At 37.6% G+C, this 72,089-nt stretch overlaps 2 protein-coding genes across 2 annotated transcripts; one reads left to right on the top strand and one right to left on the bottom strand.

Moving 5' to 3' along the window:
• Positions 1 to 37,808: 37,808 nt before the first annotated feature.
• LOC111917920 (UPF0481 protein At3g47200) lies at positions 37,809 to 39,863 on the bottom strand. The gene is made up of 2 exons (XM_023913561.3): positions 39,086 to 39,863; positions 37,809 to 38,660 (listed from the first exon to the last, which is right to left on the bottom strand). Exons 1-2 carry the CDS (start codon positions 39,686 to 39,688, stop codon positions 37,929 to 37,931), a joined length of 1,335 nt encoding a protein of 444 aa, XP_023769329.1. The 5' UTR covers positions 39,689 to 39,863; the 3' UTR covers positions 37,809 to 37,928.
• An 8,848-nt stretch (positions 39,864 to 48,711) lies between these two features.
• Positions 48,712 to 51,541, top strand: LOC111917911 (wall-associated receptor kinase 2). Its single transcript, XM_023913552.3, has 3 exons — positions 48,712 to 49,693; positions 49,807 to 49,968; positions 50,101 to 51,541. Exons 1-3 carry the CDS (start codon positions 48,835 to 48,837, stop codon positions 51,315 to 51,317), a joined length of 2,238 nt encoding a protein of 745 aa, XP_023769320.1. The 5' UTR covers positions 48,712 to 48,834; the 3' UTR covers positions 51,318 to 51,541.
• The last annotated feature ends 20,548 nt before the right edge of the window (positions 51,542 to 72,089 follow it).

Raw genomic sequence — 72,089 nt, 5'->3', positions numbered from 1 at the left:
TAAAGGTGGTATACAGTTGAGATCAAAGAGGTTTAAGATGTGTGCTTCCTCCCTACTCCCTGATCCTCGTTGGGTTGTGGGTCTGGGGTGGAGTCGCACAACTGAACATCCTGCTGACCTCAATTATATACGGCTTGCATACACCAAGTATTGGTGGTTAAGCCGAGTATGAGCTCTACCATGAACCTCATAGTAAAGCCCTTCATCCTATTCCATAAAATAGGAGCTGGAGTCAAAAGAACCACTGCGGGTTGAGCTACTATAATGACCACAAATCCGAAATTTGTTGTCATACTGGTTAAGCTCACATGATAACTAACACCCTCAGTTAGTAAAGAGATTAAAGTTCCGAGTGATGGGAACCTATACTCACTAGAGTTGACTTAGACCGGGAAATACTCAGAAACTTCGGAAGAGTAGTTGCAGTAGATGTTCGCACTACTCAGACACTTCGTCCACCCTGTTACAGATGAGTAGTGCCTATGATCCTCCGCCCCCTCGCATGGAGGAGGTCATCATTGCCTTGTAGACGATAGACTACATTCTCCGAAGTGAACACTAGAATACCGAGAACCACAGGATAACCTTCGCAGCCAAGAATACCCGATCAAAGTGCGAAAGTAGTTGCGTTAAGCCTCATGACCCAGATCCCGAAGAGATTATAGACTTGACACCAGCCTTGGTGTTAGTCGAGGGGTTATGAAGGAGCATGCGCTTTCCACACTAGAATAAACCAAAGTCTTGGAGATTCATTGGACTATTAGGTGTTCCACGAATACTATCTCACGCAGAAATAGTAGAACCACCTCCCGAGATAGTCCAACACTCGTCTGGTGAAACCCTATCTCCCCGACCCCGAGGGTTTCCGTATCTCAAGAATCGTTAGTGCAGGTTCATTTTGCACGAGCTTGAGATAGACACTCTACAACAAACAGATAACCGTAGACACGTAACCCATTCGATGATCTAGAAAGCCTCTAAAAGCCAATTGACAGGAAAACGCGAAACCAAGGACAACTTGAGCTTCCTAAGAACCAACCAAAGGACTACACTACCAGTATGGGAGAGAACGTTAGGAACTTCGGAATGACGATCACGCCAGTGGTGATCTTGCCATAGAAGTACACTATGTTCTAAGTACTGAAAAGCTCTACCCTCCCGAGAGCTTAGGACCATCTGAGAATCCTCATGGAGATTTGGTCCAACCATCGTCAGACCACTACTACTTTCGGATATTCCACAAGCCTCATCTTGGATCGATCCACTCCTTAGACTTGATCAGTGTTGCCCGACCTCACTCTTCGTATCCCACACATCTTGATAGAAAACATTGAGAACCCTAACCTCGTAGATACACTAGTCGGAAACTACTAACTACACGAGACAAAATCCGCATCCCGTAGGTGAAGGTTTGTTGGAATGACAAACACAGACCATAATGCACTTGGGTATGCGAGGAAAAATGAAATAGGAAGTACCCTCCTGCCCCTACTCGATCATTCATACCTACTACCTTGCCTAGACCTGAATTTCGGGACGAAATTCCCTCTAACGGGGGGATGACGTGACAACCCAAAGTTTATTCCGTTACATTACCCCGTTACTGTTAACGGAATATTCCATTTTATAAAAGTTCCGTTAATTAGAGGTTTCCAAATAAATAAATGTTTTATTTATTTATATTTTTATGTCGTTATAGTCGTAATAAAGTAAATAAAAACACTTAAGTTGCATTTCCGTTTAATTGGAAAAAAGTTAGTTTTTGTTATTACGACCACTAAATCGGGTGCGACCAAAAGCCCCGTATAACGGCAGTATCGGGTAGATTCCCACTGAGCTCCAACTCCAACCCATATATAAGGGGGAATGGACTTCATTCCACCCCTTTTCACTCTCTCTCTATACTCTCTCTCATACAAGACCGATTTCGCCTCAAATCCGCAACCAAACGCTTCCAAATCGTAAGTCCCCTTACCCTAGCTTGTTCTAAACATCTTGCCTTGTGATTATACCCCAAAAATCGACCATTTAAGCTGTTGAAAGGAGTTTATGGCCTAAGAGCCTCCTTAGGCCGTAAACCCCTAATAATAGGCCAAAATGACCCAAATTTGTCCCTAAAAGCTTGGAAACTAATTGGGGATTTAGCCTAGGAGTGTTTGCACCTTAAAACAATCAATTTTGGGGCATAAAAGAGGGTTTATGGCCCAATCACATGATTAGGCCGTAAACACCCTTTAAACTTGTAAAATCAAGTTCCAAACACTCCTAAACCACCCTTAGGCTTAAGACATAAAATAGGGACTTAATATTTCGGGTTTGGAGCAATTAAACACTAATAAATGAGGGGTAAAAAGGAGTTTACGGCCCAAGCACATGCCTAGGCCGTAAACACCCCCAAACCTCACCAAATGAGAGTTTAAACCCCCTAATTGGCCTTATACCTTCACTAGAAAATGCTAGGATTAATCAAGGGCTTAAACTTCAAGTAAAACAAAGGGTATAGGAGTTCACGGCCGTAAACTCCCATAGGGGTGTACATGGGCCGTAAACTCCCATATAGTCCCTTTAAAAGCCCTAAACCCACTCATACAATTTAGATTTGGACCTAGCAAAATTCCACGATCGATATTAAGCCTTTAAACATCCTAGAACACTCTCACCATGAGTTTACGGCCGTAAACTCATGGGGAGTTGTCCCAGGGCCATAAACACCATATGGAGAGTTTACTCTTGGAGAGTAAACTCGATTCCTAAGCCATCCAAGCCCTTAGATGTTACCCGGGACACCCCAAGCACTTAACCAAAGTGTTTTCCGCTCTTTAGGGTGCGTATACTTGTTTGATTAGTATTAAATGTACTAATTGTATGTGAACATATGTTATCATATGTTAAATAGGTCACTAAGTGTGTCCAAGTCCTTACTTGACACCGAGCACCCAACCGACACCTTCGTCAGATCCACTTACGCCAGGTGAGTTCATACCCCTGAATGAACCTTTTAAATGTTTTTACATGTTTTATAGGGGGGGAGGGGAATACAAGATAAACAAGCCAGTTATCATATCAATCACATGTGATTGATAACCCGCATGCACAAGGATTTACCATATGTAAACTGTTTTACCGAGTAGGATACTATAAATGGTTTTCTAAAATGTTTTCACTTGTTCAAAACTATTACTTATGCTGTTTTACCGAGTCGGCCTGGTCCACTCTCCGAGTCTTCAGTATGACTGGTCCGCCCGCACTGGGCCTTCAGTCGGCCTGGTCCACTCTCCGAGCCTCGGCACGTCTGGTCCACCCTCTTGGGGCCTACAGCCTATCCCGACCGCTCGCTGGGCCTTCGGGATAACCGGTCCGCCCTGGGTATGTTGGCCTACACCACAAAGCAAGACCCGCCTCAACCCAACCCCAGTCCAACAACCATGTGCACATAAATATACAATCATATAACAATTCACAGTCAACAAGCCGATCTAGCAGATCACATAACATATCATCATCCCAACCAGGATACCGACCTAACCAGGTCTCTAACATAGCATCATCCTAAATACCAAGATACCGACCTTAACCAGGTCTCTAGCATATACCATCCTAGCTACCAGGATGCAAACATATCAAAGTAATAACATAACAAAAAATACTCGGATCTCGATCCAATAAAGGGCCGAACTTGGTGCCTTAGACCCTGTTGATATAGTGAGGATAACTCACCTCGCAACTGCCGACTGAAAGATAAGACTAAGATGCTCTGACCACTGATACGATCTCCACCACTAGCCAACACCAACACTGAACTCAAACAAAAGCCAACAATTACCAAAATGTCCCTGGAAGTCAAATGGTCAACCCTTGGTCAAAGTCAAAGTCAACCTCCTAACTAACTCTACTCGCCGAGTCAACCCGATGACTCGCCGAGTCCTCATGCTCATAACTTCCCCAATCCACGACTCGACTCACTGAGTCCCATGACTCTGAGTCCCCTCGCACTCAACTCACCGAGTCCTCCTTTGACTCACTGATTCATGGCTCAACCATAAGAAGTTTGGACCTCACGACCAGACTCGCCGAGTCCAAGAGCAGACTCGCCGAGTCCAAGGCTATCTTCAACCTACTCGCCGAGTTGTTCTTCCAACTCGCCGAGTTCCAGTCCATCTTCAAGCAACTCGCTGAGTACACCTTTGTGACTCGCCGAGTGCCTCTAGATCTTAACCCATACAGAAGCCTTCCAGGCCATGCAGTTGATCCAAAACGTAGATTTACCCTTCTACAACCCATCCATCACGTAAAGTGGCAAACTTTATGTGAATCCAAAGATATCTAGACATTTTACACTCTAGGGCTAGGGTTTAGGACAAGATGGCACAACCAAACACTCAAGAACAGGGACTTTAATGCACTCTAGATCATCTCCATTCCAGATCTGAGGTAGCAACCTTAGATCTAACCTTCAAACTCGAAATACCACAAGCCAAACTTTCCACACACTCCAAAATGATGATTCTAGATGAATAACAGCCCAAGAAACGAAGTAATACCTCAAAAGGAAGCCCCAACAGAAGAGAAATCCGAATCTTAGCAAAGCCCCTTGCTCCAAGCCTCCTAACTCTCCAAGGTCTCCTCCAAAATCCCTTCTCCAAGGTTCAAATGCACTCAAATCCCTCACAATCGCATCTTAGGGTTTTCTGGACTTCAATAGAGGGTAAAGAGGCTGGGGAGAGGGTATAATGTCCTTTATATAGGGCTCATCCTCCGAAATTAGGGTTTTCTCCACTCAGTGCCTACTCGCCGAGTCCATCCTGCGACTTTCCGAGTTGGCCACTTAACACGCGGCCAGAGTCGCGACCCTACTCGCCGAGTCTACCCATGCACTCGCCGAGTTGCCCTTTCACATTTACACTTTGAACCCTGAACTTACACATCTGAACTCAGGATGTTACAATTCTCCCCCACTTAAATTAGGCTTCGTCCTCGAAGCCTGCGATAACTCAACTCCAGAACTACTCCCACAATGCACCACCTGGCATTAACCAGACCAGGTTCCTCAACGCACAACCACTGAAACCCAAAACCCAGTTTTCTTCCCGCGGTGTTCTGACCACCGCGTTCACTTCCGTGAACTTACACTCCCTCTCGGAGCTACATTCTTTTCCCTTTCCTTACCAAGGAAAACCACTTGGTTGCCTTGACACTACCACAAGTGCCACGGTGCTCACCCAATACTACACCATTTCCTTATAGCTTAACCGCTATCCCATGCACCACACATAATCTGAATCCGCTCGTAGGGACTCTCGAGTCCATGCACTACCTCCACTACTTATGATAAATATTCGGGGCCAGACCTTCTGATGCTATCACATCGCGACATACTCATTCCATATCCTCAAACAGATCTATCAACACATGTAGAGTCCTCAACATGACTGGACCGCCTTACCAGGCCTTCAGCCAATCTGGACCACTCTCAGAACCTTCAGCAGATCTGGACCTCCCTCCTGGGCCTTCAGTCTGGCTGGACCGTTCTCCGAGCCTTCGGCCTGACTGGTACGCCTACCGGCCTTCAGTCTATCCAGTCCGCTCAACTAGCATTCATCATTCCGAGTCATCCCTCCGGGAAACTCTCCCATGCATACTGTTCTAGCCCTCTAGGGGTTCTGAACTCTATCTCCATCCTACATACTCAAACCCGGCCTGATCCCAGGCCCTCTACAATCAAATACCCTTGGTCTGTATCTCGCCCCGCATTCCTGCCACTTACTCATACCAGCCTACGCTCTTGGCTGACAGAGACACTGTTGAATCCCAAGCAGCTAAACAACCTCTCATGCTCATCGATCTTCCGGAGAATTTTCCAATTCTCCCCCACTTAAAGCACTGACTATAAACCACTGGTCGCCATCACCGACCTCCCTTATCAACCCTACACAACACAATCCCTTGCACGCGAACTGGTTCCAACTAGGAGGAGCAAGCTTCACTAAATCACATATCAGAACAGATCATCTCAGCCTGAAAGAAACCCGACCTACAGCTAACCATTCCTTAGACTACAGATGCTATCCGACATTCAGACCAAACACCAGATTTCCACTAATAACCCTCATGAAAGATAACCAACGAAACTCCCAACACTAAACCCATAACCATACCCCAACCCTCAAGGAACAACGAATACAATACCGAAAACCACACAACGAGACTAGCAGATAAACAGTACTCCACAAAATCACAAAATAACAAGACATAAAGAAAGAAACATATCCGCTGCTGCATCCGGCACTGCCATGACCTCCTCCGCTGTAAGCTGAAAAGCACGAGCCTGAGCCCTTGGGGGCTCCGCTCCACCCTGACCTCCACCCGTGATCCTCAATGTGGTCGGTGCTAGAGCCTGCACCGGTGCTGCAGCAAGCTGTGGACAGTTGACCTTCAAGTGCCCAACCTGATGACAATGATAACAAATCCTCAAATCCCGACCCGGGGCTGCCTGCCGACAATCCTTAGCATAGTGCCCCTCCTTTCCGCACTTGCGGCATGCACCACCGGACCTACAACTCTGGTGTGACCCTTCCCACACTTCCCACAAGTGTGGCTGCTCTGATCTCCTAATCTAGAATCAACGGTCTTGGACCGTTTCGGTGCCGGTTGCGACTACACCGGAGCCTGCCTCTGCTCTCGCAACTGCAACTCAATCTCCAACTCACGCCGACTAGCGGCCTCTTGCAACTCTAACAAGGTCTCGCACCTCTGCGTAGACACAAACTGCCTGATATCCCTCTTGATCATACTCAGATAACGGGACATCTGAGCCTGCTCCGAAGCAAACTCGGGGCAAAACATCGCCCTCTCAGTGAACATCCTGGTGATCTCCGTCACCGACTCCAAATCCTGCTTCAGCTCAAGGAACTCTTGAGCCAATCTCTCCCTCTCAACCTGCAGAACATAACGAGTGCTGAACATCTCTCGGAACTGATCCCATGAAACCGCATCCCTCTACGCATCTGAATATGACCTCGTGGTCAATTTCCACCAATCCTTCGCCCCGAGCCTCAACAGGTTCTGAGCACACCTCACCCTCTGATCAGCAGGGCACGAACACGTGAAGAAACACCCCTCCACGTCCGACAACCATCTCATAGCAACAATCGGGTCCTGAACTCCATCAAAGGTAGGAGGCTTCATATTATCGAAGCCCCGATACTGAAAACCTCGACCGGTTCCTCCCCCTGGCGCCGCTATAGCCGCCGTAGCCGCCACGGCAGCCGTATCTGTGAGAGCTGCATAGCGCTCATCAAAATACTCAATCATAGTGGTCTTGATCTACCCGAACAGTTCCGACAACTCGGCCTGGAACAACTGTAACAACCCGAAATTTCGTTTCATTGCTTGTACCCCTTTTCGCGACTCGTTTCGATCATCCAATCGCCGCTTCCGATTTTGTTTCCGATATCCGTCAATTAATTAAGTCATTAATGTGGATTTTATTTTATGACTTAATGAGTGTCCTAATACCCTTAGAACTCATTCTAGCACCTCGTATTAGTGATCGGAACATTTCTAGAATCAACCATATTGGGTAACGACAACTTAATCGGGTGCGACCAAAAGCCCCGTTTAACGTCGGTATCGGGTAGAATTCCTCCGTCTCCCGAACTTAGGACCTATTTAAACATATTCAAGCTATCATTTGAAGCTTTTTCTTTCTCTCACTACTCTCTCTCTAACCTCTCTCCTAAATCCAAGTTTAAAGGTCCAAATCTAGAGTTTAAGGTCTTAAATCTTCAAGGTACCTTCCTATACTCATTTTGTATCATATTGGACCTTCAAATTCGAGATTTATTACTGATTTAGGGACTTATATATGAGTTTACGGCCCAGAATAGTGCTTAGGCCGTAAACCCATATTTAAGGGGGTTTTAAGCCCTTAAACCCTTCCATGACTCAATCAAGACTTAGACATGACATTTAGAATATTGGAAATGGACCTAGAACACCTTAGACATGAATTTTGAGGGGTTTGTGTGAGTTTACGGCCAAGGCATGTGCTTGGGCTGTAAACTCCTTAAAAATGGGTGTAAACTCAATTTCAAGGTGTTAGAAAGCCATCCAACACCACCAAAAGCCTTGGAATAAATCATAGAACCAACCAAAAATAGTTTAAGGACCTTAAACACATGAAAACCCCAAATTTGAGAGTTTACGGCCATAGAACATGCCCCATGGCCGTAAACTCCTATAAGTGTGTCAAATGGTGCCCAAAATTCATTTCTAGGCTTGTGGGAATTTTTAGAATCACATGTGATTAATTTTAAGACCTTAAAAACACTTATTCAAGAGGATATGAGAGTTTACGGCCATAGACCCCATTCTTAGGCCGTAAACTCCCTTAAGTGTTGTATTTGGTGATTTTAATTCAATCCAAGCCTTAGGTAAAATTATTCCAAGCATTTCCAAGTGTTAATAGCCATTTGTGACCCATTAAACACCATAAACCACCCCACCATGAGTTTACGGCCATAAACTCATGGGGAATGGGTGTTTAGGCCGTAAACATCATTAGGGAGTTTGCTCTTGGGGAGTAAACTCAAATCCCAAGTCCCTCGCTTCAATTCCCGTCCGTAGATGTCACCCGGGTCACTCCAATCACCCGTTTTGAGGTGTTTTCGTTCGTTGGAGTGTGACTTCATGTCTAATTAAAGTTTATGAATTTAATTAGATATATTTGTATATCATTGCGTATTACATAGGAACCTCGCGTGTTATCAAGCCTTAAATCGACACTTAGCATCCGGAACGTAGCGTTTCTCAACCGGTGAGTTCATACCCCTGCCCTTTTTCAACTGTTTTCACTGTTTTCATGGGGGGAATACAAGCAATAGTACAAGGAAATCTTGTACTCCAATTTATCATTTTCTATTCAATTGATTTCATTCTGTATGTTCTAATATCAATAACTGTGTTATCAATTAGTTCGAATTACGAAGTTAGCTTTCAAATTAATCATAGAATCTTGATAAAATGTTGCAATCTAAATTATGTTTCATAATCTACAAATAATTCATACTAATCATCAAACAGAACGAATACGAAACTATAATTAGGAACAGAACGAATAACGAAACTACAACTAGAAACAGAATGAATAACGAATCTATAACTAGGAACAGAGCGGATAACGAAACTATAACTAGGAACAGAACGAATAACGAAACTATAACTAGGAACAGAATAAATACGAATACGACTACGAATACGAATACGAATATGACTGCAAATACGAATACAAATACGAATAGTAATAGGATTAGGATTAGGGAAACGAATACGGCTACGAATACGAATGCGAACACGAATAAGTATAAGAATACGTTAAGAATAAGAACACGAATACGAAGATATGTATCTAAGTATACTTCAAGATAACACCATCAGGATATTAGAATACCTAGTTAATACAATAAGTACGAATGGAAGTCAATCAGTATATTGAAATTCAATAACTAAAATTACTTTTAGGAAAGTATGGGACTTTCCAGGGGAAACGTTACATAACTCGAAAGGAGTAATAAACTAGATAACCATATATCTTTCACAATTAGTAATATACAATCAGGAAAGTATGGGACTTTCCTGGGATCATAGTTAAACATAACCAGAACCGTGTAACCTAACAATCAACCAACCTTCTCTTTTAAGAAAATATGGGATTTTCTTGGATAACAACTTTTCGGTAAACCAAAGGAAACTCGTACATTTTCACAAAACAAACATCTTATGAACTCACCAGCTTTATGCTGATTTTCAAACTGCTTGTATTCTCAGGTCAACTTTAGACAGGTACCTAGCGATCCTTTTGGAGAAGACGGAGCGTACAGAAGACTCGTCTCTATTTTGTTCATATATACTATGTATTACGAATGTACAACTTTACTTTTGAACAAATGTAAACTTTGATATGTAATGTAATGGTTGTTCACTTTACTTACTATGTGCATTGGATTTGATACTCAACTTGGAGTCAACCCCGGAAACGTTTCCGCCTTTGGTTTTCGGGGTGTGACTACAACGCAGCAACCTCATCATGTAGGATCTCACGAATCCTAGCGTCCAACTGTCCTGTGCTCATCTGACCAATAACCTCGGGCGATACTGACCCACCCTGACCGCCCTCTCCGACTCCCAATCCTGTCCTGGATCCGCTCCCAGCATGCCTCGTGACCACCATACTGAAAAACACCACAAGATCTCAGATACTTCCCACTATCCCGGGAACCAACTCCCAACCCAACCCTAGAGGTCATGGTCTCCCTGATACGCGTATGGGTCCTGTGCTTTCAGTAGTAGGGGCCCATACTACCTTCCACACCTACCCATATTTGTATTAAGTACTACCACAACACCCTAGTGAAAAACATACAAAACAAGCGCTCAACCCTCACTCCTAGAGGAACATAGAAAATCTCCCACAGAGGTACCCTAGGCTAGCAGGCATCATAAATCAGGCAACATTATCATGAAATCCTGAAGATCTCTAGCCTAATACTAGCATGCTGTTCTATCAAAGCTCAAAAACAAATATCATGTATGGTATTTTGGGGTTACTTACTGGCTCCGGCTGATCGTACCTCCACGTCCCCCCCTTAATCATTTTGAAAACCATTTTAAATTCTCTTTTAAAAACTCTCCCTGATTTGAGACTGGATTCACATGAATGTTCCTCCAATTCACTCAAACCAAGGCTCTGATACCAACTTGTAACGACCATAAAATTTCAACCAATTTTAACTTTTCAAAAACAACTCATTTTCATAATGTCATTACAAAAAGGTTTTCAATACAATTATTAACAGAGTCTTCCCATAACCACATCATAAAACATAATCATGAGGAGCGGTACGATCACGCCTTTGCCTTGCCACGGTGTCCTGAAGAACCTGAAAAACATTAAACCACAACTGTAAGCCCAAAAGCTTAGTGAGATACCCCCAAAATACCAACCACATATACCATACACACATAACATGCCAAATCATATCAGAACACAGAACATCCATGCACTTTGGGTCTACTGTGTGACTGGTTCGCCGCACCGGCCAACAGTCCACCTGGTCCACCCTCCGAGTCTAGCCATATACATCGAGTCTACAGTGTGATTGGTCCGCCCGTACTGGGCCTTCAATCCACCTGGTCCACTCTCTGAGTCTACAGTATGACTGGTCCCCCCACACTGGGCCTTCAGTCGGCCTGGTCCACTCTCCGAGTCTACAGTATGACTGGTTCGCCCGTACTGGGCCTTCAGTCGGCCTGGTCCACTCTCCGAGCCTCGGCACGTCAGGTCCACCCTCTTGGGGCCTACAGCCTATCCGGACCGCTCGCTGGGCCTTCGGGATAATCGGTCCGCCCTGGGTATGTTGGCCTATAGCACAAAGCAGGACCCGCCTCAACCTAACCCCAGTCCAACAACCATGTGCACATAAACATACAATCATATAACAATTCACAGTCAACAAGCCGATCTAGCAGATCACATAACATATCATCATCCCAACCAGGATACCGACCTAACCAGGTCACTAACATAGCATCATCCTAAATACCAGGATACCGACCTTAACCAGGTCTCTAACATATACCATCCTAGCTACCAGGATGCAAACATATCAAAGTAATAACATAACAACAAATACCTGGATCTCGATCCGATAAAGAGCCGAACTTGGTGCCTTAGACCCTGTTGATATAGTGAGGATATCTCACCTCACAACTGCCGACTGAAAGATAAGACCAAGATGCTCCGACCACTGATACGATCTCCACCACTAGCCAACACCAACACTGAACTCAAACAAAAGCCAACAATTACCAAAATGTTCCTGGAAGTCAACTGGTCAACCCTTGGTCAAAGTCAAAGTCAATCTCCTGACTAACTCTACTCACCGAGTCAACCCGATGACTCGCCGAGTCCTCATGCTCAGAACTTCCCCAATCCACGACTCGACTCGCCGAGTCACCCCGAGACTCGCCGAGTCCCATGACTCTGGGTCCCCTCGCACTCAACTCACCAAGTCCGCCCTTGACTCACTGATTCATGGCTCAACCATAAGAAGTTTGGACCTCTCGACCAGACTCGCCGAGTCCAAGAACAGACTCGCCGAGTCCAAGGCTATCTTCAACCTACTCGCCGAGTTGTTCTTCCAACTCGCCGAGTTCCAATCCATCTTCAAGCAACTCGTCGATTACACCTTTGTGACTCGCCGAGTGCCTCTAGATCTTAACCCATACAGAAGCCTTCCAGGCCATTTAGTTGATCCAAAACGTAGATATACCCTTCTACAACCCATCCATCCCGTAAAGTGGCAAACTTTACGTGAATCCAAAGAGATCTAGGCATTTTACACTCTAGGGCTAGGGTTTGGGACAAAATGGCTTCACCAAACACTCAAGAACAGGGACTTTAATGCACTCTAGATCTTCTCCATTCCAGATCTGAGGTAGCAACCTCAGATCTAACCGTCAAACTCGAAATACCACAAGCCAAACTTTCCACACACTCCAAAATGATGATTCTAGATGAATAACAGCCTAAGAAACGAAGTAATACCTCAAAAGGAAGCCCCAACAGAAGAGAAATCCGAATCTTAGCAAAGCCCCTTACTCCAAGCCTCCTAACTCTCCAAGAACTCCTAACTCTCCAAGAACTCCTCCAAAATCCCTTCTCCAAGGTACAAATGCACTCAAATCCCTCACAATCGCGTCTTAGGGTTTTCTGGACTTCAATAGAGGGTAAAGAGGCTAGGGAGAGGGTATAATGTCCTTTATATAGGGCTCATCCTCCGAAATTAGGGTTTTCTCCACTCAGTGCCTACTCGCCGAGTCCATCCTGCGACTCGCCGAGTTGGCCACTTAACACACGACCAAAGTCGGGACCCTACTCGCCGAGTCCACCCATGCACTCGCCGAGTTGCCCTTTCACATTTACACTTTGAACCCTGAACTTACACTTCTGAACTCGGGATGTTACACATGTTCCTGCATACTACATGTAACTTTTGTTTTACATACCTATAAAATAGTTTATATTATATCTATTTGTGTGTCTTTTTATGATATACTTCTAATTTGTTCACTTGGATTTTCCTTTTTACATCTTTATATAATCGGGTAATAATAATGAAATATTACATCTTTTTTGTGTAGCTCTTGACATACAAAACAATGATGATTGCGTAAAACCTTGGCTGGCGATTGTATGATCACTTAGATGTATGGATGATGCACAAAGGGTAGCTGTTGTTAGCGTTGTACAATGGAAATGATGCACATAACAATTATAAGAACAATGTATGTTGTTAGTTTTTAAATTGGAAACTGGTGGGAAATAACATCTTACTTTACATTGCAATTACGGATTAGTAAATGAAACTTATTAGATGTAAGGAAATGTAACTACATTGCTACTATAGGTAAAGAATTGTAACTACATTACTATTGTAGGATGGTATCAAAAGCAAGTGTATGTTGTAATGCCCGCAACTTCGGGCTAGAAATTGATAATATAATATATGGTTTTTATTATAATTTGAACCCTCGAATGGGGAAGTCGCTAGTCTTGCGCATTACAGACTACATATTATAAGTCTGTTAGGAATTTTATGAATGAGCTATAAAATAATGTTTTCGATAGAAGTTACTGATTTCCAAAGTTTAGCGTTCAACCCAAAATGATAAAATATGTCATAAAATTTGAATTGGAGATAGGTTGCTTATTAGCCCAAATGATCTAAATGATATTTATAGTAGTGGTAAAAGCAAAAATGTGCATAGGTAGAATATCTAAATCTGACTTCATATGAGGAATTTATGATTTTTCAAAGTTTCGGTGCGACACTGAAATTGAATTTAAGATCGGTTGATTGTTAGCCTAAATAATGTAAACGAATGCATGAACAAGAGAGAAGAACCAAGTTTGATGTAACATCTGACTTAAGTCAGAAGATTGAAGTTAAAGATAACCAAAGCGATCAATAGAAGTATCGCGATCGCCATTAAAGTAAGAAGCTTGTTGCTAGAAGGCTACATGATAGAATGTGATTATATCACATTAGAACATGAAGGAAGGCATATTCCATTTTGGAATTTTACTTTAAAAGAACTGGGCCTAAGCATTGCATCATCCGATGAGAGGTCATTGGAACATGACCCATTGATCTGTTACGGTAATCCAAGTAAAGACCTTATCTTAAGTCAAGTTTGTTTACGAAGCAGCAAGAGTCTCCAATAAGGATCGAGTTCGTAACTCGAAGGTTATAATTAAAAGTCCAACATAGTACGAAGAGCAGGTGCAAGATGAGCACCGCCAACAGTCAAGGAGTCCAAGAGTTAGATACTCATTTGAAAGGACATAAGAATTACAGTTATTACCTAGGATGAAAAGATAACGCATGGAGTCATTATACAAGCCTTGTTTCGTTGATGATTCCGGGACGTAATCATCCTAAGGGGGGGATAATTGTAACACCCACAGATTCGGGCTAGTCAATTTAGAGATAATAAATGTTAAAATGACTTTTTGATAGAAGATTATTTAGCATAAATAGTCTTAACCAAAGTTATAGTATATGTCACAAGGATTCCGTACATATAAGGAACGCTAAAATCCGACTTATAACGAAGAAGTTATGACCCGTCGAAGTTTTGCAACTAGAATGGAACGACATCGCGTATCGTAAAAACTAAATTTTTGACAAAATACTTTTTAGGCTTAGAGATCTAAACGAAAGTTTTATATCTTTTCAATACCTATGCGTGGATATGAAGAACGTAAAAAAAGGAGCTCGTATGCGAAAGTTATGAACTTTTTAAGAATGGCTATTTTACTTGCGTCCTGCGCCACGTGTCAAAACCAGGCGAAGCCTTGGTGCCTACGCAAGTTCACAACATGAAGGTAAATTTCATGACGCGAAGCACCCTTGGACAACCTATAAATAGAAGGCACAGTTGACTCAATTCCTCACACATCTAACCCATTGCCTCTCAAACACCCCCAAAGCCTTTATTCTTTTCACTAGTACCTCCTAGGTGTTAGAAGGGAATCCCAAAGTGCCAGAAGGCCCCACTAAGAAGAGCTTTTGGCTCAGACGTTCTTCCCGCGCATATCCCGGTTCCTCGCTATACCCCATTGTAAGTGAGTTATGCTTACCATACTTTAAGTATAACTTATGTTCAAATTCATTATCGTTATTATGAACCTATAAACAAGATTTATCAGTGATTCCAAGTTGTTATACTGATTGATCTACTTACGGGGATGATGTATATGTTGTGATTTAGTGAGGTATTCAAAATGGGATTTCTAAACAGTATACTTCGTATACCAAACATACCCTACCTCTGATATGATCCTACCTGGTTGTTCGTTACTTGATAGATATCGAAGTAGACTTTGAATTAATGATGAATCTATACTAATAATTAGTCGCAATAAATAATAGATTAAGACTTAGGGATAATAATACTATGTTTCATCAAAGGAAAAGACAATTGTTAGAAGCGAAGCGTTGCCCAAATTTCGAGTCGTCACATTAACAAGTGAGTGGATAGTCCTTTTCATGAACATGATTTTAATATAAATATTAACTAAAGTATTAAATATATGATTATGTGTGAAATATTTGATATTGCCTGAAGTACGTGTTAAGAGCATATCTAATAATGTATGATGATTTTGGATACAAAATAAACCTAAATTAATTATGATGAATATCGGGTAGTATATTCTTATGAGTACGGGTGAGATATACACGGAGGGTAGAACTTTAAAATTTGTCATTGATCCGAGGACATGGATTAAACATAGTCATTTGTCCCTAGTTCGAGAGTACGGAGTGAGCAAAGTCATTTGTCCTTGATACGAGAGCATGGATTAGACATATCTGATCCGGGAGTATGGATTAGGTAAGCCGTTCATTTTAGATCCGAGAGTATGGATCGTGTCGTTTTGAGGATCGACGGGGTAAGGTAAAATTTCTTATATGAGGTGAAATTGTATATTATGAGTTCTAATATATATATATATATATATATATATATATATATATATATATATATGATATAACATTGTGGGATTGAAATCCCTACGTACTCACCAAGTTTCCCAACTTCACCCACTCAGTTTATTGTATCACAGGTGGCTATATGAAAGATACATTGTGCTGAGAGATTCAAGGAGTATTAGGCCACTAGTTTAATTACTGTAAGGCTTGTAATATTTCGTTAAGCTTATGTTTCTGTTTTGACGATGACATCTCAATGTTTTAATATAAATAAGAATACAATTCTTCAGAAATGCTTTGATAATATTATTATCATGTTTTTATGGGAACAAATTACTCAATACTATTTTTCAAAAAGGAAACTATGCTTTTTAAATAAGCATAAACAAATCGGTCTTTTTTGGCTGTGAAAATAGGGATGTCACACTTCCCGATCCTAGTGAAATCATGAGACATAAACGTGTACTTGTGCAATTTGAGGGATTTAATATGTTTCGGATTATACATATATATATATATATATATATATATATATATATATATATATATATATATAGTTAGGTTCAAATGTTTATAACAACTATTGTGTGCTTGCAAAAACCAATGAGAATTGAGGAAATAATTAAATTATAATTTAACGACCCAAAAATCACGACTAAAAATTTCTTTTTAAAACATTACTAAACCATATTTATAAAAACGTATCATAAGTCATAACATAATTTTCGAGTATTAAATTCAAAACATAATCTCATTATCAGAGTAAAACATTCCCCATGCTAACTGACTATGGTGTGTGCACTGCAATCTCTCCGAGCTCCTCTTTTGAAAACTTAGTACCTGAAACAAAAACTGAAAACCATAAGCACGAAGCTTAGTGAGCTCCCCAAACTACCACATACCATACAATAACATATAAAACACATACTGGGCCTTGCCCACTGCATTGGACCGAGGTCCGGACTAACTGGGGCCTTGCCCCCTGCATCGGACTAAAGTCCGGAAACTGACTGGGACCTTGTCCCCTGCATCGGACCGAAGTCCGGACTAACTGGGGCCTTGCCCCCTGCATCGGACCGAGGTGCGGAAACCGACTGGGACCTTGTCCCCTGCATCGGACCGAAGTCCGTACTAACTGCATCGGACTGAAGTCCGGAACTAACTGAACAAAGCATAACATAAACATATCAACTAGCATGAACACACATATACTGCATATTGCATCGGGCCGTGGCCCGGAACACATAACACATAAATCCTGTCCGAGCCACGAAGGCTTCAAACATACTAACTACTGCATCAGACCGAAGTCCGGAAACTACTGCTAGCTAAACGGGCCGGCATTGTGGCCTTAGACCCGTTCCTACTGGAAGGAAACTGACCTCGAAATGCTGACTATTGAAAAATTGAGTGAAAGATCCCCGACTGCTGTCCCGGCTGCTCTTCGGCTATCATGACAAGTCAAACACTAAATCAAAAGGGGAATCCTTTGATGGGTAAAATGACCATTTTACCCCTGCTATGGCATGGGTCACAACATAGCCCAAACCCTCAATTCCTTCCAAGTCCATCCATGGCCCCACTAATGGCCTAGTTTGCTACATTGGGCCCAACCCCATTATTGGGCCTTACCTTAAGCCCAAAACATATACTTGGCCCATAAACACTGACTCCTGATGGCCCACTAATGCCCAAAGACCTATAGTCCAAAACATAGCCCACACCGAGGCCCAATAGCTCAAGGCCCAAATCTGGCAACGTACGTGGGGCGTACTCCTAGGTACGCTGAGCGTACTGGCTGATGGCTTGTACGCCGTACGTACCTCCTTGTACGCCCAGGGTAAAACCTCATTAAGTCAACTTTCTAATAAGTTCTTAATACCCCGATTCAGAAGCTACAAACTCAAATCCAAGCCTTATTCCGTGCATTAAGCCATAAAGTCACTGACTTGGTGACTTTATATGGCCTAAACCAACCCAAACTCTCAAAACACTCTTCTACTTCCATAAAAGGGACTAGATCTCATGCATGGACTTAATAGGACCACAAGGTTGAAACTTCACTGCTTTTAGGACTCATATGACTCTAAGGGAGGCAACCCTGATCTTAGAAACGAGCTTAAGTCATAAAGTCCCAATCTTGGGACCAAAAGGTCCATAAACTTGTACTAAGGAGATTTAAGAGGTTAATCATCAAGCTCAAGACTTTTACCTTGCAGAGGTCCGAAATGAAGCACTTATCCCAGATCTACAAGCTCTAGCTTCAAAGGTTCCTCCTTGCCAACCTTCTTCTCTTTGCTTCCAAGCTTTAATCCACCAAAATGGGTTCTCCAAGGTCAAGATCTCATAAAATGAAGGTAGGGATGTTCTAGGGTTTCTTCTGAGGTTGGGGAGGCTCATATGGGGGCTAGGGTTGGAACCATAATGTCCTTTATATAGTGCTCAATCCGAAATAAGGGTTTCATAACTTCTAGCGTACGCTGGGCGTACGCCTTGGACATCCGCGACCAAGCTGCCTCATTACGTTGGGCGTAACCCAGCTTACGCTGGGCGTACCCACGCGTGTTCCAAACATGCATGAATGGTCTTTTATGCAAACTTTTCTCTTTAAGGGCCATTCTTGCCAAATCTTCAAAGTGTCATAACTCCTTCATGCTAGATCCGATTCCGATGAACTTTATATCCACGGAAAGGTGACGAGAAACCCTACGTTTCTAACAACACAACCCGATCCGAAAACTTCTCAAACAATAACCCCAAATTAATAAAGGACTAAAACGCCCCTGGCCTTGGCCTTTGAAATTCCATAAACGAATATTTTAGAACAGGGTGTTACAACTCTCCCCCACTTAAACTAGACTTCATCCTCGAAGTCCGTTATGTTCAACTGACCTGCAATCCGTCTCCCACACCCTGCCTGGTGACTCTAACCCTTTTGTCCATCACTCCAGCCACTCTCAGTGCTGGTTACTACTGCTGGTACATACTAAATGCTTCTTATTTCCATAACTTAGTGCTGAGCACCCGTCCCAACGAATGGATCAGACAATCCTTCGAGTGAAAGATTCATCCCTGTAACGGTTAAGACTCATACGAGAGCTACGCAACAAGGTCAAACCCTCACCTCTGAGATTATCCAACCCTGCTGCGAGAGGCGTAGCACCCTCTGTCAACTTGCTGCCTCTGACTGAATATTCTGTTGCCCCTCATCCACCTACCGGATGCACTGAGACTACCCTGGTCCAACTAATCTGCCGATATCTGGGTTACCAGACTCCCACCGATCACTACACCCCATCGTAACCTCCTAGTCGCTTCCAGCGACTTCTGAAGATACTCCGACTATCTATAACTGTTCTATCCACTCTGCCATTCATACTGAATCGATGCTGCTGGAACCAGCCTGCTTATCTCTCATCTGACTACTCAACTTCCAATAACTCGAGCCTTCCATCCTGAAAGAAAGGCTACCTGCCTAATTATCCTTGCAGATCACTTATACTTGGCAGATGATTCAACTGATCCTGCTGTGAGAGGCTTTCCATTTCCGAATCAACCAACTATACTGTCAGCACTTGCATTCCAACACGAATACTAATACTGTCCATAACACTGAAACTATCCGAAACACTGATCTGCCTGAAGCACTGATCTGCCTGAAACATTGAACTGTCTGAAACACTGATCTGCCTTATGGCCGCTTCCTAAAATATCCCGAAACCTTCCTGGTCTCCAATCATTGATCGGTTATCTGCAACACCGAGTTCCAACTCAACTGTAGAGTCCAAAGACTCCTCACTTAGTCGCTCCCACGACTTCTGAACGAATCTTTCTCTGGAACTAGTTTCCACTAGTTATCCTATCACTGTGGCTCTATCAACCTCCCGGTCCAACCGACCGGGTCCACATCGAAACCTGACATCATCAAATCCAAGACTACAAATGATGGCTCCCAGACTAATGGTAGCTCTTAACATACACGAACCCAAACGGTCCACTGCTACCCTGATCTCATAACTGTGGTGACGATCCAACTGACGAATCGCCGGCTTAACCTTAACTGAACCATTTGGGAAATCCGAAATCTAACCCGTGGATTCCCATATCCTCGCTGCTGCACCCGAACTGGTGGGTACCACTGCTTTCCTCGCGTCCAAACAACACGCTCATGCTATCTACTAACGTGACAAATGCTATGGCTACATTCGCAGACTTACAACTCCCAAATATTATCTGGCTGCTAGTGAATGCTACGGCTACCCCCGCAGACTTACAACACTCTACTACTATCTGACTGCTAGTGAATGCTACGGCTACCCCCGCAGACTTACAACACTCTACTACTATCTGACTACTAGTGAATGCTACGGCTACCCCCGCAGACTTACAACACTCTACTACTACCCCGAGTATCCCTTGTCCTGCTAGTAATTCCTCATCCTGATTTCTCAAAACCAGCCCTCAATTATCGAATACTGCATCAACCACAACATCTTATATCCTTGATATACTTAGCGTTTTGTCGAGGAATTCTTCGGCTTGGTTCCTAAACTAACCGTCTACTAATCCAGATACATGAACTATTGTTGGGAAGTTTCCAAACTCCCAACTCCTGAATCTACACAACCCTGCATGCTGTCTCTGCCATTGGCTACTAACACTGAAGCATCTCTTGCTAAACCTTCTCAAGATCCTCATTCCGACTCACTAGAGTCCTACAGGCGTTCCTTCAATCCTGGATTCCCAAACCAGCTACTAACCATCTCGATTTCATGAACTAACTGTTGGGAAGTTCCTCAACTCCCAATCCTGAACTCCTCAATACATCCATCATTGTGCTACTATCTTTTCTTCTCAGAGGTCGCGTACTCATTCTGGGTCTACGTGCTCTTATCCTTGTATACTCGGAGGGTTCTCCCCCACTTGGATCTGGGTAACTCCTTACTTCTCACTGGTCGAAGGGATTCCCCAACCTTCTTCCATTAAAAGGGCGATTGACAACCCTCCAACATTAACCTCTGTCGGCGCTCCAACTAACTTTTACCAGATCCGAACCATTCTTGCTATCTGACTGAGCGCCCTTAAATCCTTAACTGAATTTACTTTAGTGACCACAACCTGAGAACCTGCATTTAGGATGCACATCCCCAACCCACTTCCCTACTGACCGCTAGCTACTCCACTAGAAGCTCTGGATTGTCACTACTGAGAGTATAACTGATCATTACCCGACTAACACCTTCCGCAAGTAGTGAGGCACTACAGAGTCTTACACATACATGCTACAGTTACTGTATCCGAAGTAACCTGCCCTAGAGGGGACGACCTCCAATTCACCATTCTAATCCCAAGGTATGCAAATGGCATATAAATTAACCATAGGCAGGTAATATAATATCCCAACACATATTCTTATTGATATCAATGAAGCAACATAACAACAGTATCATGAATAATAATTGACAGGAAGGTAAAAGATACGTACCCCCACCATTTAGTGCTGCTCGAATCCTTGTTGAAATCAACCGGAATACTCGGCTCCGAGCCGTAGGCGCCCTTGACCGACCTTCATGTCCGCTGGTGGCTCTCGAAGTCCTAGGGGGGGGGGGGAGCTGTCACCTGCCCTGCTGAATACAAACTCGGATAATGGGCCTTCTTGTGGCCCCTATGACTGCAATGGAAACATATCAGATCAAGTCCCTGGGAGATGGTAACAGTACAATCTCTGCTAAAATGGCCGATCTGGCCGCACTTGAAACATCCAGCATCGCCACCACTTCTACGCCTGCACGCACCCATGTGCGTCCTACCACACTTCCCGCATTGACTGCGGCTCTGATAGTCCCTCATCCTCAAATCCAACCCCTTGGGCCTCTTGCCCGAACATGTGGCTACCTGAGTCTCATCCGTTTTCCTCTTCCTTTCCGACTCCCTGCCCGTCTCTCGCTCCTGTGCTACCTTGTCGTCCCCATCTGTCGTCTGAACAACCGCTGCCTGATTCTGGAGCCTTGCGGTTAACCTATCAGTGACCCTCACGACAATGTCGGGCAGCTCCTCGCGAATGGCTCGCGAAACCTCCCTGACTATCCACTCATGTAAAGGTCTCTCCTGGAGACAGGGTGCCCCACTCACTCTTGTCCCCTGATGATAAGAGCTAAAAATGGTAACTCCCTCCCTGATGGTGTTGGATATAGTGTCTAAGTCCATAACTTTATTTGGTATGTACTTGATCCGACCCGACATGGTCCATTTGGGTTGCATGGCATTGCAATACTTGGATAGACTAAATGAGAGAATATGGCACTTATGATTATTAATATATTATAAGTTCTAATATATTAATAATAGTATTATTTAATTAGTATTTGATCAAGTATTAATCTAGTATTAATTTGGTGATCAAAGTGAGACTAATTAAATATATAAGGGTTGATTATGACAATCATCAATTCTTTTATGGTGGATTAATGATCCATGGTTTATGGGTTATGGATGTAACCATTTGGAGCTCCATGGATAGTCCATGGGAGTTACAAACCCATGGGTCATGAGAAATGAAGAGTCATGACAATTATGGGTCTTCTGAATGAAACCCTAATTGTGACACCACTATAAAAGGAACCCTTTGGCTAGTAAAATCAGAGCTAGGTGTGTTACTAGAGAGGGCATAACCGATTTTGAGTGCTAGAAGTATTCTCTCAAGCTATTCCAAGTTTTGTGGTGTTGTGTGAAGCATTTGAGGCACAACATTTGGGGTGCTAGGCTCACAAAGTCTCAAAGGAATCCAAGCAACAACAAGGTATGTATGTCTACTAGTTTTTATGTTTCTTATATTCCCCATGCCATGCTAGTTAGGAAATAACCTTGAAAAAGACATTTGCATGTATATAGAGAAAACATAGATTCAAGGTTATTAGGGTTGCATGTACACTTAGGAAGTGTTAGAATGCTCAAAACCCATCAGTGGTATCAGAGCCTAGGATTGTTTTCTATATACTTGATGCAAAACTGCTTGAAAATCGAAAATTCTGCATTTTGATGAATGTACTCGCCAAGTCCATGGGGAGGACTCGCCGAGTCCATGAACAAATTCATCCTACTCACTGAGTAGGATAATGCACTCGGCGAGTAGGATCGAGCTGGGCAGATTTTTTGAGTTTTTGTTGCTGGAAATGGATTAGAATCATTATCCCAATCTGTTTTGGACTTGTAAAATCTGTTTTTCAAAATGATAATGATTATGTTAATCCATTTTACATGACTTTTAACAATTTCAAAGTATTATATATGTTTATATGATTTCTTGAAATTGCTTGACATGAATTTGTGTTCTTATGAGTTTTTAGAAGATCATAGGAAATATGTGTAACAACCATGTGTGTTTAATTCTTGATCTTAATTGTATTGATGGTGTCCATAACTTGTCCTCAAGTTATGGATAACCAAAGGTCACTTCTTTCATTTGTGTTTAAAGAACTAAAGAGGTTTCATAAAATGAAGAGTCTTCATTTTTATGAACCATTAAAACTCATAAGTTACAAAATTGAAGAGACTTGGAATAGTTTCAATTCTTGCCCTTAAGTTTTGGAATTTGAAAAGTCTTACACTCTAATACTTTAATTCCAAATTAAACCTTAGATTTTCAAAAAGTTTAAAAATCAACCCTTATACTATTATTATAATTTTATTATATGGATATGTATAAGAATATGTCGTTCTTACCGTTAGTAGGCCTCATTCATGAAGCGGTCTAAAAGGGGGGTATAAGGTTGTTGCCTATAAAATGGTGACTTAATGGGTGTCCACTCTCACCCACCGCTTCCTTGATCGGTGGAGGGTCGTTAGCTGAACGGGTAGGATACGACTTTAAATTCTCATTAAAAGTATAATGAATTATAAAGTAACTATACATTATAAATTCCCAATCTTAGTTACTTTAGGAAAATGTGAAATTGGTGCTAGCCCATAAAATTACACTTTGTACCTTACCAAGTCGTTAGTGGAGCATGTGTGGTTAACCGGCACACTAACATGGACTAGTAAGAGTGGCAAAGGGTAACTTAACTTTATTATAGATCAGTGGAGCGTGTGTGGTTAACCGGCACATCGATTAGGTAATATTGTTAAGGGTACCAAGTCAATTTGTATGGTTATTCACACCTTTTTTGTGATCCTCGGCATCCCAGTCACAAACTTGAGAGGGCACATTCGAGATTCAAACATGCCATTGAAAAGTTCAATGTATCTCAAAAGATCTAAGAGTTTCAAAACCAATAAAACCTAATAATAAAATATTTCGTTATTATGGTGGAAATTGGTAAATCGTCATTTACCTACCTTCAAATATTTATAGTGTGGATTACAGCATCCCTCTTCCACCTATAAATAGTTTGTTGGATCCTAGCCTTAATATTTCATTTGGGTGACTTATTAAGGACTCTTAATCTAATGAAACTTATCTTCCTTCTATTCCAGATATCTTCCAATAACGCTGCTGGCTCAAACCCTACAGGCTCCTTTTCCCTAATGAACTTGTGTGGTAAGGTCATCTTTGATGGATCCAACTTCAATGAGTGGATCAGAAACATCAGGATGATTACGTGCTATGAGGACAAAGAATATGTCCTTGACAGGGAGCTTAAGGTTGTTAATGAAGCCACTGCTACTCTAGAAGAGCTTGCAGAGTTCATTTCACATGAGAAGGATGCCATCAAGGTGTCCTGCATCATGATGGCCACAATGACTCCGGAACTCCAAAAATCTTATGAAGATTTCTACCCCTATGAGATGCACCTAGATCTGATGGAAAGGTACCATCAGAGCATGCATCAAGAGAGGTATGAAATCATTTCCTCCATGATAACCGCAAGGATGAAGGATGGTGAAACCATAACCGATCACTTGCAGAAAATGCAGAGGTTCGTTGACCGGTTGCTAAAGCTCAATGTTGACTTCCCTGAGGAATTGGCGATTGACATCATTCTCCATTCCTTACCTTCAAGTTATGATCAGTTTCGTATGACTTATCATATGAATAAGGAGGAAGTAACACTTAGCAAACTTCAAGGACTCTTAAGGACAGCTGAAAATGGCCTTAAGGGTAAAGCAGTTGCTACTTCTACTCCTTTAACAGCCCCTGTTCTTGCAATTGGGCAAGGGAAGGGTAAGAAGAGGAAAAGCCCTTCAAAGGGTACCAAGAGTAATACTCTTGATGGTTCCTCTTCAAGTGGGACAAAGAAAGGTCCCATTACTCCTTCTTCGAACCCAAAGGAAGCATAGTGCTTCTATTGCCAAGATAAGGGACACTTCAAGCGAAGCTGCGCCAAATATCTGCAAGATGTAAAGGATGGGAAGGTTAAACCCACCCATGCAGGTATTTACACAATATTGTCTAACAACTCATCTAATGCTAATTCTTGGGTGCTTGATACAGGGTGTGGTATTCACATTTGTACTGATTTGTAGGCACTAAGAAGAAGTGAGCAAGTAGAGCACGGGAAGATAAACTTAGTCATGGGCAACAGGAAAGCATCACCTGTTACCAAGATATGAGTTTATTCTTTATTGCTTAATAATGGGTTAATGTTAGATTTGAATAAGTGTTGTTACTCGCCCGAAATGGCGAGAAATATTATTTCTTTTCATGGCTTGTACAAACAAGGTTTTACATTTTCATTTGATAATAAAAATGGTGCTATTAATGTTTATTACAATGATGTATTTTACTTTAAAGCAATACCTTGTGATGGTGTATATGAAGCCGTGAATGTTGTAGACAATCTAGGAAATAATGTGTTGTATATTGATTCTTCTTATAGCTTGGATAAAGCATCCTTGTGGCATTGTCATCTTGGACATGTTAGCAAGAAGTGCATAGGCCAACTCCAAAAGGCTGGAGTCTTGGAATCATTTGACCTCAAGTCAGATGATAGTTGCGAGTCTTGTTTACTTGGAAAAATGACAAAGTCACCCTTCACAGGTACTTGTGATAGGGGTGAAGGTTTGTTGGACCTTGTACACACGGATGTGTGTGGGCCCTTCAGAGTTGCTACAAGAGATGCTAATCGTTATTATGTGACTTTTACTGATGATTACAGTAGATATGGATATATTTACTTATTCAAGCATAAGTCAGAAACCTTTGAAAAGTTCAAAGAGTTTAAGCAGGAAGTTGAGAGTCAATTGGGCAGGAACATGAAGATGCTCCGATCCGATCGGGGAGGAGAGTATCTTAGCATTCATTTCCTTGACTATCTTAAGGAATGTGGGATTGTCTCACAATTGACACCTCCCAGGACACCACAGTTGAATGGTGTGGCTGAGAGGCGCAATCGAACCCTGTTGGATATGGTTCGTTCCATGATGAATCGAGCTTCATTACCAATCTCTTTCTGGGGGTATGCCTTAGAGACTGCCGCCCATATCCTTAATCTAGTCCTTACTAAAAAGGTTGCCAAAACACCTCACGAGATGTGGACTAGGAAAGTGCCCAATTTGGACCACATCAAAATTTGGGGTTGTGAAGCTTTTGTGAGGCTTGAGACTCATGACAAGCTTGAGCCCCGAAGCGAGAGGTGTATTTTCATCGGCTACCCACAGAGATCCTTTGGTTACCTCTTCTACAGACCCAGTGATAATGTGGTATTTGTAGCAAGAAGAGGAGTCTTTCGTGAGAGAGAATTCATAAGCCAAGGGGACAGTGGGAGGCAAATTGACCTTAAAGAACTTCAAGAGTCAAGTGGTGAAGGAACCTCAAATACTGTCAACCAACCTGAGGAGGAAACTCTTGTTGAGCCGATAGATGAGTCTGTACATCCAAGACGTTCCACTAGGGTGAGGAACACACCTGATTTTTATTATGGTTATTACATCACCACTGAAGGTGATACGTTTATCAGTGATAGTACGCTGATAGATTTGGATGAACCTAATAATTATAAGGAAGCCATGGCAGGCCCTGAGTCTGCGAAATGGAAGGAGGCTATGGATAACGAGATTCAGTCCATGTATGACAATCAAGTTTGGAACTTGATTGACAATGTACCAGGCCGTAAGACAGTTGGGTGCAAATGGATCTTCAAGAATAAGACCGACATGGATGGGAAAGTACACACTTATAAAGCGCGACTGGTTGCGAAGGGCTTTACTCAAACTCCGGGAGTTGACTATGATGAGACCTTCTCACCAGTAGCTAAGATTAAGTCTATTAGAGTGTTGTTAGCCATAGCTGCATTTCATGACTATGAAATATGGCAAATGGATGTCAAAACTGCTTTTCTTAATGGGAAGTTGGTTGAGGATGTTTACATGGCTCAGCCAAAGGGTTTTGTCAATCCAAAATACCCTAATAGAGTGTGTAAGCTTGAAAAATCCATTTATGGATTGAAACAAGCATCTCGCAGGTGGAATCTTTGCTTTGATGAGAAAGTCAAAGAGTTTGGATTTTCTAGGAGTGAGGATTAGTCTTGTGTATATGTCAGGGCTAGTGGGAGCATAGTTAGCTTCTCGGTGTTGTATGTGGATGACATACTTCTCATAGGAAACGACATCCCAACTTTGTAGGAGGTTAAGGCCTGGCTTGGGAAGTGTTTTGCTATGAAGGACCTTGGGGAAGCTGCCTATATCCTAGGGATAAGGATATTGAGAGATAGGAGTAAGAGACTAATTGGACTTAGTCAAAGTACTTATGTGGATAAGGTACTGAAGAGGTTCAGTATGCAAGATTCCAAGAAAGGAGAGTTACCAATACAGAGTAATGCCAAGCTAAGTAAGACTCAGAGTCCGAGCACGGAGGCTGAGATAGCTGAAATGAGTCAGATACCATATGCTTCCGCTGTGGGCTCGATCATGTATGCTATGACTTGTACTCGCTCTGATGTGGCCTTTGCTTTGAGCATGGTCAGTAGATATCAAGGGAACCCTAGAAAGGCACACTGGACAGCGGTAAAGAACATTCTCAAGTATTTGCGGAGGACTAAGGACTGGGTCCTTACCCTCGGAGGCAGTCATGACTTGAGAGTGGAAGGATATAGTGATGCTAGCTTTCAAACTGATAGGGATAATTTCCGCTCTCATTCAGGCTGGGTCTTTATCCTAAATAGAGGAGCCATTACTTGGAAAAGTTCCAAGCAGGAGACAGTAGCTGATTCGACTTGTGAATCAGAGTACATAGCAGCAAGCGAGGCAGCAAAAGAGGCGATATGGCTAAAGAACTTCATCGGAGACCTTGGAGTTGTACCAGCTATAAAGGAGCCAATGGAAATTTTCTGTGACAGTGAAAGTGCGGTTGCTTTGGCGAAGGAACCAAGAGATCACGGGAGATCTAGGCACATTGACAGAAAATACCATTTCATCAGATGTAGAATAGAAGAAGGACTCCTCGTGGCAAAGAGGGTATCATCAGATGAGAACCCGGCAGATCCCTTCACAAAGGGACTGAGCAGGGTTAAGCATTTACAGCATGCAAGGCGCATTGGGTTAGTTTCAATAATTAGATTCCTGAAACTTGTAAAATGTAATTGACATTTGATGATAAATAAAAGTTGTTATTTATTTATGAGTAAGGTGTTACTATCTTGTGTTGATTGTTTACTATGTTTCAATTTTGCATGTTTTTACTTCCAGAATAATTATGTTATGGTATATATCATATTATTCAAACCATCCACAGTCAGTCAAACTTTGGAAGTAAGTATTGATTTAAGACTGTCATGAAATTGGCTTGTATGATTTGTCTAAAGTGCTTTGGACAATGCAATGGTTGCTACAACATTCATGAGTACTCATAAGGGCTGAGTATTGGATTCAACCCACGCTCACTTGCATCACTTCATGGAATTTATCTCGAGTGATCGTGAGACGGTAATATCATATAAATCTTCAAACCTAGAGATATGAGTTGTTGACTATGAGTTGGTTATTTATTGATTGTATGAAAACACATTGGTAACTCGATGTTATAAAACGTACCTTTGTGAGTAATTCAACAAGTAGTTAGTACAAGCATATCAGTCGAAGTTTATCTGTTCCTTCTAGAAATAGAAGCGATATCTGGGCCCCTCGATGATTTGGTTTTGACCTATGTACCGGGCCCGGTCAGAACCTAATTGATGTGTCCAATTTAGTTCTATGTCGAAACAAATCGGAGATCGAGAAACAAATGCTGGACAATAAGTAAGACCGTGTTCCATGTGTTTGTCCGGCTGATATCATGAGAGCAGAGGATTATATGATCACTTATCTTAAATGGCGTATCATCATCATCTCAGTTCCGAGAGACTTTGAAAGAGCTATGATTGCTAGTCGGATTTTGAAGTCATATTTGCAAATATAGTTATTAGACTTATCCAAGTGGGAGACTGTTGGATATAGTGTCTAAGTCCATAACTTTATTTGGTATGTACTTGATCCGACTCGGCATGGCCCATTTGGGTTGCGTGGCATTGCAATACTTGGATAGACTAAATGAGAGAATATGGCACTTATGATTATTAATATATTATAAGTTCTAATATATTAATAATAATATTATTTAATTAGTATTTGATCAAGTATTAATCTAGTATTAATTTGGTGATCAAAGTGAGACTAATTAAATATATAAGGGTTGATTATGACAATCATCAATTCTTTTATGGTGGATTAATGGTCCATGGTTTATAGGTTATGGATGTAACCATTTGGAGCTCCATGGATAGTCCGTGGGAGTTACAAACCCATGGGTCATGAGAAATGAAGAGTCATGACAATTATGGGTCTTCTTAATGAAACCCTAATTGTGACACCACTATAAAAGGAACCCTTTGGCTAGTAAAATCGAAGTTAGGTGTGTTACTAGAGAGGGCATAACCAATTTTGAGTGCTAGAAGTATTCTCTCAAGTTATTCCAAGTTTTGTGGTGTTGTATGAAGCATTTGAGGCACAACATTTGGGGTGCTAGGCTCACAAAGTCTCAAAGGAATCCAAGCAACAACAAGGTATGTATTTCTACTAGTTTTTATGTTTCATATATTCCCCATGCCATTCTAGTTAGGAAATAACCTTGAAAAAGAAATTTGCATGTATATAGAGAAAACATAGATTCAAGGTTATTAGGGTTGCATGTACACTTAGGAAGTGTTAGAATGCTCAAAACCCATCAGATGGATCCCTGAACTCCATAAGCATCGGGCTCTATACGAGCCCCAATCTGTCCTGAAACTATCCCAGCCCTAAAGGCCTCCAAATGACTGTCCATAAGCTCCACGATGGCCTCTCTAACCAAACCAAAAATCAGTGGAGTCAAATCAATGATGTTGCGCGTGATCTCTGCTGAAATGAAATCCCTCATCTGATTATCAAGCTGCCCGGCTCCAAAGCCCGAGTCAGATCCCTCCCCGGTACCTGAACTGCTAACTGGTAACTCGCGCAATGTCACCATGCTGAAAATATAACACTTCCTGATCAATATACACACCGCTGCTGAGGGATTTCTCATACACTCTAGAAGTTCCCTAGTCTTGTCTGGTCCCCTCTTGATTCGAATACGGATCCTCTGCTTTCAGTAGTATAGGCCCATACTACCTTCCACATCTATCCGTACTTTCCTCAAGAGTTACCTTAACTCCACCAAGTCACTCTACTGCTACTGATCTCTGCTACTACATTCCTAGGATTTCCCTAGGGAACTTCTGATTCCACCCAAACCAGTCCTCAGCTGCTGAAGGCCTCCTTGTAATGCCAATTAGTCATCACCTGAATACCATCACATTTGATGAGGCTCAAATAATCCTTCGAGTAAAAGACTCGTCCCTACAGCGGTTGGACTCATACAAGAGCTGCGCAATAGGGCCGAATCCAACACTCTGAGATTATTCAACCCTGCTCACATGTGATGTGACGTATTCACCTAATGGCTAACTCCCATTACTCAGAGTCCCACAAAGCACAAAGCAAGCAACATTTGGATAAAGGAAACATACCCATGCAAAACTATTCTCATAACAAGAAACTGTAATAGCATACAATGCTAAGCTCATATTATCAGGCATAACCTACATATGCTATCCTACTACTGTCTACTCAATACTAGCATGCAATTCTCATAAGGCTAAAACACATAAGCAGGCACATAAGGCATCCTCCAAGATCCTGAGTCCCATACTAGCATGCTGTTCTACTGAAACTGAAACTGAAACTAAAACTGGAACTAAAACTGAAATTGAAACTGATAATCATCAACTTGTATGGGTAATTTGGGAGTACTTACTTGAGCTCGGTTGATTGCATGCACCTCACCCTTTTTCTCTTTTCAAGTTATTTTCTTTCTAAATATTCTTTTTGCTTTTTCTAAAACTCTTTTATTTTCTCAAACTCCTTTTTACCAAAAATTCCTTTCGAAAATGTTTTTCTTTTGAAAACCTTTTACCGTTTCCGTAGTTTGAGTCCAGACACACTCTCAAGTATGTCCGAATCCCTCAAACCAAGGCTCTGATACCAACTTTTAACGACCCAAAAATTTCTTTTTAAAACATTACTAAACCATATTTATAAAAACGTATCATAAGTCATAACATAATTTTCGAGTATTAAATTCAAAACATAATCTCATTATCAGAGTAAAACATTCCCCAGGCTAGCTGACTATGGTGTGTGCACTGCAATCTCTCCGAGATCCTCTTTTGAAAACTGAGTACCTGAAACCAAAACTAAAAACCATAAGCACGAAGCTTAGTGAGCTCCCCCAAACTACCACATACCATGCAATAACATATAAAACACATACTGGGCCTTGCCCACTGCATCGGACCGAGGTCCGGAATAACTGGGGCCTTGCCCCCTGCATTGGACCAAAGTCCGGAAACTGACTGGGACCTTGTCCCCTGCATCGGACTGAAGTCCGGACTAACTGATTGGGACCTTGTCCCCTGCATCGGACCGAAGTCCGGACTAACTGGGGCCTTGCCCCCTGCATCGGACCGAGGTCCGGAAACCGACTAGGACCTTGTCCCCTGCATCGGACCGAATTCTGGACTAACTGCATCGGACCGAAGTCCGCAACTAACTGAACAAAGCATAACATAAACATATTAACTAGCATGAACACACATATACTATATACTGCATCGGGCCGTGGCCCGGAACACATAACACATAAATCCTGTCCAAGCCACGAAGGCTTCAAACATACTAACTACTGCATCAGACCGAAGTCTGGAAACTACTGCTAGCTAAGGAATTGTGGCCTTAGACCCGTTCCTACTGGAAGGAAACTCACCTCGAAATGCTGACTGTTGAAAACTCGAGTGAAAGATCCTCGACTGCTGTCCCGGCTGCTCTCCGGCTATCATGACAAGTCAAACACTAAATCAAAATGGGAATCCTTTGATGGGTAAAATGACCATTTTACCCCTTCTATGGCATAGGTCACAACATAGCCCAAACCCTAAATTCCTTCCAAGTCCATCCATGACCCCACTATAGGCCCACTAATGGCCTAGTTTGCTACATTGGTCCCAACCCCATTATTGGGCCTTACCTTAAGCCCAAAACATATACTTAGCCCATAAACACTGACTCCTGATGGCCCACTAAGGCCCAAAGACCTATAGTCCAAAACACAGTCCACACCGAGGCCCAACAACTCAAGGCCCAAATCTGGCAACGTACGGGGGGCGTACTCCTAGGTACGCTGAGCGTACTGGCTGATGGCTTGTACGCCGTGCGTACCTCCTTGTAAGCCCAACGTACAACCTCATTAAGTCAACTTTCTAATAAGTTCTTAATACCCCGATTTAGAAGCTACAAACTCAAATCCAAGCCTTATTCCGTGCATTAAGCCATAAAGTCACTGACTTGGTGACTTTATATGGCCCAAACCAACCCAAACTCTCAAAACACTCTTCTACTTCCATAAAGGGTAATAGATCTCATGCATGGACTTAATAGGACCACAAGGTTGAAACTTTACTGCTTCTGGGACTCATATGACTCTAAGGGAGGCAACCCTGGTCTTAGATCCGATTCTGATGAACTTTATATCCACAGAAAGGTGACGAGAAACCCTACATTTCTAACAACACAACCCGGTCCGAAAAATTCTCAAACAATAACCCCAAATTAATAAAGGGCTAAAACACCCCTGGCCTTGGCCTCTGAAATTCTATAAACGAATATTTTAGAACAAGGTGTTACATATAATAAATAATAGAAGGGTATAAGAGTAATCTACACTATAATTCATTATGGTAAAATAAAACGAAATCAATTAATATCTCATTAATTTAGGTTATCAGTTTCATAAATCTATAACACCACCATCGATCCCCTCTCTTTATTTAAGAATCGTCTAGTACCACCATCATCTTGGATTCGACGTCCAGAACCACCATTATCGCAATCACCATTTAACCATTCGGTGTGTACGGTGCTTACTCGATCCAAATCGCAGCAACAAAATCAATTCGTTTAAATCACAACATAACATTCAAAATCGATGTGAAATAAGCAAAGCAATTGGTTTCTTAAAAACCCAGTTTGTTAAATCGATTTCTAAGGCTTGAAGCTTAAGGTTTCATCATCATTGAATGTATGTATTTTCACTATTTTGAGTATTTTCTTTCCATATTTTTTTTCTTAGAAATTTATTATGAAATCATATTTGTTAATATTGATTTCGGCAAAGAAATTTCTATTTTTTGCACACATAGTTTCAGATTTAGAAAGCATCTATTTTTGCCCACCAACTGTTTGTTAAAATGCTTGAATCAAATATTTCGTCCATTCAAGTATTTATACGCATTTGAAAATCAGCCAATGTAGTTTTGTTAATATGATCCGGTGTTAGTCTAATAAGGTCTTTATTTTCTCTATTTTGATTTTGCTTATGATTAGTTAATCCATAAACATGATGATTTAATTTGATTTCTTTCAATTAATTTCATAGTTTTTAAGGATATTCAGAACCATTCTGGGAGAATAATTATGGTATCATTCTTGCAGATTAAAGCTAGGATAGTTGGATAATGCAAAGAAGGTGTTCGATAGAATGCATGAGAGATGTTTTCAAGCCAAATTCTTGGTATTTGACTAATTCCATATTTAAAACATAGTTTCTAGTAATCTTAGACATGGATTTTGTCATATTGTATGTATTATGTCAAAATGTATTATATTTTTATGTTATATTCTATGTATTATGCCATATTTTGCGAGAATGTATTCTGTAATATAACATGTATTCTGTCAGAATTACTAGTAATTAACATATATTTTATGTAATATTTATTCTCATAGAATGAATAGTCCTTACCTTTCATATAAGAAACTCAATATAGAATAAAATGTGTGATAAATCATTTAAATTGACTCTTCCCACTCAATCGTTTTCGTTTCATATTTGTTTAGGAAATTGAATGGATGAATGTTTGAGTGTGTATACAAAATAGTTGATTATTTGACACTAAAAAGTAAATTGGGTGGTTACATCTGATTTTATACTTTTATTCTGATCAAATTTACATACAAAGGTTCAATATCTATCACATTCTATCAGAACGGCTGTATTGTGTACTTAAGAAAAATTTCACTTCTTTAATGTTTACCATATTCTATCAGAATTTATAGTTTTATTCTTTCATAATGTACATAATTTAGAATGCTCATGGTGAATTTATAGAATGTTACTCTTACATATTTGATTTCATGGCAGTTGTTCTCATAGAATGTTCAATTTTAAGGAAGTTATTCTCAAAGAATGCATGAAAGGGACATGATGATCAAATGCTTGAAGGTTGGATGATGGCATGTGGGATGAGATGAACAATTGTTCTCATAGAATGCTCAATTTTAAGGAAGTTATTCTCAAAGAATGCATGAAAGGGACATGATGATCAAATGCTTGAAGGTTGGATGATGGCATGTGGGATGAGATGAACAATGGTCAATGATCTTCAAAAAAGAAAGCACTGGCAGAATAATTTACAATTTAATGATATGACTATATCTTATAGTATATTCTGGTAGCATATTCAATTAGAATAATCTACAAATTGTGTTTTTTTGTTAGTAACGAGTGTTTCTTTATGATAGAATAGTATATTAAGATTTTCATTTTTTAAAAATATGATGACAAAAATTTAACTTGTATTAAAAAATTTGTTAATCTTAGAAAGTTCATTCAATAAAAAAAATGTTGTTATTTTGTTTGAAGATTGATATGATATGATATCTTCGTAGAATATAACATTATAACAAAATATCATTCTGACAGAATAAATTCGGTTATTATAAAAAAGGCGTTAGAATTAATATTGAATTACTTTAAAAAAATTAGATTTTAAAAAGTAAGAGAATTAATTATCCCTAAATTTCTGAAAATTTCCTTGTTTAAATATAGTTAATTGTCCAAATACCCTTATGCTGAAATTTATGTGACTAAATTGATTATTTTTAATTAGTTAATAAATATAAAACCCTTACTTAAATTACCCCAAATGATTGGCTCAGAATCAATTTCGCAGACACATAATACTTAGTAGAAACAAAATAACCTAAGCCTATATATATATATATATATATATATATATATATATATATATATATATATATATATATATATATATATATATATATATATATACCCAATAAAAGCCTTCAGATGAAGACTTATCTCGTGGTTCTTGCATTAAAATAGATTGAGTCAAGTTTCCAAGTATTATATGTTTACTTTGCGCATCGATTCTAGTTATTATATAAAATAAGTAACAGTTCAGGAGTGAGACCATTCTGTGGCCTTTGGACCTCAGTGAGTATTCCTCCCCAGGGGGATTTATATGTCTATCCACCTAATTATAAAAGTTTGGATGAATGAGAATAAATATCGTTTAAAAGGGTTCCTTAGAAAATCATGGGTCCCATTAGTGGCCTAAGGATTTCCGAGTACTCCAATGAAGTCTTTAGAAAGTCAGAGACTTTATGATAGTAGTACCAACAAGTTTAAGTTAAAATTGCTTGTTTGCTTATTTATGTGAAAAGTTGATATTTTGAATTATTTAGAAAAGAAAACAAATGAAAAAAGTTGTGGAAAATATAAATAAAAAAATTAAAAAAACAAAATTGTTCCAAAAAAAGAGTTTGTTGCAATTAAAAGTTTAGTTATATTTTAGGATTATATATAGTATTTTTTTGTTTATAATCATTCTTTTTTGTTTTGTCACTTGGAAGCTTGATAATAAGTCTTGAAACAAAGGGGGTAATAAAATGGTGCAAATTGAAGGAATGCGAAAATAAATGTAACTTTCTACTTTTCTAAAAACATAAGCTTTCATTACTTGACTAAAATGTCTTCGTTTCTTCTCCACCAAAGAATTGTCCGAAAATCATCCACAAATAACACTGTTAAGTTCAATTTATATTAGTGGGAAGAACTAACTAAAGATTTTCAATGCATGTTAAATATACATGCTTTGTTCTGCCGTAGAAAATACAAATATTGCATCGTCATGTGGATGAACTTTCAAAACATGATTACCGACATCTTTGGATAACATGTTGACGAACTCTACATTGTTTGATTTCATAAGATTATAAATAAAACCAGGGAAATATGCTCTTAAACATTTTTTTGGACATGCACCTTTTAAGTATTTCTATTTTTTTTTTCATGTATTACGCAATGTTTCAGAATAATAGTCAAAATCTATCATTTTGTATGCTTTGGTTGCCTTCCTAACAACATTTTTCTATTAAGAGTTTTCATGTACCGAGCTTGGATGTTCGATAAAACATGATGACCACAAACACGTGATGCGAATTCGAGAATATAGTTGCAATGGACACAACAATCACTTGCGCCCTATTAGACGATAAAGTTAAGTGTTCTGAGATGTCGTCGATGCAATCATGTAATTTGTTTTAGAAATATGCCTACTTATCTATACACTCATTCTAGCATATCCCATATGCAACATGTGGAATTGGTTGTTACCTTCCAAGCTACTTCTATCATGAGTGCATGCCTACATCATTTCATAACAATCAATATAGATTAATAATGGATGTGGAAATATACTATATAAAGATGAACTCAACTCTCAAATTGATGCATCGACCTTCAAAACGTTTTGTTGCAATACAAGAATACAATGCCTCAATTTTTAAGTGCAATTAGGAGGTTTAAAGATGAACTTAATATAGATTTGAAGTTCACAAAAAAACGAGTGACTATAGATTCATTTTTTACTAGTTATTTCTAAAATTTTGGAATATTTTAGTAATTGTTAACTTATGGTTTTGCTGGGATTAATATATTTATATTAGGATTTCAAAAAAATTATTATTTTATTATTTTATCGATTAAGGTCCAATTTTGTACTGGTCTCAAGTTGGAACCGGACAACTTATTAATTTTATCGATGTTATTAATTTATCGAGTATTAAATTATAAAGGTTATACTGTATTTTGGAAAAATTAACTATTTGGTCTCGTAACCTGTTGAACAAATTAAAAAAAGTTTAGAGTGAATAAATTAACCGGATTTTCTGGGCTTTCGGTTCAAAAAGTTAAATAGTTAGATTTTCTGTTAAAAAAAATAAAATTTTATTAAAAATTTTCTCAAAATATTTGCTTAACTATTTGAGGAATGTAAATTTGCATCATATCATATATTCGACAATGTCTTATTTTATCAATGATGTATTAAAGATTTTTTTTAAGTTTGTATATTTAATAAATTAAAATTAATTACTAAATATAATAATTTTATAAATATAAAATGTCATAAACTGGGATAAAATATTAAAATGGAATGATATAAACTTTACTGACGGGGTAGAAAAATGACACACTTTGGTTGCTTTCGTACAATGAAGAAATACAGCTAGCCCCTGCTATCGCTAACTAGCAGGGTAAACCGTATAAATGGTCTGAACAATAGTAAGTGCAAAAAGCAACGCCGCTGCAAGAACCGATAAAATGGCCCACGGACTCCTAAAATACGTGTGAATAAGATTCGCTCGCCACTCATTCCACGGCTTCGTGCAGTAATTATGAACCTGTTTATGAACCACATCCAGCGCACTCTCCGGATCAAGAGTAATATCTTTTGACAACGAGTTAAACAATTTAGCCACTGCCTTATCACTACCAATCGCATTTTGTATTATCCCTTGCGAATGCAAAAGACTAACATCTTTAGCATGATCAATAATGTTGTCCATGAAAAATATATACGAAGTCACCTCATTTCCAGCTCCAACATGCAGCCTCTCGAATGCTATGAGGTTCAAGAATAACGATTCAGTCGCATCATCCACCATGACTGCAGGAAGCTTCAGGACCCCACTTTGGAAAGTTATCCCTTTTAAACTTCTTGTTTTGGTTTTCTTGAAACGAATCCCGGCTTCGTATAGCTCAGTTGCTGATCTCACGATCTCATCACCTTCTGCAATAACGTACCGATATCGATGGTGTGGTTTTGAGGGGGGTTTTCTTTTGTGTCGTGGGTTTTCCCATAACAGGCCCTTTCGGTAGATATCCAATGGATGGAGGCATCGACCCATTTTTGAGATCCGAGTGTTTGGAGAGCAGAATTTTTGCATCATTTTGTTCACGAATTCCTCATCATACTGCACATTGATTTAGTAGTAGTTAATTGTTAGTTAAAATTGGTACCAGAGTCCCTTTTTTTCTCAAAGGAGGGAGCGTGCATATATATACATACATACATACTAACATTCCCCACTCGATGAGATTAGAATAGATAAGACGAGCCTCGAGGTGCTAAATGTAGACTTTGATACGATATTAAATGATATGTACATAATAACGGACTCCTAGATTCTCTACAAAAATAACTTTTAGGAAGAGGGGTGGACTTAAACATAAATAGAGATTTATTAGAATGGGCCTAGCAAATGTTAGACAATAACACATCCCATGAAACAGAGGCTCGTTTCTCTTTCTCTTTCCAAAAGAGTTCTTAGAAAAAGAGGGACTTCAATATATATAAAGAGATATGAGACACCGTTAGTAATTAAACAATTATCATCACCTGATTCGGATCATCTTCCTGTTTTGTGGCGATGACAAGCGTGTGAAGCAGAAGCATCGGTAACTGGTTTTCGAGCATGAGCATGTCACGTTTGAGGTACGGCATGATGTAAAGCTTTCCATGGTTGCTAAAAATCGGATCATTAGAAGCATAATCATCAACATCATCATCTGGATTATCGCTATCACAAGTAGTAGCAGCTCGCAAGATCTCAAGCATGAAACATCCATCTAAGATCATCATCTTCACAAAACCGATAGTATCTTGTTGCCATTTCTGATCCAGCGAACTGTAAGAGTGTTTGAGATCCTCCACTACCTCCATTACAGCATTGAAATAGCATTCAAAGGGTTTCTTGTATCTTTTCAAAAAGTGAAGGAGAGCTCGGCGTTTGTTCTCTTCCATGGGCTCTAAATTCGGTTCTCCATGGTGGTATGGCCCGAATGAGACTGATTGTGGCTTGTAGGCTCCTTTGTTGAGATCTGTTACACAAGAGGGTACGCGATAGATTGATCGTTTCTTCCACTGCTCCATTTCGGATGAAGAATCTCCCATGTTCTTCACTTCTTCATTTATGTTCATCACCCACTCAATTTCTCCCATTTTGGAAAATCTGTGTGGATGATTTGTAGGATATTATGTGTTTCCCTGCATAAAATCTATGGTTTTGGACAGATTTTAATCTGAGATGATGTAAGCTCATGAAGCAAGCAAGAATATCATCGTACGTGCATGAACAGTGGTTTCCTTTTTCTTTAGTTTTCTTCGATGCTTTTATTTTTTTAAGGATTCAAAGAGAAGTGTTCTAATCTTCATATGAAAGCAAAGTTGCATGTCGAATTCTGAATCATTCCATGGGTAACCTTTCTATTTTTTTATTGAGAATTATTCAAGTGTAAAAGAAAGTTAGGGTTATTAAAGGAGTGTTTGGATAGGAAAAAAAAAAAAAAAGTGTTTATTGTTTATTGTTTATTTCCATTACAATAAGCTAAGGTTAAGTGTTTGGATAAAATCCTTAAAAATCAGCTTATTATGTTAGGAATAAACTAAATAAGCTAATTTTAATAAACATTTCCCTCCTTACTTATTGCTTATTGTTTATTCCCACCATAAATAAGAAAACAAGCTAATAAGCTAATTCAAACATCTCTTAACTTAGAATTAATTGTATAATATTCTTTTAGAAAAAGAGTTAGAGACTTGGAAGGTCTTGGAGCTTTTTTACCAAGAATGGAATGCACCATAATTAATAACATCTAGTTTGCCCACCCTCCATAAGAGTTTCTAGAAAAAAATTCTATGTGTGACACCATAAGAGATAATTTAAGGGAATTAACTCTCAACCTCTTCTCCCATATTAATATAACCTCACATTAATATAAAATCGGATATATCAACCCAGCTAGTGTGGATATCATACTACAAGAAAAATCTTAAATAGCTACGATAACTTGCTACGAAATTGAAATCCGTAGCTATTCTATTACGGAATGTGCTACAAAATGGCTTTCCGTAGCTATTTTGCTACGGAAATAGCTACGGAGTTACATTCCGTAGCTAAAATAGGAATAACTACAAAAAATTACTACGTAATCAAAATCTGTAGATATTATACTACGGAATATGCTACAAAATGGCTGACCGTATCTATTTTTCTACGAAAATAACTACGGAGTTGCATTTTCGTAGCTAAATCTTGAATTGTTGCTACAACATCAAAATTTGTAGCTATTTTACTATGAAATATACTACATGGTTGTTGGTTGTAGCTAGTTTGCTACGTAACTTGTTACGTAATCAATTTTCGTAGTTAGTTTGCTACAAAATCGATTACGGAATAAAAATACATAGCTAGTTTGCTACATAATAGAAATTTGTAGTTACTTTATGACGAAAATTTGCTAGATAATAAAAATCTATAGCTAATCTACAAGGGAACTTGTAACGGAAATGTTAACTGTTATTTGTGTATCTAAGTTGTTTTTGAATTTACAAAATAGCTACAAAATCTAAATCCGTAGCTATGTGGCTACGAAATATTTCGTAGTCAATTAGTTATGGAATATACTTCCGTAGTAAAATACAAAAAAATATTTTACCAAAAAAAATAAAATTTTCAATTTAATTGTGTTATGATTTTTAATTCTAATTTAATTATGATGAATAAAGTTCTTACATATTATTATAAAGTTTTTTATTTATTATTATTATATTATATATATAATAAAATCAATGTTCTTATGGCCAATATTGAGATACCACCTGGTTTGAAGACGGGTTGCTTCCACCCACCACCGCTTCCACTGCCTTACTCTAACACAATAGTATATTAGTATAGTACATGCGTTTTCCTCTTTTCATCCATAATTTTTCTATTACCACTTCTTGCATCGATTTCCTTTTATTCATCTCTTTCTCTCTGTCACTCCACAATACGCACCGCTTCCTGCTTCTTTCTCTATCTCGACAAGAATCAGTCTTTCAAGGAAGCGTCGTCGTCGATCGGGATCGGAATCGGTTTTGTCGTCGGAATTCGATCACCTCTATCCAATATCCAATATCAGGTCCTATTGTTCTTAAATTTTGATGTTGATTGGATATGTCGCTTTTGTTACCCATGTAATGATTATTAAGAAATGAATCTCAGTGACTTTTCCAGCCTTCATTTAGCCGACCTTTTTGCTATATTATCAAATGAATCTCATCGATAGCATCCCCGAAGATCAATTTCAATTTCAAGGGTACAAAAGTTCCTTCGATCGGTTTTCATTTAACTCATTTTCTACTTTTTCGTCCTTCATGATTTCTACCGTATGATTCAAGTTTATTATGAATTGAAATGGATTATTTTAGTGTGATTGTCAAATAACGTGGACATCTTATATAAGGATTATGTTTGAATAACTTGATTTGGGGTTAGGCATTCCTTCTCATATGGTTATATGACATTATATATGATGAATTCGGTACTTGGTTGTAAAGTGCAGCAAAATCTATAATTTGTTCTTAATAATGTCTAATTTTTCATATTAAATTTTATGTTATTAAAATAACTCAGCTGAAATTGTTTAGTACCTAAAGGAGGTAATACGTGGTTGTTGTGATTTGTTGTTTCTTTGCTAGTTCCGTATTAGACACCCCAACTGTTTGATAAAATGCTTGAAAGAAGGTTTTCATCTTTTTATAAAAAGTCAATACCTCTCAGATAGGTGGAACTTCAAGTGGTCAACAGTATTTGGGAAATTCTACTAATATAGAACTGCAACCCAGGATGATATGCTTTGTCAACAGGTATGACCAAATAGATCCTTTTACTTGACTCCCTTATTCTTTTTTTTTTGTTGTTGTTGTTATCATTCTATATTTTTTTAGCTGATTCGGGAATAAATTGATTGTATTATTCTGATGCAAAAAGTTGTACTACAGCCCGTTTTATCAACATATATGACACGGCTACAAATGTTTTCTACACTTTTGATGGTTAAAACTAATTTCAACTGAAGATGCCCTTTATAACTAACTTTCTATCCAACTGATAGGTTTTGTTACCAACTTCCTGCACCTAATTAAATCCATGGAAAGACATAACTACCCTTTCATTTGCTAATTCTTCACGGAGTTGGTGCTGACAGTTTGTGGGCCTTGTACGTTTATTCAATTTAGGCCCTAAAATGTAAAAGAGACAAAAAAAAAACTTGATTTATATTCTTCATTTTCTGTATTTTGTATGTTGAAATATGTTTGTAACTTTGTACATGAGAGGTAATGAGCAACTTACTTTCAATTGTGTAAATCAAGTTTAAAAATGTAAAAATTACAATGAGAAGAATTAATATTATATGAGAAAAATTCAATATGTTAACGCAAAATATAATGAGAAGAATTAACATTGAATAACAATATTTGTCTTGCAATGGGAAATGCAGATATTGACAAAGTTGAGATTTTGTTGAAGCTTCCTGATATTTTGAAATCTGATAATCTTGGGAATGTTCACGTAATTCTCTTGAAGGGTAAATTGGTATTTTTAGGTTCTTTTTTCAAAACAAATTCAATCAATCTCATTATCTTAAACATGAATCCTAAAATTAAGCAAAACATAATCAATTCTCAGTTCTCAAAATCATAAATGACGATTTTGCCCTTATTTCTGTAGGCATTGACTCGAGCCACGTTCCCATAGTGAGACTTATGGATCTTACTAATGTTGTAATAAATACAAAGCTTCTACGTGACTACTCAAAGATAGATGTAATATTGAGACAATTGCCCTTCATTATCAAACATTAGGCAAAGACATGTCCTTTTTTATAATCTGAATTTGTTTTTTTAATTTATGTTTCAGGTATTATTTGATGTGCATTTTGTCAAAGAATGCGTACCTGCAATTGACGCTTGGAGAGGAGAGCAGAAATGAAGACTTCAAAAATTATTTGGTCCGATAACAACGCATCAAAGGATACGACTTTATAAGGTTAGAGTTTATAATTTCTATAATTTTGGTTTTAGATTTTAAAGATTAATGAAATGTTTGAAATTTAAATTTTGAAGTTGTTTGGAGGTAATGATAACATGTTATGAAATTATGACTTTTTTTAAAAAAAAATCATTGCTAAAAATGGATCCTTTTGTTTTTTAAAATAGATAGTACGAACTGTTATCTAAAATAGTCGATATGGGTTAATAAAAGACTACAATTTCTTTTTTTTTTTAGCTGATACAACTCAACAATTCCATAACAGGTTAAAAAACATAGGAATAGAAGAACTTATGTAATGTTTTTAGCTACTTTTATGTGTGCATTGGACTGTAGATGTTTGTGTGTGCATTGCTATCATTGTCATAAAGGAAAGTTATGTTAATATCAATATATATTATAAATAATAGCAATCTACTTTGGTAAGTTTACATGTTTAAATTGAAAGTAAGATGCTATGATGGGTTAAAAAGGAAAGTATTACAAATAATAGCAATCTACTTTGGTAAGTTTACATGCTTGAAATGAAAATAAGATGCTATGATGGGTTAAAAAGGAAAGTAGGCTGCTATTATAGCTTAAAGTGAAAGTAAGATGCTATGATTTCATAAAAGAGTTTTGAATGTTAATCAAGTTATTTATAAATTTGATTTTGCAGGTTGTGCCATTTTTGTTGAGCATCTATGGTTGTCTGTGACAATATTTGTAATGAATATTTAGTTTTGATGATTAGGGAACCATGTAAAAGGATTTTCAGTTATGTAATATATCTATAAAAATCTATGTAACTATTAAAATTAAATTTATTGCATTTTTATATATTTCAACGAATATTAATTGGATTTTGTTGAATATTTTTATCGTTATGAATTTGTTTTGGAACCTATTTTTGGTATGGAACAAATGACTACGGAACAAATGGTTACGGAATTTGCTACGAAACAAATGGCTACGGAATTTATTATGGAATAAATGGCTACGAAATTTGTTACGGAACAAATGGTTACAGAATTTGCTACAAAATAAATGGCTATGAAATTTGTTACGGAACAAATGGCTACGGAATTTGTTGCGCACGCCATTGTTACGGAATTGTTATGGAAGTGTGTTGTAATTAAATTGCTACGGAATAAACGTCGTAACAAAACTGCTATGAAACTATAATTCTGTAGCTAAACAGTTTGCTACAAGAAATATACCTACGGAATCTCATTGGTAAATTCCGTAGCAACTTCTGTAGTTATTTAAGTTTAACTACGGAATTTTAACTTTTAGCTACGAAATTTTTTTGTAGCTAAATCAAAATTTTCTTGTAGTGTCAATAAGGTCTACTAACTTAGAAATGTCGAAATGTGCCTAGTATTCATTAAATCTTAGCAACAAATCCAATAGTACAATAAAAAAAACTAATTGATTCTACCGTTGTAGGTCCAATCGGCTTTACATTTTGCCATTTTGGGCAGAAGTATCTTGGATCAACCCCTTTAGTCATGAACGAGGTTATTTCACTGGCCAAAGGACCAACGAAATGATGTAAGATAGAAGTAGTATATATATATATATATATATATATATATATATATATATATATATATATATATATATATATATATATATATATATATATATATATATATATATATATATATATATATATATATATATATATATATATAAAAGAGTAGCACATTTGCCATGTGTCAATCAATTAGTGCTTCACATTAATTATTTGCCACTTGTCATTCTAAAGTTTTCCTCATTAATTAAATTTCCATTAATTTACTCCTCCATTTTACACAAATCAAACACATCAACAAAAAATTTATTTGTAATATTTATTGCCTAATTTATTAAATTTTTTTTTTTTTTTATCATTGCTCAATAATTACCTTATAATTTAATTAAAATTGTTTTTACCTTTCTAATCCGTGCTGTCCACGAGTTATAAACTAGTATATATATATATATATATATATATATATATATATATATATATATATATATATATATATATATATATATATATATATATATATATATATATATATATTTGTCTCTTTTGTATCGAGGAGTTCAATCAATGAAACAAATAATAATATAATTCAATACATATCGATAGAAGACAACAACAAGCTGCGTTAACGTTAGACCTTTATGGATGACAAAATTAATTCATTTGAAAACAATATCTTTAGATCTAGGAGATATGATATTAGAATGCATGAGCCATTGGACTCTGTTGAGGAGCTCCACCGCATGTGGTGCAAGAAAACTAAGTGTATCAAATGCAAAAGTAACAAACACATGTTGATTTTCTATACATGTCTTTTTGTGCTTTGCTACTTTGTACGCACCGGCTATCAAAATGACATGACATGCTGTGAAACCCCGCTACTCAAAATTCTTTATATATGCTATAGCCAAATAACACATTTATTAGACCGAATTCATTAATTAATTTGTTAATCTTGCGGCCAATTGATTAGACGCTTGATCAATTATATATTATTATAGGCATTTTCCCCTGGTTTATAACTTATTATATTTCATAGTCATCAAATTAGATATATGTTATATAACAGGTCCTTTCGAATTAAAAGCATTTAATTTATTTACATTCCAAATAAGTGCTATACTTTATCAATTATCATAAAAAATTCTTGAGTTGTAGTGATTATTTAGTTAAAAATATTTTTAAATTGTAAGAGTTATTAAATAAGTTGAATTTTTTTTTATAGATTCAAATAAATTAAGTATCATAAGTACAAATTAAACATTATAACTTAAAAACTCATGAGTTGTAATGTTTAATTGGTTAAAAATATTTTTAAGTTATAATGGTTATTAATTAAATTGAATTTTTTTGTAATTTTCAAATGAATATGATCTATTGTAATATATATACAAATATATAGATAGATTGATATAGATATATAAAGTAAAATATTTATAAGTGTACATGTATTTATTTTTGTTTTAGATTAGCATATTCATGGAGAATTTATATTTATTTATAGATGAAAATACTTGATAAATAAAAATGAGTTCTTTTTAATTGTTGTATTTTCATGATTTTAGGTTGTTAATATATATATATATATATATATATATATATATATATATATATATATATATATATATATATATATATATATATATATATATATATATATACACACATCGAGTACGTTATTTTGTTGTACATTATTTTTTAAGTAAAAAACATTGCAAGATAGGACAAATGAAATACATTCTGTTAGAATCTGGTCATGTGGTATGTATTCTGTCAAAACTCTTAGAATGTCTATTACTCTGGCAGAATTCGATTTCAATCTCCTTATTTGTCAAGATAGAAAAAGTAAAAAACATTGCAAGATAGGAAAAATGAAATACATTCTGTTAGAATATATTATCATTCTCTATTATAAAGTTTCTATAAAATAAGTAATGCTTGTATTTTGTCAGAATTTATTTGTAAAAATTCATTCTGTTAGAATGTTTTTTGAGAATGTTTGTTAACAACAAGTATATTAGTTTCATTGGTAATACTAACGAATAATGCATTTTATTCTTTCAGAATGGCTTTGAAGAAGGAATTCAATATTGATCATACAAGAAAAAGATTTGGAATCGAGGTCAACAGCAAGTGTATTTTGTGAAGAATTACATTCTTATGATAATATATCACATTTTCATCATAGTTTGAATCAAGTGCATTATTTGGACCATTGATAAAGATCATGTGTATTTGCTTAATAATTGTATATTTAAGAATGTTATTTCTTAATATTTTTATTCATTTTTGATGATATTCTGTTAAAATATGTATAACTATATTAAATTGTATAAGACTATTAGTTTGTAAGAATATGTATGATTTTGTATTCACGTTCGAATGTATATGAAGAATATATGTTGAATTATTAAATCATGTTAATTATCCAAAAATATATGCATTGGAAATATATTCTGCAAGAATAAAATCGAAAATACCTTTACTAATTAATGTTTGACATTCTGACAGAATAAAATCAGATTTTTAAATTTGAATTATTTTAAAATATTCAGATTTTAAAAAATAAAGGAATTCATTATCCCAAAAAATCCGAAAATTTCCTTTTTTAGTATAGGTTAATTGACTAAATTGTCCTTATGCTGGAATTTGTGTGATTATATGGTACATGTTACCCTATTGTGATATCATAGACCTTTAGATCATGATCTTTGATTGTATTTCATCCAGTGGTCCATATTTGTGCATTCTGGCACACAATAGTTAGTAAAAACAAAATAATCAACCTTATATATATATATATATATATATATATATATATATATATATATATATATATATATATATACTAGTTTATAACCTGTGGGAACCACGGTTACAAAATTAATTAAACTTTCATAGTATAAAAATTCAAAATTATTAATCAATTATTTTAAATAATATTAATTAAGAGTTTTTTTTATTATATAAAATTATAATCATCGAATTAAATAAATATATGAAATTACATCACTTTATAATTTGTATTAATTTTATTGTAGTTTTTATTCTAATGTTATTAATTTAATGTAATTAAAGTGGAAAATTTAAAATTTGAAATTTGAAATTTGAAATGAAGAATTAATAGATTGACAAGTGACATGCATTAATTAGGAAACTTAATAGGATGATACATTGCAAAAAAAAGAATAAAATATGTCTTAATTAAGAGATCTAATAAGGTGACACATGTCAAAAGGAGAATAAAACTATTCTTTTATTAGAATAGGGGTATATATATATCTAATCATTATATATATATATATATATATATATATATATATATATATATATATATATATATATATATATATATATATATATATATATATATATATATATATATATATATATAATGATTAGAATAACGATGGAAATGAAAAGTCTTTTTTGGTGTTCAGTGACTCTCTTTCTCCGTGATTCCTTTTCTCTTATTATATTCCTTTGAATCATTTTTTTATACTTTAATCCCAACATGTACCCACCCATCGGGGCCACACCAACTGGTACACACTCTATGGTTTTCGAAGAAGGCGGATGGAAGGTATCAAATGGACATTAATGATAGACTTTTCAAAATTTCAAAAATCAACTAGAGGTCAAGCTGCAGGTTTAGGACTCAAGAGAGACTAAAAGTCTTGATGGCAATGTTTATAAAAGTAGTATTTTCATCTTCGCCAATCAATAAACAAAAACACAATTAACACAGAAAAAGCAACCATGCATTTACAGATACTACTTGTAGTGGTAGTTATGGCATGTTTGGGGGCAGCAAGTGGTCAAGGGAAGTCGCACTGTAAAAAAACATGTGGTAATGTGACTATCGAGTACCCGTTTGGTTATGATGAGGAATGCTACTACAATTCAAATTTCCTTGTAACCTGTAACCAAACATCCGGTAAGCCCCCCGTACCGATCCTTGGTGTAGGGACAACCAATATTGTTATTTCAAATATGTCGATGGACAAGGGCGAGTTGGAGATTTTGATGTTTGTAGCCAGTGATTGCTACAACAGCTCTGGTTCCACTCGTAGGTTACATGCAACTTTGACGTTGGGGAAAATTGGGACGGATATCCGGGTCTCAACCAAGAACAAGTTTGTTGCAGTTGGGTGTGACACGTTGGCGTTTTTAAGAGGAACAAGGGGTCCGAGGATTGACGTTACAGGATGCAATTCTAACTGTGGTAGGAGAAGCCTTTTTACAAATGGATCTTGCACAGGTGTTGGGTGTTGTGAAGTAGCAGTTCCAGAAGGAATGAGCGCTTTCAAGATTATAGTAACAAGCAATAATAACCATACAAATATAACCGACTTCAACCCTTGTAGCTATGGCTTTTTTCTTAAAAATGGGAACTTCAACTTTTCAACCAATGATCTGCGTGAGTTTCAAACTCCCAGGATGCCAATGTTACTTGACTGGGCAATTGGAAACTCGACTTGTGAAAATGCAACAGCCACAAATACTTTGATATGCAAGGGAAACAGCGAATGCGATCGAAATTATACAGGTCCTGGATATCGCTGTAGCTGCAAAAATGGTTATAAGGGCAATCCTTATATTAAAAATGACTGCGAGAGTAAGTGCTATATATTTCATCTTTTGGTGTTTTGTTTCCATTATTCGCTAATCCTTGTTGCTCCCAGAGTTTACTCCTAATGAAATGCTTGACCATTAATTTGTACTCTACAGATATTAATGAGTGTATAAATGGTAATCATGATTGCCGACATGAATGCATTGATGAAGAAGGAAGCTATACATGTAAATGTCGAAAAGGCTACTCTGGTGATGGAAAAAAAGGGGGAACAGGTTGCACTGCAGATCAATCAATGGTTATTAAGATTGCAGTAGGTAAGCAAACCGATCAAAATCTTATGATCAGTTAATATTAGAGGTTCAGATATCTGTACTTATTATATATGTTGAGCTAGGTATTAGAACGACTCAAATCATTGTGCTATAAGTCATTGTTTCTTGTTACAGGTTCCTCTGCTTCTGCTATATTTCTGATTGTGTTTGTCAACTGGTTGTACTTCGGACTCAAGAAACGTAAGCTTATGAAGCTTAGAGAAAAATTCTTTAGGCAAAATGGTGGAATAATGTTGCAGCAACGAATTTCTAGAGATAAAGGTTCTGGTGATCAGGCGAAGGTGTTCACCATAGAGGAGCTTCAGAGGGCAACCAACAACTATGATGAGAGCAGGATTATCGGAAAGGGTGGCTATGGCACGGTTTATAAAGGAGTACTATCAGATAGCAGAACAGTTGCCATAAAGAAGTCCAAACTAGCAGATCAAAACGACACCCAGATAGAGCAATTTATCAACGAAGTCATCATCCTTTCTCAAATCAATCACAGAAATGTGGTGAAGCTGATTGGATGTTGCCTGGAATCAGAGGTCCCATTATTGGTTTATGAATTCATTCCAAATGGAACTCTCTCTGATCACATCCACAATAAACACAAGTCATTGTCTATTACTTGGGACATCCGACTAAAAATAGCACATGGAGCAGCTGAGGCCCTTTCGTATTTGCATTCTGCAGCGTCTATCCCAATCATCCACCGAGATGTCAAGCCAACGAATATACTCTTGGATGATAATTATGTGGCAAAAGTAGCTGATTTTGGAGCATCAAAGCTAATTCCTATGGATCAGAATGAGGTGGCGACAATGGTGCAAGGAACACTAGGCTACTTAGATCCTGAATATTTGCAGACGAACCAGCTGACAGATAAGAGTGATGTCTACAGTTTCGGAGTAGTATTAGTCGAACTTTTAACTGGAAAAAATGTTCTAAACTTTGAGAGGCCAGAGAAAGAGAGAAATCAAGCCAAGCATTTTCTATCTTCTTTGAAAGAGGGACGACTCTTGCAGGTTCTTGATGAACAGTTGCAGCAAACAGAAAATCATAACGAGATCGTTACAGTCTCGAGACTTGCGGAAAGATGCTTACATGTTAAAGGAGATGAAAGGCCTACCATGAAGGAAGTAGCAATGGAACTGGAAGGAATATTGTCATCAAAGATACAAAAGCATCCGTGGGAGAAACATACTTTGAATGAAGACGAAGCTGAGTATTTGCTTAAAGAACCAACCATTAATGTCTATGAATTCGATGATGGGGCTAATGCAACTTCAAGTACCTTTGATAGCATGAGCAAGCAAACAATATTGCCCATTGCCAGTGGCAGGTAAGTAGGTAAGTTTAAATACCTAAAAGAGACCGGACAAATATGAGGTTTGTTTAAAAGGAAACAAAAATCTCCAGTTCCGAAAGGTAAACCAGCCTCTACCCAAGGTAAAAGTTACAACTTTTATAGTGGCAATTTAGCTCCCGTGGCAATTTATGTCTCATTTCTCTCTTTGGTTATAATATTTTCTTATTATATTAATAAAAGAATAGTTTTTTTTTTTTGTTACCATGCGCCACTCTAATACACATCCATATTATATTAATTGTTTGTCACCTGTCAATCTCTTACATCTCCATATTAATTGTTTGTTCGGTTGTCATCTTTTTGGAGCATCTCTTTTCTAATTCCCGCTCATTTTTCTTATCTACCGAATACTAAGTCGCTCCATTTTAACTTAATAGGCAGGAAATAAGGAATTTATTGCTTCCGCTTTCAACCATAATATTTCCAAGATTCTACAACCCCTCAATCAAATCTTTTTCCAATTCAAATTCATACAATTTTCCAATTTTTCTCCTATGAATTAGGTAGTTTTTGAACTGATTCGAAAGATCCTAGAGTTATAGGAACGAAATTGATTATGTAAGTGGTCAGCCCAATAAGTCAGCTTGAGTGAGCTTGACAGTCAAGTGGTCGGCTTCAGTGAGCTTGAGTCAGTGAGTCACAGTAACTTCTGTTAAATGACCTATTTAAAAGACCCAGGTTTCCTTCATTGTAATACTCAATGATAGAAGAGGGGTAGGGTTAGAGTGTGAACGAACACTACAAAAATACTAACCTTTAGCGGCGACTTTTACTAACCTTTAGCGGCGACAAAAGTCGTCGCAATTGATCATCTCTGCCGTCGCTAATACTATTAGCGACGACATATGGTCGCTAATGCGTCGCCGTAGTTGGCTCGTAGCTAATAGCCCATGTCGTCTTTAATACTGTCGTCGCTAATAATTGTCGTCCCTATTAATATTCCGGCCACCGGTAAGATTTTTCCGGCAATACTCGCCGGATGCCACGTCGTCACAATTGACAGTAGTCGTCTCTAAAGGCGTCGCTGCTAATGGTTTTTTTTTTTTTTTTTTTTTTTTTTTTTTTTTTTTTTTTTTGAGAAAAACTTATTTTTTATAGTATTAATTTATATATATTATAAAATGCTGTTTTGATAAAAATACATATATAAATACATACCACATTATATAAAAACATCAAAAACATCAAACATACCATATCTAATAAATCTCAAACAAACGTTTAATATATATCATACATAAACTATTTTCCAAATCAAAAATAACATTCTCTATATCATAAAACAAGAAATACTAGTTGTCTTCGTCTTCCCCACCGTCCTCCCCATCGTTGTTTTCCTCGTTGACTTGGTTTTTAAACGAGCGAATAATGCCTCCAATGCCGTCACAAATGCCGGGTTTTGAAGAAAAGCATTCACATCAATATCCTACAATTATGGTTTATTTCTTTTTCTTTTAAAAACCTTTTTTACGAATGTTTCTTCATTAGCTTATAGAAAAAAATTATCTATTATGATGTATTTATTTTATTTTTTTAATATAGAATAAAATATATTTCTAATAATCATATGAATATTCTTAAATTTTACATATAAATTCATGATAAACATACAATAGTTTCACATATATATATATATATATATATATATATATATATATATATATATATATATATATATATATATATATATATATATATATATATATATATCAATTTCACATATAAATTCATCAACTCATACATTGTATGATCAACAAGTGAATGTATATAAACTACTCAATTCATACAAAACATATCAAATTAATCAACATTCAAACAATTGAAAAAAAAAACAATTTCACAGTCTCCAGTTTATATCAATCCAAAGAAATCAAAATAATCAAATTCACAATTTCACAGTTCACACTCAAAATCAATTTCACAGCTTCATAATAAATTTCACAGCTTCAAAATAATCATTCACAACTTCAAAATAATCATTCACATTCACAGCTTCATAAACAATTTCACAGCTTCAAAATAAACAATTTCACAGCTTCAAAATAAACAATTTTATAGTTTCCATCAAGTGAAACTGATCAAACTAACCTGTTTTTGCCAGGAAAAATGAAAGCTAGACAGTGGTGAAGATTTAGTCGTGGTGAAGCTGCTGGAACGAAAAAAAAAGAAACAAATCACTTCAAATAAGAATCGGTGGTGTTAATGTGAGTTAAAAGAAAAATGCAAACACAATTGGGTCCTGAAAACTAACCTCGTCGGAGATATGAGCACGAAATCGAAGGTCCCGTCGGAATTGGAGGTGGCAGTCGCTTTGGAGGTTATATCGCTGGTGGGACTCGGTTTTGGAGGATAATCGGCGGTGGGAGAAGGGTTTATAGCCCAATCAGCGGTGGAGAGCGGTGGGAGTCGCCACAGAAACTGCAGATCGCCGGTGTGAAAGAAAGGAGAGGAACGTTCGTCTGGGGAAAACGAACTGGAACATAAAGGGCTACGCTAATAGTGGCGACGCTAATAGCGGCGACATGAGGCTATTTGCGGCGACAAAATGGAGGGAATCATATGCCCACTTTTTGGCGATTACCAACTGTTGGATTGGGTTGGAATTGTAGGGCCAGATTTCGTCTAAGGGTGAGTCAACGGATCGCCCCCTTTAGCGGCGACATGTCGCCGCTAAAGGTGTCGTCTCTAATGCCTTATCACAGGAACAAACCCTATCCGTTGGATTATTTGCCAAACCAAGGGTCACGATTGAAAGTAGCGTATCTCCGACGGATCACCGGTGGTTATCTTTAGCGACGTCGGTAATAGCGACAACAATTGGGTTTTAGCGGCGACATAAAGCGCGTCAAGTCTAGTGTCGCCGCTATTGCTTTTGTCGTCCCAAAAAGCGTCGTCCCTAATACTCCGAATTCTTGTTGTGGAATATCACGTATTTGTAGAGGGAAAAAGTGAGGTCAATTGCTTAACCTAATACAAAAGCTCTCTCATCTGGTGTGGATGTAGGCAAGATTGTTGAACCACGTAAATATGTTTGTTTCTTTCCCTATTTATTTTCTTTGCTTGGTTATTGTCATTGCTTGTTAATGGGTCTAAGGGCAAAAACGGAAACCTAAGAACAACAAGGTTAGTTGCTGTCAATTTCTTTTTTTCATCATTGTGTATGCTTGTTTATGTTGGAGCAACAATTGGTATCAGAGCTTAATATCAAATACGGGTGGTAGAGCTCAGATTTGAGGTATTTAGGTGGTATTTTTTGTTTTGCACACAAGGTGTTTGATAAAAGTCTTGAGAGAGGCAGATTCTAAAACAAGCTGGCAAATGACATCTACGAGCGGAATGGTTAAAGTTGAGAAGTATGAATTAGAGAAGTTCAATGGGAAGAATGATTTTTCTTATTGGAGGATGCAAATGAAAAATCTATTAATCTCACAGAAGTTACACAAGGCTTTGGCGGGTAAGATAAAGAAGCACAAAGATATGTTCAATGAGGATTGAGAGGAGTTAGATCTTGAAGCACGAGCATCGATCATTTTATGCCTTGAAAGGGATGTTGCTTTCTTGGATGGTAATGAGGAATCGGAAGCTGCGGTGTGGAAAAAGTTGGAAACACGTTATAAAAGATGACAATTGGCTACCATTTTCGACCGTCACACTACTTGTCATGAGTTTTTTCATGTAAAAAATTTCAATATAAGATTGAATCACTTAAAATTAAACTTTACCACATTATGTCTTTACGTTTCACTTAATACCCGACACAAGGTAAACGTACATATAACATAAAAAACATGTTATAAAAGATGACATTTGGCCACTATTTTCGACTATGGCACGACTTGTCATGAGTTTTTTCATTTTACAAGTTTCAATATAAAATTTAATCATTTAAAATGAAAGTTTAACACCTTATGTCTCGTTTAATAACCGACACAAGGTAAATATACATATAAAATAACAAAACCAGTTATACAAGATGACATTCGGCCGTCGCACTACTTGTCACTTTTTTTTTATGTAAAATTGATGTTAATGTGTGAAGTCTCATGTGGAATGGTGACTCGTTTTTAGAAATCTGTCATGGAAACAATCATATGAATTAGTTTATGATCTTTAATGACGAGAAAAATTAAAACTATCTCTTAGTTTTCAAAAACTTAGGTCATAGGCCAGTTTTGTACTAGTGTCATCTTACTAAGTTACAAAAGTAAATATAACAAAAATAAAGTAATTTTTATTTTTTTTATAGATTGGTGCATTAACCTATTTACTCTTTAGATAATCCAAATTGATAAAATAAAAATAAATAAAATAAAAAACTATGATTTTTGGTAAAAAAAAACAAAATATTAATGTCATAAACCATCACATTTAAAAAAAGAAAAAAAGAAATCACATGTTTTAGATTAAGACGAATCATATTACTTACGTCATATTTTATAAACCATATCTTTGAAAAGAATGGAAAACGCCTCTTTTAGACTAAGACGAGTTGTCCTACTTTTTTTTTTTTTTGAAAGGCAACATTATATTAAGTAGGCTCCGCAATTTGGTTGGTTTTGGGTTGACAGGTCACGGGTTGGCGGGTTGGTGGGTCAAAAAACATAAATTCAACCAACCCACATAATATATGGGTTGGCGGGTCACGGGTTGACGGGTTGAAAACCTCAACCCAACCCAACCCATATAACCCGTTTAAATATATGGGTTCGCGGGTTCACACGTTAATGTGTCGAACCTAACTTGCATAACTCGTTTAATAAATAAGCAACATATTTTAAAAAGAAATGATCTCTTTTCAACATAAAGTCATAAAGTGATTAAAGTCATTAAAATCAAGAAAACGGTTTTCAACATAAAGTCATAAAACTCATTAACATCCAAATAAAATAGAAAAATAAGCAAGCGAGTGAGAGTGGTCGATTTATGTGTTTTTCGACTTTTCTCCCGTTGGTTGGTTGGTGGTTTGTGAGCTGAGTAGCCAATGAGTCGACGACATGTAGGTGATGGATATTAGGCGATCGGAGAATCGCCGATGAGTGGGTGAAGGGTGAGGACGTGAGGAGCGGCTGTCGACTAGTGGTGGTATGGTGGATGTGTTCTTCATTCGTGACTCATGAGTATCTAAAAATGATGACATGTGTGTTTTCTTTTTTTATTACGACACCGCAAACACAAACTAGCCACATACGAATACAGAGGGAATATAATGATACATAATATTACGAATACAGAAGGAAATTAGATTTCATTAATAATTAAATATATCTATTTTTGTAAATGTAACATATATATACGGGTTGGCGGGTTGACCCGCGAACCCAAACAGGTAACCCAACCCAACCCATGAAATAAATGGGTTGGTGGGTTAGCGTTGGTGGGTTGGCGGGTCAAAAATCTCAACCCAAACTCATTTATTTTCGGGTTGGGTCAGTTTCGGGTTATGAGTTGGATCGTGGGTTTTCACCCATAATATTAAGTACTAGAGAAAACTAGAAAAAAAAAAACAAGTAATTACATAAGTTAGATTATGTACCCAAAAAGCCCACTTAACTCTAAATTTAGAGCATATAGAGGAAATCCATAAAAAATTGAGATTGAATGAAATCCCAAAGCACCGCCTTGACAGGTTTAGTCTTCGCGAAAAACAAATTATTCTAAAAAGACCAAATCACCCAAAAAGGGGTAAGAACCACCACATATAAACATTTCTTCAACTGGAGAGACATACCAAGTTAAGCCAAGATAACCAATCTGAAATAGATGAAAACACTAGTAAACCCAAATCCCACCATCTAGCAACAAGACTCCATAAATTCATTGTCATCCTGCAAGAGAAAAAAAAGATGATTAACCATTTTTACATCTGCATTGTAAATTGGACACAACATAGAACCAACATCAATATCGCATCTATCCATGTTAAGTCTAGTCGGCACCTTATTCAAGTTCAACCTCCAAAAAAGAATGTTAAATTTAGAAGGGATTAAGCAATTCCATGTGGTCAATTGAGGGACAGACTCCAGAATAAAAGAATCAATGTAAACATGAGCAAAAGAAACAGTAAAACCATGAGAAGGATTAATATATAGACCTTTCCCAACAATTTTGATCCTTCCACAATATATCACTAGCAAGGCCAAATTTCAACAAATCATACTGAAATAACTCCTCGGCTCCTCTAGGAGGCCTTCTGAAAGCTGAGAACCAATCCACCAACCGAATCCAATCAGAAACCAAACAATCCTTATCCAAACCTAAGGAGTAGACTCTAGGAAATTGATCTCTAAGAGCAAGATCACCATACCATACATCACCCCAAAAAGAAACAACCTGCCCGTTACCAAGTTTATATTTTCAAAGAGAAAGAAGGTCAATACCTTGGACAGAAAGAACTTTAATAGCATTTAAAACCCCAATCCAAGAGGATAAAACATTGTTATACGACGGCTTGCCAATACTCACATCAACAACATGAATATTTTTGACCACTTTGAGCCACAACTCATTAGGATTCAAATAAAATACACTTAAATAATAGAGATCTATTCAAAGCAAAAATACTCCCAATACCCAAAACACCACGATTTTTTCCAGCTAAGCACTTTGTCCAAGCTACCCATGTCATCTTTCTATCTTCCAAATCACCTCCTATAAACATATTGTTACGAAAAGACTGCAACATTTTTTCCACTGCAACAAGCAGTCTATATAAAGACATAATAATTAGGTAAACTCCCAAGAAACGCTTTAATCAAAGCCAATATTCTGTTGGATAAGGTGTCTAAGTCCATAACTTATTTGGTATATACTTGACCCGACCGACATGGTTCATTTGGGTTGCATCTCATCCAAACTATTTATGGATAATTTTATGAGAGTTATACACATATGTTTATTAATATATTATAAGTTATAATATATTAATATGAGGTTATGTTATTTAATTAGTCTAAGTCTTAAATTAATTATGAATTAATTTAGAGATTAAAAGGAAGACTAATTAGATTATGGGCTATTGGTTTTATATGGTGTGGGCTAACACTCATTTGTTGATGGGCTAGGCTTGGATGGAAGTCCATGGATGATCCATGGAGCTTTTAACCCATGGATCCTTGGAAAAGGAAAGGTCATGGGTTATTAGGGTTTCACCCTAACCATGTACACTATATAAGCATGCTTATGGTGCATGAAATGGCAACTAGTGAACTAGTGTGTGTGTGCTTGTGTGTGGCCGAAAATACAAAGTGTGTATACTCTCTCAAAGTTTTCCAAGAGTTTGTGGTGTTTTGTGATTCCATTTGAGGCATTCACACTATTGGTGCTTGGCCCTCAAACTCCTCAAGAACCAAACTCATCAAAAAGGTATGTAATCTCTTCTAACTTTTTATGTTGAAATGTTCCCCATGCCATGTTAGATAGGTTATAAACCTTGGAAAATTATTATTTTGCATGTATTTAGACAAACATAGATCCAAGGTTTATTAGGGTTGCATGCACACTTAGGAAGTGTTAGATTGCTCAAAACCCAACATATTCCACTAATAGAGAGCAAACCAGCCTAGCAAGAAGAAAGTTTCTTTTGAAACTTACTATAATACCTTCCAATTAGCAATGTGTGACATATTACAAACCACATGAACACCAAGATAAGTAAACGGAAAATTTTGAAACGCCTGTGTTTCTGGGCTTGTCATTAATGTTGGTATAGTAGTCTAGATTAACCTTTGTAACCCGTTTTGAAATAATAGAAGTGTATTATTTGAGTATTATGTGTTATGTGCTTAATTGTGTGTCTTAATTTAATTAAGAATAAAAATAAGCATCAAAATGAAATGTTAGATAAAGCCGATATCTATGGATAATGTTGTAGTAGTTGAAACGAGGTTTCCGAATATATAAAGAATGCCGAAATCCGAGTTATAATGAAGAAGTTATGACCTGTCGAAGTTTCGCGACAGAACCGACAACGCTGAATGACGTAAAAAGTGAAATTTACGTTAGTGCAATATTTAGCCTTAGTGATCTAAGCGAATGTTGTAGAGTTCCTTAAACCGAGAGCGTGCATGAAAAGAATGCCCAAATCTGACTTCGTATGAGGAAGTTATGATTTTTTGAAGTTTCGACTTAGCGGTATGCAGCCCGAATACTCGAAATAGAGATCGAGTGATATTTAGCCAAAAATTTCTAAATGAGAATTGAAGATCTCATTGGTAGTAGTCCAACGATAAAAAGACAGACGAAAACGGAGTTCAGATGAAGGAGTTATGAATTTCGAACAAAGTTTTCCTATCCCGGCCTACTAAAAATAATATATAAGTAATATACTTATAATATATTAAAAATCAAGTCAAAATTAGCTAATGGAGTCTAAACGAGAGTTGTAGAGCATAATCTCACCTTCTAGTCCCTTTTCCCTCTAAATGCGCTAGACATTTGGAAAATTTTAGAATGGTCAAACATTAAAGCATTTGCAATCGATCCTATACCCGAAGCGTATGGGACACGACGCATAATGTTTTATTTGCTATGTTCTCAAAATTCGAATTGTGAAGAGGAATGCCGTAATCATAATCGAAATTTTAAGAACACACTATGTACCTTTGACTAAAATTATTAACATTTCTCAACCTAATCCTTTAGATTTGAAATGAAGCATAATATTCTCTCCCTTAATTATAGCAAAACAACTTTACAACCCTTACGACTTTGCAAGGTATAACTCTTGTTTTCTATAATTAATATTGCCAACTTGCAATACTTTCTATAATAATCATACAATCATAACTTTTATGCTCCCACTATCATGATGATTACTATAAAACATAACACTTATGCTCCCACTAGCTCCGACATGTATTCATAAACATCTTAACTTTCAGAAAAACAATACCTATTGAATTTCTTAAGTCCATGTTTCTAATACTTAATGCTTTGATAGTCTTTTATCAAGGCTTCTCGAACTTATACACCTTTGCCTTAGATAGTTCATATGTGTGTCTAAACACTTAAGACTAATTGCCAAACCTCACAATTCAAATCATGGAAAGGGATACCGTAACCATAATCGAATTCGAGAATGCAATTTTACAATCACTATCTTCTTAAAATTTTTCTTAGTGAAAGCATTTCCTCATAATCATTTTCATGAAGGAGGGAATCTTATGACATTTAGACTTAAACGGTGTATTTGTTCCTATCCATGTGAATTTGTTAAAACAAAGTTTACGACAAATTCAAACTCATATGGATCAAACTTTCTTAATCTCGATTTCTTGGATTGTGGTAGCACAGCTGCCCACCATGTCTTCCAAGTAGTTAAGCAGCTCACCTTTTCTTATCAATGTACTTTTTATTGATCAAGGTCCTTGCCTTTTATGCATTCAAATGAGAAGTCATAGGACTCACATGCATAATTAACTCGATCGGATTGGCACAGAAACAAAATACTGTCAACACGATAGGTTGTAAACCTCAACTCGTGTGCTAGTGATGATCGATAAGGTTTATTTGATTTGTTCTTGAGACCTTTCAAGACCATTAAGACTCCCACTGACTCCTTGACATATAAGATTCTCTTGTCAAAACATTTCTATTCAAGAGTTGGTGTAGCTTTTATCAAAACTCTTCATAAATTGGTCATAGTTGGTCTTTGTCTTATCCAAGACATCACAACTTTCTACATTTGATGAATGTTATAAACCTTCTTAATACTTTTCTACTCAATGTCACAATCTTAACTCTAAGACTTGTTTTGGAACGAAGTATGATTGACTTCTTGATTTAACCATTTCTTCAATTCTTGATTCCTCTTCTTAGACATACAATTGTACTAAGACTCACTTAGAGGATCAATTGAGATATGGTTCTTAATCATTAAGACCTATCATAAAGCATAAAAGCTACTCTTACTTCTTAGAATGGAGAAACTTTTATCTTTCTGCCTACTTGATTCTTCTTATTCGTTTTGCTATTGATTTAAACTTTTTCAATCAATTCATAACTACACTTAATCTTGTAAGTATAATCATATTTACTAAACCTTTATTGAATCATGAAGAATATCATTGTTACTCTTATGGTGGAATTGATCAACACGCAACTTTGTGTGCTCGATCTCCTAGTCCTTCACTTGACACTTTGTCAACGAATTAGTCTAATTTCCAAATATGAAATTTCTCATTCATCATGCAACCAAGTTGCGTGATTCCAAATTTCTATCCAATTGAAACTTGGGCGATGAGAAACTCTCCCTATTTGGTAAATTCTCGACTTTCCATAAATAACATAAATAAGAACCAATTCCATTATTGCTAATAATAGAAACATTCAAACATCAATTTTTTTCATATACGCCATTGCAAGGATAAATAAATAATATAAAATCAAAATTTATTTTATTGCGGAAAAATTTTGTCCTTACAATGCAATTCATTGAAAAACTATGCTAATACATCTTTCTTAGCAATTTAATTCGAACTCTAAGTAGTAGCTCAAGAATCTAATCTTCGAGAAATGCGATCGAAATCCATTCCTTCACGGTTAGATTCTGCTCACTTCTTCCTTTAAGCTTCCTTTCGTATCTTCGATCTTACAAAACATCAATTGTAATCTTATCACATTATGTATTAAGAATCTAGAATAGAAGCTTAAAAGAGTTAGTTAATGGATTTTACCTATATTAGAGTCATACGTTTCGACTCTCCCATCTCTTAAATCTCTTAGGTAAATGGGGCAGCTTCGTCTCCAATGCCCTTTCTCTTGGCAATAAAAGCAAATTGACTCTTTTGGAACATGACATGGAACTACTTCAGACATTGCCTTTCTCTTATGATCAAACCTTTTGATCATACCATGTCTTTCTTTGCCATTGTCCATATCCATGAAGGCAGATTCACCAATCAACTTTGCTTTTCTATTGCGCCAAACCATTGCTGATTCAGCAGCAATAAGCATATAGGTGAGATCTATAAGGGTCACGTCGCGGTTAATCATATAGTACTCTCTTACGAACTCACTATATGAGTTAGGAAGTGACTGAAGAACCCAATCAACAACCATCTCCTCACAGACAACAGATCCCATCATTCTTAACCTATCAATGTGTGACTTCATCCCTAGGACGTGTGCACACACTGACTTTCCTTCTTTATGTTTACTTGCCAAAAAGGGCTTGAGTGATCTTGAACTTTTCAAGCCTTTGAACTTGTGGGTTAGGGAGAATAATTGGAGGAGGTGGAGGAAGTGAATCATGATTTCTTGTTCCTCGATCGAATCGTGGAATATTATCTTCATGTGGAAGGTTTGTTCCATGGGATTTGGGAAGACCATAGTTGTCGAACTTTGACATCTACAAAACGGGAGAAAACGAATTCAAGTTAGTTGATTGATTGAGTCCTTAGTAAATCACCCAAATGAGATACTAAGGCTAGGACCCAACACAATATTCCACAACTCGGGAGAGGGATGCCGTAACCCAAATTGTAGAACATTTGAAGGTAAGTGAATGATGATTCACTAATTTCCACCATGAAAAACGAAAAAGAACTTTAAGTTTTAAATCTATGAAAACTCCTAGATCCTATGAGATTCATTGAACATTTCAATGGCATGTTTAAATCTCGATATGCCCCTCTTGTTTGTGACTGGGATGCCGAGGATCACAAAGTGGGTGTGAATAACCATGCAAACTACATGGTGCCCCCACATGTTACAGTCACCTATTCGATGTGCCAGTAAACCACACACGCTCCACCGAACTATGACAAACATTGAGTCATCCTTTGCTACCTTTGCTTAGAACCATTTAGTGTGCCGGTTAACCACACACGCTCCACTAACGTCTTCGCAAGGGCACAAAGTGTAATTTCATGGAATTGCATCAATTCACTTTTGCCTAAGTAACTAAGATTGGGAATTTGTAAAACATTTAGTTACTTTTATACTTCATTATACTTATAATGGAAGGTTTTGTCCTATCCTACCTGTTCGGCTAACGACCCTCCACTAGTCAAGAGTGCGGTGGGTAAGAGTGGATACCCATTTAATCGCCATTTTATAGGCAATTTTCTTAAACACCCCTTATAGATCAGCTTCGTGAATGAGGCCTACTAAAGGTAAGACTGACTTTTACTCATACATATATGTAATGTTAGACTTTTAATGTTATATATATATATAGTATAGGGTGTATTTTACACTTTTAAAATACTAGGTGGTTTAATTTAACAATTATACTTTTAATTCAATTAAATTGTTAACCTAAAATTTTATGGATTTATTAAACCTATTTTAATTATACACCTTAATTAATTAATAAAACCATAAGGGAGTGATTTGAACTATTCAAAACATTACTAGGGTTTTAGAATTTAACATTCCTAAATTAAACTTTTAATCAACTTTTAAATTCCAAAACTTGAGGGCAAGTTTTGAAACATTTCAAAACATTAGGGTTTAGAATTTAAATATACATCAAAATTAAACTATTAATCAAAATTTAAATTCCAAAACTTGAAGGCAAGTTTTGAAACATTTTTCAAAACATTAGGGTTTCAACTATTTAAATTTCAAAACAACAAAACTTTTTGGGTTCAAATTTAAACTATAAAACCTAAAGGGGAAAATATGAAACTTTTCAAAGCACAAGGATCAAATAAAAAATAATCTAAATTAACATTTAATCACATAATTATCCATATTTGATTTATTTAATGATTTCTTACAAAACAATTTACCAATTTAATCAAAATAATTAATCAATTATCACATAAGGAAACAAATATTTTATTAATTGATAAATATCTGCAATTAGATCAAGAATATAGTCAAATATATCATAAAATCGGATTTATATTGATCTAATATGATAAAGGCAAGTATCTCAAAGATAAACAACAAGAAATCCCGAAAATAGCTCCATCTGACGCTCGAACTCGCCGAGTACCCCCATGGACTCGCCGAGTAGGGGGCAACTCGCCGAGTCCACAGTGGTACTCGCTGAGTCCATCATGCAGAACCACAAAAATCGAATTTTTTCAACATACAAGGCATCAATACAATAGAAACCAATCTAGGCTCTGATAGCACTGATGGGTTTTGGTCATAAGACATCCTATGTGCTCATACAAATCCTAATGCTTGGATCTAGGTTTCTCTATTGTACATGCAAGTTATCCAAGACTATAAACCCTAATTCTAGCATACAATTAATCATATTAACATAAGAATGGGTTTAAGATATTACCTTGATTGTTATGTAGCAATAACAATCCCAAATCTCCTTGTATTGACTTTAGAAAGCTTAGAGTCACAATTGTCACTCCTCTAATGGTTCACAAACACCATAAGCAAGAGGATGAAGAGGAGAGAGGATGGAGGCTGCCCAAAATGTGTTCTAACCCTAGAATAAAGCTTCTCCACGTTTTTGAGTCATAAGGTTCTTATATATAGTTAGGAAATTAGGGTTATCTAACAAGGAAACCCTAATTTGGATGCTTAAGCCCTAAGCAACCCATGGACTCCTTTAATTAGGGCCTTGGACGATTTCCTTATGGGTTTCCCCATAGAATTCGTTCACTCCTTAATTTAAGACAATCCATGGCCCAAATTGCAATTATCTTATAATTACAATTCCAGTCCCTTAAGTTTAATTAATCTCTTTTAGTCACAAAACTAATTACCAATTAATTATTGACTAATATTAATTAAACAATATGATTTCTCCTTTAATATATTATTCTCATAATATATTAATAAATCATATTTAATCCTTTCTCTCCATAATTCATCCTATCAAGTTGCTTTGGTGAAGGCAACCCAAAAGGACCATGCACCATCGGGTCAAGTACATACCAAAATAGTTATGGACTTAGACACTAATCCAACATTTTTATCTACTAATATGTTGGGTAGAACATGGGTAGATAGTTGGTGTCTAATAAACAGATGAGACGCCTCGATGTTGTTGTTGTTGATCTAGTTATTCAGTGGAGTATGGATAACGACCACAGACTGTTTCTAGACAGTCCAGTGGAACGCTAGCAGATTCATAACCTGTAGGTGTTGTGAACGATGTGTTCACCGGTGTACTCTATCCCCCTCATGGTTGCCTTTAGGATATCTATTGTGGAGGAAACCACTTAGCAGTAATGTCCGTCCCGATGAAAATCCTAGATTAGGTCCCTTGAGATAGATGTTGTTTTAGGGACGTAAAGTGAGGATAACGGGAATGGGTAATCGGGTTATTGTTGGTTGGTGAAATTAAATATAATTTATTTATTGTGGGTTGAAAACCCTATATGCTCACCATGCTCCCAAGCCTGACCCACTCAGTTTTATTTGTATTACAGGAAGTGGCGCAAGGGCATAAGATGGATGAATCATCGAGTTGTTTTGTTTACAAGTCTGTATATGTATATATTTGTTGAATGACTTGTAATGTTATCGTTTATGCTTTATGGTCTGTATCGGAACATGACATCCCGAGTTTTGATTATATAATGAAAATACATTTCTTTTATGAAATGCTTTGGTAAATATTATTTATCACGTTTTGTTTTTGGGAACAAATTCCGCAACTCTTTCAAATTAAAAGGATTTACTCTGAAATTATTTTAAAAGCATAAATGAAAATCGGTCTTTTCTGGCCATGATTTTGGGGATGTGACAGTTGGTATCAGAGCATTAGTTTAAGCGAACTAGGAATTTGTAGGATTTCTAGACTTAAACTTAGAATGCTAAGTGGATATTGTGAGATGTGTGTCTGATATATTATAGACACGAGCACTAGTATATTTTAGGAAGCTGCCTAAAATGCTTTTATATGCTAAATGTTATATGTTGCCATATATGATATTATGTGTTCGGATCTATGGTCTGTTGCCGACCGTATCTGGAAACCTTATGTGTGTGGGATTCTAAGCGTACGTCTACAGTATTAGAACTAACATGTAAACGTTTCGGTGTGATAAGGATGATTTAATTATCTATCATGGATGATGATCTAATTTCACCTTATTCGGTGTGTAGATAAAAAATGATGAGAACAAGGAGTGGTTGGAAACACGGATGAAAACAGGAATCAACCGCCAGTGATTGAGCAAACACTTGTTGTAGCAGCACCACCAGAACCAATAACGATGGCTGGGGTCCAAGCCATGATTCGAACTATGTTAGCCGAACAAAGGGATGAGATGCGACAAATGTTGCATGATAATAGGGACGAACCTATCATACCTATTGAGGAACCTGAATTGATTCCTGAGCAATCGGAGGAAGGGAACAATAGTCGCATTATGAGTCAAGTTGGGACTCAAGGAGAACGAAGGAACGATCCGGAAAGGAGGAACAACAAGGATGGGCGAATGTACAAGAACTTCTTAGGCGCCAAGCCGCCAAGTATTTCTGGAAGCCCAAATCCTGTTGAGATAATGGATTGGATCTCCGAAATGGAGATGGTATTTGAAAGTTGCGACTGTAGCAACAAACAGAAGACTGTTTTCGCAGTTAGACAACTGAAGACTGGAGTCTTGAGTTGGTGGAAGTTGTTGGCAGATACTATGCCACGAGGAGAAGCCCTAAAAATGTCATGGGAGGAATTCTTGGAACAGTTAAGGGTGCATTATTGTTCAGAGATAGATCTGATTGATCTGAACAATGAGTTCCAAAACTTGAAGAAGGGGAGGATGAGCATAGATGACTATGCTACTGCATTCATTGAGAAGATGAAGTTATTTCCATACCTAGTGCCAACAAAACTCTCCAAGATTGAGAGGTTTGCTAATGGACTGCCTGCCGACTTTGGTCTGACAGTCAAGATGGCAACCACTCTGAAAACGGTTGTTCATGCAGCTAAGAATGTGGAGGCCCAGCAGAAGGAAAAGGGTCTGGAAAGGATAGAAGTTGGTGAAAAGAGGAAGTTCGATGGAACTTCAGGGTCCAACAAGAGAAACAAATTCTCGAAGTCTGGTTCTAGGGGAAGTGGAGGCTAAGCGAAATGGTGCGACAAATGTAAGAAGAAGCATCATGGAAAATGCGAGGTAGCGGCCACATGCTACAAATGTGGAAAGCCAGGGCACTATGCCAATGAATGCACCCTCTCTAAGAAAGTTTGCTATGGTTGTGGTGAGGGGGGACACATGTCGAGGGACTACCCGAAGAAGAAGGAGGCAGCTAGACCCAACATTCCGATAAAGCCAAAGGCGAAAGCATTCCAGATGATACTGGAAGCTGCTAAAGATGAAGCTGAGGTCGCTTTAGGTACCTTTCTCGTAAACAAATTGCCTGCCCAAATTTTATTTGATTCTGGAGCCAACTACTCCTTTATATCGCATGAATTTGGTAGAAAAGTAGCTTTGCCTGTTGATAGACTAGATAATGCTTTATTAGTCGAAGTTGCTAGTGGCAAGTTTGTACCTATTAGTCATCGTATGAAAAACATCTTAATTGAATTGAATGGGAATAAGTTCCACGAGGAATTATTGCCTATAGAACGTAACGGTATCGACATCGTTTTGGGAATGGATTGGCTTAGCGCCAATGACGCCGAGATATTGTGCAAGAAAAAGATAGTCAAAGTAAACCCACCTGGGAAAGAGTCGTTTATGGTGTATGGAGATAAACGCAGAGTAAATTCTGGTATCATTTCATTGATGAAAGCCAGAAAGTGTTTGACCAAGGGGTGTACATCGTATTTAGCATTCGTGATCGATGCTAAGAAGGAAAAGAAGGTGATGCAGAATATTCCCGTTGTGTGTGATTATCCGGAAGTATTTCCCAAAGATCTTCCCGGATTACCGCCTGATAGACAAGTGGAGTTTCGAATAGACTTTTTGCCAGTGACGACGCCAATATCAAAAGCACCTTATCGATTAGCACCGACGGAGATGAAAGAGCTGATGATGCAACTTCAGGAGTTATTGGACAAAGGTTTCATTAGACCTAGTTCATCGCCCTAGGGACCTCCGGTGTTATTCGTAAAGAAGAAAGATGGAAGTATGAGAATGTGCATTGATTACCGAGAGCTGAACAAGGCAACAATAAAGAATAGATATCCGTTGGCTAGGATTGATGACCTGTTTGATCAATTACAAGGTTCAATTTATTTTTCAAAGATCGACCTAAGGTCAGGATATCATCAGCTGAAAGTAAGAGAGCAGGATATAGAGAAGACTGCATTCAGAACACGATATGGACACTATGAGTTCTTGGTTATGTCGTTTGGACTAACCAACGCTCCAGCATCATTCATGGATTTGATGAACAGGGTTTGTAATCCGTTCCTGGATAAATATGTGATAGTGTTCATAGACGACATTCTGATTTATTCCAAGAGCCAAGAAGAGCATGGCAAACACTTGCGAGAAGTGTTAGAAGTCTTGAAGAAGGAGAAGCTGTATGCTAAGTTCTCCAAATGTGATTTTTGGATTTGAGAAGTCCAATTCTTGGGTCACGTGGTCAACCAAGAAGGGATAATGGTTGATCCAGCGAAGATCGAAGCTGTGATGAAGTGGGAACAAACGAAAAGTCCCACGGAGATCCGAAGCTTTTTAGGATTAGCCGGATATTACCGAAGGTTTATCCAAGGTTTTTCTTCGATTGCTACTCCATTAACAGATTTGACCCACAAAGGAGCTACTTATGCTTGGAGTGAGAAGCATAAAGAAGCATTCGAGAAGCTAAAGAAGAAACTATCGAGGCACCGATACTTTCTCTACCCGATGGAGTTGAAGACTTCGTTGTTTATAGTGATGCGTCTGGGGTTGGATTGGGTTGTGTTTTAACCCAAAGAGAAAAGGTGATAGCATATGCGTCTTGACAACTGAAAGAGCATGAAAAGAACTACCCGACTCATGATTTGGAGTTGGCAGCGGTGGTTTTCGCTCTGAAAATATGGAGGCATTACCTCTATGGAACGAAGTGCAAACTTTTCACTGATCATAAGAGTCTCCAATATCTCTTTGGTCAGAAGGAATTGAATATGAGGCAATGACGCTGGCTAGAGTTACTTAAGGACTACGACTGCGAGATACTTTACCACCCCGGTAAAGCAAATGTTGTTGCTGATGCTCTCAGTCGGAAAGTCAATCTTGAAAAGAGAAGGCCAAGAGCATTGAGAATTGAAGTTGTCTCGACTATTTTGGAAAGTATAAAGAAAGCTCAAAGCGAAGCTTCTGAAAAGAATGACCGAAAGGAAGAACGTTTGGGCAAAACGTTGGTGTTCGGTGTAAACAGTCATGGACTAAAGGTGTTCCAAGATCGGATTTGGATACCTAAGACAGGAGGAGTCAGAGATCTTCTGATGGAAGAAGCTCACAAAACCATGTACTCGATTCATCCCGGTAGCACTAAAATGTATAGGGACCTAAAACCCTACTACTGGTGGCCGACGATGAAGCTTGATGTTGCAAAGTATGTGGCTGAGTGTGTGACTTGTGCAAGAGTAAAGACACAACATCAGAAACCTTACGGGAGTTTAGAACCATTGCCTGTGCCTATGGGTAAGTGGGAAGACATTGCTATGGATTTTGTCACTAAACTGCCCAGAACAAAGAATGGTTACGACATGATTTGGGTGGTTGTTGATCGATTCACTAAGAGTGCGCATTTCATAGCGGCCAAGGAGAAATGGTCTATGGATAAGCTTGCGAATTCTTACGTGAAGGAAATTGTGAGGCTTCACGGTGTTCCGTTAACGATTGTATCGGATCGTGACAGCCGTTTCACCTCGAGGTTTTGGAAAAGTCTACAAGAGGAAATGGGTACCAAGTTGTGTTTAAGTAAAGCTTACCATCCGCTGACTGATGGTCAGAGCGAACGGACGATACAAATGCTTGAAGATATGCTGAGAGCATGTACTTTGGAATTCCTAGGTAATTCAGATGAACATTTACCTTAGGTAGAATTTTCCTACAATAATAGTTTCCACTCGAGCATAAAGATGGCACCTTATCAAGCTTTGTACGGACAGAAGTGTCGTACGCCGTCTTGTTGGCTTGAGGCTGGGGAAAAGCAGTTTATGGTACCAGAGATGGTTCATCAAACTGCTGAAAAGTTGAAAATAATTAGGGAAAAAATGTTAGCAGCTCAGGATCGTCAAAAGAGCTATGCTGACAACAAGCGAAGACCGATGACTTTCGAAGTTGGAGATTCGGTTTTTCTTAAAGTCTCGCCGTGGAAGGGACTTATAAGATTTGGTAAACGGGGAAAATTAAGTCCAAGGTTTATTGGACCGTTTAAAGTTCTTCACAGGATTGGGAACCAAGCTTACAAGCTTGAACTACCAGAAGAATTGAATGGAATTCATAACACTTTCCATGTGTGTTATTTGAGGAAGTTCACGGGAGAAGTTCCCGACATGATTCCACTTTCGGAGTTGAGAATCGATGAGAACAAAAGGTTGATTGAAGAACTAGAGGCAATCGTTTACCGAAAGACAAAGAAGTTGTGACGCAAGATGGTCGAGTTAGTGCTTGTCCGATGGAAACACGCGAATGGGCCGAATCTCACCTGGGAGACGGAGAGTGACATGATGGGTCGCTATCCGCATTTGTTTGTTGATGTGTGATTCCGGGGACGAAATCATTCTAAAGTGGAGAGAATTGTAACGCCTGTGTTTCTGGGCTTGTAATTAATGTTGGTATAATAGTCTAGGTTAACCTTTGTAACCCGTTTTGAAATAATAGAAGTGTATTATTTGAGTATTATGAGTTATGTGCTTAATTGTGTGTCTTAATTTAATTAAGAATAAAAATAAGCATCAAAATGAAATGTTCGATAAAGCCTATATCTATGGATAATGTTGTAGTAGTTGAAACGAGGTTTCCGAATATATAAAGAATGCCGAAATCCGAGTTATAACGAAGAAGTTATGACGTGTCGAAGTTTCACGACAGAACCGACAACGCTGAATGACGTAAAAAGTGAAATTTACGTTAGTGCAATATTTAGCCTTAGTGATCTACGCGAATGTTGTAGAGTTCCTTAAACCGAGAGCGTGCATGAAAAGAACGCCCAAATCTGACTTCGTATCAGGAAGTTATGATTTTTCGAAGTTTCGACTTAGCGGTATGCAGCCTGAATACTCGAAATAGAGATCGAGTGATATTTAGCCAAAAATTTCTAAATTAGAATTGAAGATCTCAGTGATAGTAGTCCAACGATAAAAAGACAGACGAAAACGGAGTTCAGATGAAGGAGTTATGAATTTCGAACAGATTTTTCCTGTCTTGGCCTACTAAAAATAATATATAAGTAATATACTTATAATATATTAAAAATTAAATCAAAATTAGCCAATGGAGTCTAAACGAGAGTTGTAGAACATAATCCCACCTTCGCGTCGATATAAAGAACGTCGAAAACGGAGTTCATATGCGAAAGTTATGAATTTCTGAAGTTCGGGGCGCGAAACCCCAAAACTGTCAGATACCATGACGTGGCAAGCAGTGCCACGACGTGGCAAGTCTTATGACACCTCCGGGAGTCCCCCAGATGCAACTTGCGATGACGTATGCAGTGATGACCAAGCCCACGACGTGGAAAAAGGGTCCCACAACGTGGCAAGGGACAAATTTGCCCTATAAATAGATTTGAAGGGTTAGCCGTTTAGGGTTGCTCATTCTCTCATCTCTCTCCCATATTACCTCAATTTACGTGCAAAGAAGTACCCCCGAAGCCCCGGTAACAAAACCTGAGACCCGAAGCAAGTCCCGAAGCCCGAAGATCCCGAGAAGAAAAGAGTTTTCGAGCC

This window comes from Lactuca sativa, chromosome 8 (assembly GCF_002870075.4).
Source record: "Lactuca sativa cultivar Salinas chromosome 8, Lsat_Salinas_v11, whole genome shotgun sequence".
NCBI classification, from domain to species: domain Eukaryota; kingdom Viridiplantae; phylum Streptophyta; class Magnoliopsida; order Asterales; family Asteraceae; genus Lactuca; species Lactuca sativa.
Note: the sequence above shows the minus strand (reverse complement) of the source record. Positions and strands in the feature narration are given on the sequence as shown.

What these genes read in the sequence shown, in the direction of transcription:
- LOC111917920 (XM_023913561.3), bottom strand. Translation starts at nt 39,688, where the DNA reads ATGGGAGAAATTGAGTGGGTGATGAACATAAATGAAGAAGTGAAGAAC. An exon ending in AGGAAGATGATCCGAATCAG is followed by an intron (nt 38,661 to 39,085) that starts GTGATGATAATT and finishes ATCAATGTGCAG; the next exon opens with TATGATGAGGAATTCGTGAA.
- LOC111917911 (XM_023913552.3), top strand. Translation starts at nt 48,835, where the DNA reads ATGCATTTACAGATACTACTTGTAGTGGTAGTTATGGCATGTTTGGGG. An exon ending in TATTAAAAATGACTGCGAGA is followed by an intron (nt 49,694 to 49,806) that starts GTAAGTGCTATA and finishes TGTACTCTACAG; the next exon opens with ATATTAATGAGTGTATAAAT. An exon ending in GGTTATTAAGATTGCAGTAG is followed by an intron (nt 49,969 to 50,100) that starts GTAAGCAAACCG and finishes TTCTTGTTACAG; the next exon opens with GTTCCTCTGCTTCTGCTATA.